We start from the raw sequence: 72,089 nt of genomic DNA, 5'->3' as shown, positions 1-72,089 counted from the left end.
ATTGGGATGAAACGAAGATACTAATTTTCTTTCATGAAGAACTTGTCAGGTTAATCAGGAAAGTGCATATTGACTATATCCAAAAGCATGATCAGATGGAGACCATGTAGAAGTACTCGAGTAAATCAATCTTTGCGTTGGCATATGATCAAGTGATGAAAGGGAGAGGTAAAGAAGATGATGGTGGCTTCTACAAATGGCTTAAGAATCTAGAGCTCAACGCTAAGGTGGAAATTTTTTGGTGGTGAATTAGTAAGCTTGCTATTCCTACTAATCATTTTCTCAAATTTTGAAGGCTTGTTGTTGATGACTCTTGTGCTAGAGGATGTCAGGAGGTGGAGAATTATGAACACATTGTGGTTCATTGCAAGTATCTTGTGGATGTTATTTCTAAAATTAGAGAATGGAGATTTTATGTTCCTGTTTTTCAATCATTGGACTGCTATTTAGAAGAGCTGAGAAGAAGTTCTGGATGGAATGCTGATATGGCTAGAATTTACTGTGTTGCAGTCTTTTTGTCCTGGAAAAATCAAAATATGGTACAGCATGGGAAGGCTGCTATGTCTAATTCTATGGTGGAGGCTAAGATTCTTTCTTTAGCCATGTTGAAATCTTCTCCATATCTAGATTGTTGAGGTGCTAATCTCCCATGGGAGTTTCACAAAACTTGGTGCCCTCTACTGCTAGATTGGATCAAGATTAATGTTGATGCCTCATTGTTGAGCTCAAATCAGGCTGGTATTGGTGAAATATTCAGAGATTACAAAGGTAGACTTCTTCTTTCTTTTGGTAAGAATAAGGTACATTGGGATGTTGCTCAACTTGAAATGGAGGCAGTTATAGCTATAAGGGAATTCATCCAAGGTTGAATGCTTGAAAGTAAGGGATTCATCATTGAGAGTGATAATATCAATGTGATTACATTCATTCAAGATTCTCTGAAGAAGGTAGATTGGCACTTGGAGAATTGGGCGGTCATGGAGCTCTTCTTCCTTAATGATTTCAATAATGTTATTTTTCATCATGTTAATAGCGAGTATAATAAAGTAGCTGATTTTTGTGCTACATTGGCATTAGATGGAAGTTTTATTTTTGATAGTTTTTCTTTTGGTAACATCCCGACCACCTTGATAGACTTAATCAAGGAGGAATGTTACACTTTTATCAATTATAATTAGACTTGTTTCCTTTTAAATGTAAAGTTTTTGCACATTTAAAAAATAAAAAACAATAAAGTGCATCATATATGTAATACTGCTAATAAAGGCCTTGCTGGTTTTGTGCTAGGTCATTTAGCTATTAAGTGCCTCAGTGTTCCTTTGTTCAAAGGTAGGAAGAAAACTTTCTCTTTGATGATTTGTTCATTTCTATGCATAACAAGCTTATGTCTTTGGATTCTATTCTCTTGAGTTTTGGGGGTAGATTGACACTTATTAGAAGTGTTCTTTGTTCCCTTCTTGTCTATATATTCCAAACTCTCCAACCTATTCATGCGGTCTATAATAGAATTGATAAATTATTTAATAATTATTTTTGGAAGAAGACCAACAATAATTCTAAACTTTTTTGGTCCTCATGGGACAAATGCTATGGTGTTTCAGAAGAGGGTGCTTTGTGTTGTAAGAATATGTATGATTTGGCATATGCTTTCTCCTTCAAATTGTGGTACAACTTTCATGCTAAAGTGAGTCTTTGGGCAAAGTTTATGTATGTTAAGTATTATTTGGGTAAGCACCCTACTATATGTTTTTACAATAAAGGTGATTCTAAAGTGTGGCAGAGACTTTATAATATTAAATGGGTTGTTGAGCCTCACATTAAATGGTGTCTTGGTAGTGGTAACATCTTCTTTTGGCAATACCAATTGCTCGGGCTCATTCTATTGATTCTAATATCAATACTACTTCGACTACTACAGTAAAGGTGAACTATTTCATTACTAAGAACTATTGGGATTATCATAAACTTGTCGATATTATTCATGAATCAATTATTTAGTAAATTCTAAGCCTTCATCTTTACACTGATTCTGATGATTTATTATTATTCAATCTTTCGAATGATGGGAGTTTCAAATTAAAGGAAGCTTAGCATGCCTTCATATCTAAGAATGATACAACTAATAATTTTTTTTTTGAAATGGCATAAAAGTATTCTTTCCACTGTTGCTATTTTCATTTTGAGAATTTGGCTTAAGTTCATTCCCACTGATGATAACTTAATAAAATGATGGTTCATATTTGCTTCAAAATGTTAATGTTGTAATCATATGGAGAACATGCACCATGTCTTTCTTTCTGGTCCTATAGCTATTAAATTTTGAACATATTTTGATGATATTTTCAGATTAAATTAATTCAGTGCTAATTTGTCTGTTAATGATATGCTTAACTATTGGTTTATTATGTCTAAAGGTCACATTAGAAATGTTATTCCTTCCCTTATTTTGTGGTATTATGGCTATATAGAAATAATTTACTTTTTGATAGTATTGGTATGAAACATCATATGATTATTAAGAATGTGAAAGACAATATTTTGAGACTCTTTTATGTTAATTTTCTCTCTAGCAAGAACTTTAAGAACTACTTATTTATGGCTCCTTACTTGGGTATCTCGTTGGAGGGATATCATTCTTCTACCGAGCCTAGCCTTGTTTATTGGATCAAACCCATTAATAATACCTATAAGATAAATGTAGATGGCTCTGTCAAAGTGTCCATTTTGAGTTGTGGTGGGATTATTAGGTATGTTTATGGGAATGTTATTTTGGCCTTTATGAGCCCTTTACATAAATGTTCTATTAATTATGTTGAGCTTTCTGCTATTCTTCATGGCAAACCTAACATTTGGATTGAAGTTCATGCTATCAATAGTATATATTGTTTAAATAACACTGATAATACTATGTGCAATCCAGATCTTCTTTATATGGTTAGGGAGATTAAGAAGCTGTTGATCTTTGTTAATTTTATCATGTCTAGGGGAGGGAATGCTTGTGTTGATTGGCTTGCTAATTTTGGGTGTAATTTGGAACGTCTTGTCAATTTCTCTGCTTCCAACTGACGTACTCCTTTAAAGGGTCTTTTAAGATTAGGAAAAATTGGTCTTCCTTATGTTAGAATTTGGTTATTGGCTTTGGTTGGAGCTCATGGCTCCTTTGTGCTTTTTTATGAGTGTTTCCTTCTATTTTGTGGGTTGGTGGTTCTCCAATTTTGGCATATTATATAGCTTTATTAGTTTTTTTTCTGAGATCATACCGTTTTGCTACTCATCTTTTGCAATGTCAGACTACCTCGGGTTAACTTTTTGTGGGTTTTTTGCATCATGTCGCTCGATCAATTTGGTTGTGTGCATATAGTTTTTGCATGGTTTCCCTTTAATGTGGATTCCTCTAGTTTCAGTGAGTTTGTTACTTCCTTTTGTGCTCTTCTTCTCATGGTCTTTTGGGAGTGTTTTTGTGATTCTTTGCCAGGTATCATCCTTTTGCAATTTTATTTTTGGCCTACATCCTTACTTCGTTTAGGTCTTTCTTGAACTTTGTTGGGTTTGAGTGTCGACTGGAGTGCACCTGGGTTTTGGTTTTGATGGAATTTTAGGTTCTATTTGTTTGATCTTGGGAGGCCAATCATTTTGTTATGCTACTTGGTTTTGGACTAATTTTTCTACTATCTATTGGTTGGTTTTGAACTGATTTTTCATGAAGCATTGTAGTGGCTCCTTTTTCATTTTACTTTACTTATAATTCTCCATGATTGTGTTTTTTTTATTTCTTTTCTCTTACCTAAGAGGTGTTTTTCTATCTACCTTAAGATTGTTATGCATTACTTTCTGTTCTATATTCTGGGCTTATGGTTTCTTATTTCGATTTCTCGGTGAATCATGACTCTTGCGGGTTTGAAGTTATTGTTCAGGTTTGTTATTCTGGGAGATGGTTGGTACTTTTTTATCTCTCTGTGGTTAAGTTTGCTAATTTCTACAATTGTGCTAGTTGGTGGAAGAATACCTTTTCTTTTGGTTACACTTTTTGTTTTATAAATAATCACTCAAGTTATTGTATTTTTTGTCCTTTGTGCATTTTCAATATTGCTTCTCACCTATTTTTTCCAGACTTTTTTAGTGCAGGTTGTCTTAATAATTGAGCTTTGGTTGGGAAGGTGGTGCATAAAGCTACTCTTTTGATTATTCTTCTTTTTTTTGTGTGCTCGTTCCTATGCACCGTAGATTGTACTTAGGTTATTTTGTACTTTTAGTTAGTAGGGAAATCAGGCTCTTAGAATTTCTTGCTTTTTTTGTAGCTCTTTTGAGCCTTAGTGAGGATGAGGACCTTTAAAGACTTTGTATTATTTTTATTAATTAACGGATAAGCCCCTTTGTGGGTCTCCTACCCCCAAAAAAATCTTGATAACTTCAACTATTATAGTTTGAAGAAAATTTTTTTGCAGATCTAGTCAAATGTGAAAGAACAAGAAGCCCCTTCAATCAAACTTTGTGTAATGGTAGTTTCTTATCTCAAGAATTGAATTCATTGGTTTAATGATGAACTGCCTATTTCTCCTGTGTGGGTTTCATTTTTGAACTTAAGGCTGCATATGTTTAACTCCCTAATTTTGTTTGCTTTAGCTTCAATTTAAGGTAGACTCTTATAAAGGGATTAGGCTATAGCCTCCATCTATCATCCATTAGTAGCTCATATTTTTGTTTAAATGGATGTTTCTAAAAAACATTGTAAGGAAATATGGCTTGGTCCTGAGAAATATGTATCTACAAAAAGATAAATTTGTTTGCAATCCTTATAGAATGCATGGGCTTAGTATTACGTAATGCTTTATTCTTCATCCATACCTTCATAAACTAAAAGATTCAGCTAAAGCAAGTAAATGAAATGATACAGTGGTTTCATCTATAGCTCTTGCTGATACTAATATTGTGCATGAATTTAATGTGGCAAATAATAATGATCTTGTTTCAATAGGACCAGCACAGGAACTATAATCTTTTGTGAATGTTAACAATTAAGTTGGCGACTTTATGGATCTGGATCAAATGGAAAGATAAATGGAATTCCTGACAATAACATAAAAGCATTGAAATCTCCATCTTTCAATAGGGTTTAAAAAGACTCTTATCTCTCTATTCTATCTAAATTTGATTTAGTTTTGAACAATTTTGAATTAGGTAATCAAGCTATTATTGAATTAACTCTATTTTGGGCATGAATATATTGTGCTTCAACCTTGAATGATTAAATTTTAAAGTTAATTGGTGGAATAAGAATGTTTTTGAAAATAATTCACTAATATTTTGGCTGTTGAGGATAAAATTAATTCTAATGAGCACAATTATTAACTTGATCCTTCTGATGAGAATTTTAGGCTCCTTTAAGATGCAAAAAAATTATTGTTCAATCTTCAAGCTCAGGAAGACATTTTTTTAGAAGCAAAAAGCAGCCTCCAAGCACCTCATTAAAGGGAACAACAATATTAAGTAATTTCATGCCAAGGTAAAAAAGGATAGATCTAAGAATTTTATTCATAAAATTTCTCTTCTTGATGGTTCATGAATTGAGGATGTGGGGGAATTGCTAATTTTGCAGTGGAGCATTTTAAAAATTTATTGAATAACAACTTTTATCCTATTCATATTCATTATCCAATTTTCATTAATGAGAATTATAACATGTCCCTTACCAAACTTTCTACCTTGTAGGATATTAATGAGATTGTTTATGTTATGAATTTTGATTGTGGCAGGGCCAGAAGGCTTTACTTTTAGAATTCTTTGCTATCAACATCTTTCCTAAGTTTTTTACTACCAGTCATATCGTGCTTATTCCTAGGAAATCTTCCATTAATAATTACGATGATTTTTTGCATATTAGTCTTTGCTCCTCCTTTACCAAGTTGATTTTTAAAATTCTTATGAATCCTTTTCCTCTTTTGCTTCCCAAAATTATTTCTCCTTATAAAACTAGTTTTGCAAAGGTGAAATCTATTTCTTTTAACAACTTACTTTCTCAAGAGCTCCTAAATGACCTTGATATCAAGGTGAGAGGGGGAAACATTATTTTAAAATTAGATATTGCCAAAGCCTATGATAACATCAGCTAGAATTTTATCTAAAACATTTTTCACTTTTTGATTTTTAATTAAATTTTTATTAATCTTATTAAAAATTTTATTGAAGGATTTTCTAATTATTTTTATTAATTGTAAAAGCACAATTTTCTTTAAAATATCTCATAGTTTAATATAAGGTGACCTGCCCTTTTATTATTACTTCTTTGTTTTTATTTACTGGCCTTGTTAGTCTTTATCAAAATCACCCAAATATTAATTATAGAACTATGGGTGGTTTTCCAATCTCTCACCTATGATTTGAAAATGATGCTATTATTTTTACTTATGGTTCCTTAAACATGGTTGATTTTGTTATGAGATTTTTACATAATTTTGAGATTTTGAGTGGTCTTTTCCTTAACAATAGCAAGAAATGCTTTGTTACCTCTAACAAAGCACCCCTGGATCATTTTAGTTCTATCAAATGTATTACTTTCATTTTTCAAGGTTCTTTACTTATTAAGAATCTTTGAGATCCCCTTTATAAAGGTAGAAAGAAATCCTTTATTTTTTATGATCTTATTACTTCTGTGTAAAAAAGGCTTAAGTCTTATGAATTAAATTTTTAAAGTTATGGTAGGAGATTGATCCTTATTAGGATGGTCCTTACCTATTTATATCTTACAATTTTACAACCTACTTATGGTATTTTTAGAAGTCTTAAATAATTATTTAATAAGTTTTCTTGAAAAGGTATCGACAACAATTCTAAATTTAGTTGGTCTTCTTTGTGTAATTATTGTACGGTTTTGGAGGAAGGGGTGGGGTTGTAAAGACTTGATTAATTTATTTTATGCATTTTTAATCAAATGTGGTTTAATTTTTGCTCTAAACTTAACCTTTAGGATATGTTCATGTCATCCAAGTATTGTGTTAGTAGGCATCCTACTATGTGCATTTACAATATGGGTGATTCTAGAGTTTGAAAGAGACTGTAATATTAATTGGGAAGCTAAGCCTCATTTTAAATGAGGTCTTAGTTGTTCTAATATTTTGTTTTGGCAATATCAATTGTTATATGCTCACTCTATTGATTCACTTCTTAATTCTTTCTTTACTGCAGCTATTAAGGTTCATTTTTTTATTACTGTGAATAGTTTGGATTATAATAAAATTGTTGAAGTTCTTCTGGAGTATGTTATTAATCATATTTCACAAATTATGATAAATATTGAGTTTGATGATTACTTATTATGTAACTTTTCTAATAATGGTATGTTCAGATTAAATGATGCTTGAAATGCATTGAGAGGTAAGAATTTTGTCACCAATGTTTTTTTCCATGATTTAGCATAAAAGTATTCCTACTTTGAATGCAAAATTTATTTGAAGAATTAAGCATAAATATGTTACTACTGATAATAACTTATTAAAAAGAGGCTTCATTTTACCATCCAAAAATAAGTGTTGCTATTATGTGGAGAATATGCACCATGTGTTTATTTCTATGCCTATTGCTGTCAAAATTTAGACTCATTTTGATGATTTATTTATACTGAATCATTTTAGTGTTAATATTAGCACCAATGCCATACTTAATCTTTGGTTTATTTATTCTAGAGGTTATATTTAGAATCTGATTCCATCTCTTATTTTATGGTACATACGGCTTGCCAAAAATAACTTTCTTTTTAATGATATTTGTATGTAACATCATCATATTAATTGAAATAGTAAAGATAATGTTTTGAAACTTTACTATGCTAACCTTTTGTAAATGAAAAACTTTAGAGGCTACTCTTTTATGGCTCAAGGTTTCAGAATCTCCTTTCAAGGAAATCATTTTTATGACAAGCATAAGTTGGTTTATTGGTCTAATCCCCTTTATAAATCTTTTAAATTTAATGCTAATAGTTTGGTTAAAGATTTTAGCGATGTTATGGTGGAATTATTAGGGATGCTCATGGGAACACCATCATGGTGTGTACTTATCCCTTAAAAAAGTGTTATGTTATTTATGCTGAGCTTTCTGTTATTTCACATGGGATTAAATTTTTTTCTTTCTCTTTGCATTTTTAATAATTTAATTGAGGTTTATGATATTTATAGCCTTTATTGTTTGAAAGAATCTCTTGATAAAATTTTTAATTCAGATTTGTTTTACCTTATTAGGAAAATTCAAGAGCTTTTGTTTTTTTTTTAAATTGCACTACAACTCATTTTCATGGAAGAAAATGCGTACATTGATTGGTTAGCCAATCATGGTTGTATTATATATATATATATATCACTTATTTTAAGTTGCCTAACACCTTGGAAAGCCTAATTAGATTGGACTAAATTGGTTTAACCTATGTTAGAGTTTAAGCATCCTTCTTGCATGGGGGCAGATGCTTTATTCCTTATGGGATCTTTGAATGTTGGTTCTTTCATGGATCCTAGGTTTGGCCTTCATGCTTTTTTAACTCTATTCAAATTTTTTGTTGAATTGATAAAAATTTCTAATTTGCTTTATTTCTTTGTGTTGGTTTTTGTAGTGTTCTATCTACAGAGATAATAATCGCTATGATTATGCATTTAAGTACACTTTTTGCTCTTTCTTTCTATCTCTGAATAAGAGGGGGAAAGGTGGATTTAAAAATAACTATACTAATGGGGTTGCATTTGCCTGTTAGGTGTGGTGTAGTTTTGGGTTGGTTTTCTTATCCCCAATCTTGTTTGGCTTAATGGTTCATTTCTTGTATTTTTACAATCTATTCCTCATCTTTTGTTGTGGTGTTTTGGATGATTTAAGCTATTATTGTAATTTATATTTTTTTATTTTATTCTTATGTGTTGCTCATCTATTCTAAGCTTGGAGTGTTTTGGATTGTTCTACGATGGTTTTATGCAGATTATGCTATTGAGGGTCTACTTTCTTGGGTGGAGCTTCAAGTTTGGTGGTTTTATTATGAGTATTTCTTTGTGCGCTTGCTATTTTTCAATGGAAATTAATTTTAGTATCTTATTGGATGATGAGTGTATGGTATTTAATTATTATTTTCTATACCCTCTAGGGCCGTGGGTGAGGAATTCTTGTTATGTTTTTCTTATGAATTCTATCTCTATCACTTCACAATCTACTCCAATCCATTCATTATATGCAGGGTATCTTTGAGATGGATGTGTGGGTATTGGATTGCAATTGAGTGGAAATTGAGTTTATCACGTCATGGCATTATATATACTATAATCCTAAGCTTTATTGGCACATCCCCACATAGTTATTCAAGTTCTCTTGTTTGGTTTTAGGATAGTATTACGAGTTGGACCTACGATTTCTAGGCTAATTTAAGATTCAATTTTTAGATTATAGGGATTGCTTGTTTTTCTTTTAGTCCTTATGTGTGTTGTTCTTTATTTTTTTTTTTGAAGAAGTTTTATTTGTTAATGAGTCTAATTATGATATTGATAATTTCTCCATCTTTTCCCTTACTGGGTTGTCATCTGGTGGGCCATATTGATGGATTTTGGGTATTTTTCTCACAAATTTATGCTCTTATTGGTTCTTTTCTTTTTGAATTTTATGGGTTGGTGATCTTGCTATATTACAAGTGTAGCTTATAGCATTAGGGCCAATTAACTTGGATTCTTATGATTTATATCACTTATTGGTGTCATAGGATACTATTTTTTTTAACCAACTGTTGTTCAATTCGGGGGGTTCTTTGGGGTTGCCTCCTATCATGTTTTAGTAGTTCCTTTTTTTTTGAAAGATGCATATAAAAACCTAGGCAATCCTTTGAAAGAGAAAGGAATCCTTTATTTGAATTAAATTAAGCATAGATAAGAAATTCAAAAAATAGGAAAAATTGGCGTGGAGGAGATACCAAGATTAAACAACCCAAAAGGTTGATTAGTATCCTAGAATTCCTGATTAGCTAAAAAATAAAAAAATAGAGAGAAGCCTAGTTTCCATTAATCTAAATCCCGTTTCCAAATTCCAACTTGTGCTTAAAATAAAACTAAAGAAAGCAAGAAAACTAAACATAAAACCAAATAATAATTGAAAGCCAAAATCCTCCGTTGAGAAGGAAACTTCAATCTTCACTTCTACATCCATTCTTTTATTCACAATCTTCAACATATTTACCCAATCCACAAGCCATCCATGGATTCCTTTAGACGTTTTAATGACCATTTCATGAGGCAAATGATGAAGTGTGTCTAACACTATCACCAATACTCAACTTCTTTCTTGTTAGACTCCATTTGAATTGATCGAACACATTCAAAGCTTTATTAAACTTTTTCTTCATATTCCCTGATTTGGAAGGAATAAAGAATTTCCCATCCTCTATCATGGCTTCATTGCTCTTTACTTTGTTTATCTTAGTCAAAGGAATGATAGAATTTTGCAATCCAGCCAAAATTTCAGTTTCTTTCTCATGTTCTTTACACTTCAAACCTTTAGCCAGAGAAAGTTTTTCCATAACAGGATCTTTGTATATAGCAGTCTCTGTCACAAGAGCCTTTGATTTTTCTACCACGACTTGTTTTAAACTCGTAGAACAAACTTGCACATCTTCTCCCATTTCAGCATAGTCTGCATTCAGGTCTATTTCACCCTCTTCTAGTTGTTCCGTTTTAGAACTAACCAAACCAGAGACTTTATTTATCTCTTCTGTCACCAAGCATTGAAAATCTTAATCTACCCTGTTATCTTTGGCTAGCATATAATTTTCTTCACCATCCATTCTAACCAGTTCCTTTACTATTTCTATTTTAGGCTTGTGGACCTTATCTTTATTTAAGTCAAGTTTATAGGTTCCATCTTAAGTTATTGGTTTGGGAATGCAGTCTGAGGTGTGATTATTTGATGGCTCGGAATATTTTAGTGAGTCCATGTGTCTATATTAAAAAAAGGTAAATTTGATTGGTTGCATGTTGGTAGAAATCATGGATTTCTTTTAGTTTTTCTCTCTTCATATATGGGCACACAATCCACTTTGATTTTGTCTCCTATAATTTCGGGTGCCTTTAATATGCTATGCTCTGCTACAATTCTTCTTGCCTTTTTTCTAGGGAGCCTCATTTGGGTTCAAATGCATATGGTTTTGATAACTATTGGATTCATTTGATCTTAAGTTTTGTTTTTAAATTTTGCATTTACTTCTTAACTACCAACTAGCACTATCCTGTTATTAATGTTTATTATATTCATCTTTACTCTTCTATGGATTATCAATTTGTTTTGTGGTTTATTTTGGGTGAAGGATTTTTTCTTCACAATTTTTTTTTTGGCAAAGGGAGTGAGCTAAAGGATTATCATTTTCTCTTTCTAATTTTTTATGTAATGGCTCTTGGCCATCCTAAAATGTGAAAGTTTAAGAATGTTTTTAAATTAGCAAATGATAATCCTACTAGCTAGCTCGAGGCACACCAAGTTTGTGAAATTAGCAAATGATAATCCTAGACTGTGAAAGTTTAAAAAGTTTGTTAAATTAGCAAATGATAACCCCATAGAACTAGCCTGAGGAGCACCAAGAGAAGGGGGAGGGGGGGTGGGGGGGAGTGAATTATAAATTAAAAAAATCCTATGTAAGAATACTAATGTTTTTTTGTAATTTTTCCAAAACATTTTAAAAAATAATTTGATCACCTGATGAGAAGCTAATAATTTAACAATAATTTCAATAATGATGATGAAATCCTATTTGACACAAAAAACATTAATTTCAAATTTTCACCAAATAATTATTATAAAAATTAGTTGTGAAAAATTAAATGTGAAAAATTAAAAAACACACAAAAAATTTTATAATGGTTTGATCAACATTGGCAAACATCCACTCAACGGAGTCCTCTGCTCTGAGAATTGCACTAGCAAAAAGTTACTCTCGTTTTTCTCCCACAACATGGCAGGAAAGATTTTAAATAATCACTTTTACCAAACTTTATGTGGCAGAGTGCTGGAAGCTATAGTACCTCCCCCAGTGATGACAACAAACCATGATTCATTTTTTCTTCCTTGTGGAGAAGACAGAGAACCCCATATCCTTATTATTCCTCCTTGTGATGGGAGAGAATTGGAATCCGGCAAAGAACCTTGAATCCTTTTTCTCCCTCCTATAGAAGGTAGAGTACCTCAACGAGACCCTTTAAGAACTCACCAAGGCCAATGAAGAGAAACAATATAGCTAGCTACGATCAAGTATGTGATCCACTCACACTCCTTCTCCCTCATATTCAACCTCACATTCTCCCTCTCAAACCCTAGATCCCCCTCAAAAGCTTCTTTCTTAGAGTTCCATCAATAGTCAGACAATCCTCTTTTTTGTTTTAAGAGATAATAAAACATTGCTTATGTAGCAGGTTTCAAGAAACCCTAAAGTTCATTCCCACTTAAAACAGAACGATTAGAATTCATACTATATGATCAGTTCAAAAACTAAGCTGGTTCATTACAATATAAGTAGTTGTTCAGACAAACTATTCAACTTTTCAAACACATCATATATTATGATCTAAAGATCATCAAGTACAATATGTTTGCTTTGTGTTTATTCATATAGAAGGATTTCTAGGATGATTGGAAATTGTCTCTATTAATTATCCCATATTTCTATCATTAAAAAGTACAGTTAGCTGATCTCAAGTCGGTCGTCTAGTACAATATGAATATTTACAGTACAATTAGTTTAAAAAATCATGGTTTCATTTGGTATGATCTTTGGACAACAAAATTCATCTTTGTTAATCAATAGGTGAGATCATGATTGTACAATATAATTTGCTATCATTTATTAAATCATGATTTAAATAAGATTTTAAACCGGTGAGTAGTGTAGAACTAAGGAGACAATTGAGCAAGTATGGTGGTTTCCACTTGACGTCATTAGGGATGAACTGGATTCTGTGTTCATTCAAGTCGAGCGAGGTGGTGGATGAAATTTTGAACGGAGGACCATGGTATGTGAATGGGTGCATTGTGGGGATGGACAAGTGGACGCCTGAGTTTGATCCGAATTCTTTTAAGGGGATTTCGGCTCCAATTTGGATCAGATTACCGTGCTTACCTCTGTATTGCTGGGATGAAGACAGTATTGCTAGAATTGCCTCATGTCTTGGATCACCATTATACCTTGATGGTAACACGTTTAGCTAGAGTAAACAAGAATTTGCTCGTGTTTGCGTCAAGATTGACTTGGAGAAGAAACTGCTAAATGGAGTTTGGGTGGAAGGAAGTCCTGGAAGATTTTTTTAAAGGGTTGAGTATGAAAAAGTTGATTTAATTTGCTTCCAATGTGGCAAAGTGGGGCATGAATCCAAAATATGTCCTGATAATGTGAAGATTGGTATCAAGGATCAATCTAAGAAGATGGCTGACAAAGCTACGGGCGAAAAATTAAAGGCCGATGTTGAAGGTAATAATTCAATAACCAATACTGAATATGGACCTTGGATTCAAGTCCAATTCAAAAATAGAAGATTCAGGAGGAATGTGGTGGCAGGAAGAGGAGGAAATGTGAAAGGAAATATTGAGGAGAATAGAGCTACCAGTAATCATCAGGTGGTTTCAGCTGAAACTATGACAAATGAGAATGAGAAGGGCATGAATAAGATTAAAGAACATGCGAAATTAGCTGAGAAGACTCCAGTGCAATCTCCTATTAATATGATGGTTTCTACTGCGGTTGCTGAGAAATGTGAGACAACCACAAACAACAGATTTGCTGCATTGTCTGAGAAAACTGTGGATGAAAATAAAGAGTTAATTGCTGAAGAAGATATAGCCGAGGATAAAAATGATGTTTTTACAGCTGTTGAAGAAAAGTGTAATGCTTTGGGCTCTCAAACTAGTTTGGCCAAGGTTAAGTTAGCTAAGGAATTGAGATCCTTAGGACCGGTTGAAATTGATCACAAGAAGAAGAAAAAGGTTGGAAGGTTGGAAGGTTGAATCCCAACAGTGGGGGGAGATCTTCTTTACTTTTTTGAAATGTCTTCCATTTTATTTTGGAATTGCAGGGGAGCAAGAAAAAGGGAGGCTCCTTGTATTTGAAAGAAGTTGTTAAGGAACATGGAGTTTTTTTTATTGGACTTATGGAGACAAAGTTATCTAGCATTAATAGAAAGGAGATTGATTATCTTATTGGCAGTGAGTGGGAATTCTTTCATTATCCTGCTGTTGGTATTTCTGGTGGCATTCTTGTTCTATGGAATAGCAAGATGGTGTATTTTAATGTTTTGGAAGCCACTTCTCAGGTGGTTATTAGCAATCTTTTGGTTCCTTCTCTAGGAACTTGGAGAATTGCTACGGTGTATGGTAGTAGATGCTGCAAGGAGAGAAGTGAACTTTGGAAACAATTGGAAAAGCATTTGATAAATGACATTCCTTCTATTATAGGAGGAGATTTCAATTGTATTATCAACAAAGAAGATAAGAGAGGTGGAAAGAGATTCTTATTCTCTATGGGGCCTAGGGAGATGAAAGGTTTCATGATGAATGCTGATTTTCATGATATAGGATTTGTGGGACCTAGATTCACCTGGTGTAACAACAAGGAGGGGAACTCTCATATATGGGAGAGATTAGACAGATGTTTGGCTAATTCTATTGCTATTCAGAAAATTCCGGTAGCAGTTACTAGACATCTTATGAGATTGGCGTCAGACCATTGTCCAATTGTTCTTAAAATGGATGAAAAGGTGCAGTTCAAATCAAAGAATATCAGATATGAAGACACTTGGAGGTCTTATCCAGCATCCAAGAGTATTGTTTTTCACTCTTGGAACAAGAAGGACTCGGGTGATGGAGTATAGGGAAGGGTGATAAGGTTAATGTTCTAAATGACACATGCATTCTTGATAGATGTTTCAACAGGTGGCCTACATTCATTGATTGCAATGCACTGGATGGAGTTTATGTACAGCAATTTATTCTTAGTAATGGATTATGGGATTACAAGAAGATACAGATTTTTTTTCACCCAGATTTGATTCACTTGATTAGTCAAGTTCATATTGATTTTGAAGATGAAGACCAGTTGGAATTGATGAAGAAATGCTAAGGCAAGACGGTCTCAGCATTGGTGTATGAGCAAATTCTCATTAACAGATTTAATATGGAAGATACGGATTATTTTTCTTGGTTACAGAAATTGAAGCTTAAGAAGAAAGTAGAAGTTTTTTGGTGGAGATTGTGGAAGGCGTCTATTCCAACTAATCTTTTCTTGAAGAACCGTAATATTGAATCTGATGATTCATGTCCGAGAGGTTGCAATGAATGTGAATCTTATGAGCATATAATGGTGCATTGCAAGCATTTGACCGATGTTATATCAAGAATGGTTGAATGGGGCATTCCTATCCCGGTTTACAATTCACTTGACAATTGTTTACAGGGATTAAAAAGCATTGCACAGGAAAAATCTGGAATTGCACAGATTTATTGTAATATAGTTTACCATTCATGGAAGAATAGGAATAGTGTGAAGCATGGGTAGAGTGCTTTACCAAGTTCAGTGGTCGCTTCTAATGTTTTGTTCACAGCTACTTCAAATTCCGGTCCTCATCTTTCTTGCTGGGGTGCTAATCTCCCAAGGGAGTCTCAAAGCACTTGGTGCCCTCCACCGAAAGAATGGATCAAAATAATTGTTGATGCTTCTTTGATTAAATCAAATTTGGCTGCAGTTGGTGGGGTCTTAAGAGATCACAAAGGCAGGTTAATAAGTGCTTTTGGAAAGATGGGATCTCACTTGGATATTGCTCAATTGGAACTTGAAGCTGTGTTCTCCGTCAGGGAATTTCTAAAAAGCTGGATGCTAGAATGCAAAGGATTAATCATTGAAAGTGATATTGCCAATGTGATCAAATTCATTCAAAGATTCATTGAAGAGGGGTGAACGGTATGTTGATAGTTGGCCTAATAAAGAGTTGTGTTTTCTTAATGATTTTAATAAAGTGGTTTTTCTCCATGCTAATAGAAGTTGTAATAAGGTAGCTAATTGTTGTGCTACTTTAGCATTGGAGAAGAGTTTCTTTTTTGATAGTTTTATTTTTGATCACATTCCTTCCTTGTTGTCTTGTTTAATCAAGGAAGAATGTGATCCTCTTGCTAATTGTACTTACTAGATTCCCCTTTAATGCAATTTTAGTGCATTTCTTTCAAAAAAAAAAAATTAGTACAAATTAGATCGTATAGTACGATTAGTTCAAAAATTAAAATTTGAATTTTTTTTTGAAACCCATAGAGGGGCCTACACATTGATCAAAAGTAAGTTATATGGTCCTTAAAGGGCCCTCGAGCTTACTACTACTCAAACGAGCCACAAAAAAAGTCAAAATAAAACCTACAAGCTTAAAATCCCTACCAAGCAGAATTACACAAAAACCTAGGTATGATAGGGTGGCAAGAGGGCAGAACCCAAAAAATAGAATGGAACAACTAATGAACTTTGATCAATATCCTTTCACACAAAACCATGGTACTAAGATATCTAACTTATGAATACACCTACAAAAATTAATAGAAATAAAAAATATGCAAAGTAAAAAAAAGTAAACTATAATAGGTTAGGGGTAAGTAAGAAAAATTGCACATTAAAAAAACCTTTTTATATCCATTACCATTCCAAGTATAACTTAAAAGGATTCATTCAAAGTAAATAGGATTAAGGTATAGGTAAATAGTAAAATTAAAAGAATAACACCACAATAACCAAAGACAAGCCACCCCAGTAGAGAAACCACTAAAATGTAGATAATGGGCAACCAACGTTTTTAGCAAAATGTAATTAACATAAAAGTATTGGACAGCTTAAAAAACTAGCCTCTTCAAAACCAAATAGTAATGCCACAAGCAACAAAACATAACAGATGACCATTCTAACTCAAATCCCATATGCTAATGATAAAACCAAGATAGTTGTTAGACATGTTATACAGAAAAACCAGCAATAATAATAAAATACTAGTATGAAGAGTAGAGGTAACAGTAATATTTAGCCAAATTATAAAGTTAATGGATGGGCCTTAAGAAACTAGGCGAGCAAAAAGTAGCTGATCCACACACCCCCACAAGTTAAGGATCTATATAATTGAATGAAAGAACTCATCTAACCCATAGTAAATACATGAACAAATCCATAGTAGGAAACAAGAGAAGAAGATAGGCTAGAATTGCTCAGGAAGAAACAACCGTAGTAGTCATCAATTTGATAACCCCGATGATGCTCAATCCTACACCCAGAAGCTCTCAAACACCTCAAAATGCAAAGTGCTTAAGTAATATAAAAGTAGTACGTGGAAAAGAGTCAAATAATGGAGAAACCAATAGTAGGAGAATTCCTAGCATAACCTCCACCCTAGCAAAAGATAGAAACTATAGCCCCCAATAGCAACCAAAGACACCAATAGACCGCCCAGAAAGGCCAAAAGACCTTGCCAGTAAATAACACTAGGGCTCACAAAATAAGAGAAAAACTGTAAGGATGAGAAGATAAAACATGATGGAATACTTGAGATACCAAAAGTTTCAAACATAGGACAAACCCAACAACACAACAAAACCATAATGGTAACCACCATTCAAACCTCCATTAGACCTCCCATGAAGGCTAGCAAACATAACCTAGAAATACCACTAGAACACACTACAGCCCCTGGGAGTAGAATAGCAATAAATAGAAATAACATCAGGAAACTAAATATTACAATGATAGTTCAAGTCCATCACTACAGAAGTGTAGGAATGTAGTAAATACTACAAAAAAATAATGGGCAACACCAAAAAAACTAAAGTGTGCATATTAAAATTAATATCCAAGACCCAAATCTACCCTAAAACCCCGATCAAAATAGAAAAAAATAACCACACCAATTAAGATAGTAACCCAGCTTATGCAAAGAAGACCAAAAGAAAAAATCCAAAGAGAGACTTAATTATGACATACAATAAGCCCATTTTATCCAACCTTATCATCCATTTCAATATAATGTGTAAGTTTTTATTAGTGAAAATAGTAAGGCTATCAAACTTATAACCAAGGTAAACTAATAAGTTAGTGCAAGCATTTTCTTCCCTATGAATAAGAGAAATAAAAAATTTAACACATATTAAAACCTATTCTATTTCTCTTATAAGATAAAAAAGGTCAGGATTGCAAACTCTATTTATCATATTCATAAGGCAAGGAGTGGCATCCACCTCAATCCAAATATTAGTAATACCAAGCGAAACACATAATTTCATGCCGTTAAGAATACCAGAGAGCCTACCCATCACCACAGAACACTTATGAAAATGACCAACAAATGCCATGATCAAATTACGATTATCATCCCTACTAATACAAATACAACAAAAAGCATCAATTTTAATCGAACTATACACATTAAGCTTAAAAATATTCGAAGGAGGTTTGATCCAATACAATAATTTTGGATCCTCCAAAAAACTGGTAGTCTGTAGAACTATACAAAATTTATTGTCAATGAAAGATTAATTCCTAAAATTTTTGGATGTCACAAGATTAGCCACAAAAAGTTTAAACACCTTTATCCATATTTTTTTGAATAATATGAGAGAAATCCATGTGAATATCATTAAAGATAGAATTATTTCTAATAATCCACAAGTACCACACAATCAAAGAAGGAATTACATTCTTGATATGCTCTTTATAATGAATAAACCCATAATCAAGCAAATTATTTATTTATATGTTAGCATTAAAAATATTTATATTTAAAATATCATTAAAATATGTTAAAATTCAATAGCAAAAATATTAGAAATAAACACATGATGCATATTTTCTACATGAAAGTAACATTGACACTTAGAAGTATTAATAAAGCCATTTTCCCTCAAATTCTAGTTAGTAGTGATATGTTTGTTCATGATTCTCCAAATAAAAATAGAAATGGTCTTAGGGATACTTTTATGCCAAATGATAGAGAAATTTTTTTTAACAAAATTTTTATCCATGAACTCATTCAAAGCATCTATTAAGCTAAACATACTATTATGGGACAAAGAGTATAATTACAAATCATCAGAATTAATGTTCATGGGAAGCTTATGTTAGATTAAACTTTAATAGCGACGATGGAGATTGAATTAATAATGGAATAAATGGACTTACCTCCAACTCACTGATCTTGTCAAAAGATGATATTCGTTCTACCAAGCCCCCATTTAACATGTTAGCCGATCTTTGTGCTAACTATGGAATAATAAGTTCTTTTGTTTGGGAAGATGTAACCATAGATAAGATTCCTCCTCTTTTTATGTCTATTATAAAGGAGGAATCTAATATGGTGAATTCTTAGTTTGTCTTCTTTTATTTTTTTTAATGCAATTTTTATGCATTTTCTTAAAAAAAAAAAAAAAAGCCCCCATTTAACATGAGGTTCATCACTCCACTTGATATTGAAAAGTATTTTCCACACTCTGGAGTTTCCATTCTTATAACAATAAATAGAAGAGTGCTTACCAACATAATACTTATCTATCATAAAATTAGACCAAAGAGAAAGTCTAGAGAAAAAATTGAACCATAATTTAAAGTAAAGTGCATAAGAAAGACCATACATGTTTTTACACCCCAATGTTCCATTCATTAAGAACCCCACAACAATTGGTCAAAGAGGACCAAATAGCTTTGGAGTTCACATTAGAGCCATGGCAGAAGAACTTATTAATTAATTTCTCAATTCTATTACAAACATCAAACATAGATTGCAAGGTCTGAAAGGTATAAGCATGGAGTTAATCTACCAACAAAACAAAGGAAATTAGAATCCCAAGAGATAAGCCTCTTTTGGATAGAAATAATAAGACCATCGAAAGAAAAGTTTTTGTTCTACCCTTATAGAGAGGTACCCCTAAATATTCAATATGTAAGGATCCTTGAGAAAAATCGGTATTATTTTTAATAGGGATAATGAGATTATGAGGAACCTTATTTGAAACAATAAAGGAGCTCTTATTTTTATTGACAAAAAAGACCACTACACTTCTCAAATATATTTAAAAACCTCATGATTCTATTAACCCTATTAATTAAGGAATTTATAAAAATTATAACATCATTAGCAAAACATAAATAAGAAATAGAAAAGACACCCATAGTTCTATAGAAATTGTTAAGAAAATCATAAAGACTAATAATGCCTCAATAAAATTACTCCATGGAAAAAATAAAGAGGGCAGGGGAGATATGATCACCTTGTTTCAACCCATGAGAGGACTTAAAATGACCATGACTTTTACCATTAGTAATAGTAAATAAAAAAGAATTTTTAATAGACTATTTAATAAGGTTAACAAAAATGCAAGATGTGGTAAAAAAAATCCCACCTAATATTATCAAACCTTTGGCAATATCCAATTTAAAAATAATGTTACCTCTAGGTACCCTAACATCCAAGCCGTGCAAAATTTCAAGAGCTAATAAGATGTTTTCCAAAATATATCTTTCATTAACAAACACATTGATTAGGAGCAATGATTCTTGAAAGCAAAGATGCAAGATGGTTCATAAACATTTTAGAAATCACCTTACTAAAAATGTACAAAAACGAATTGTTCTAAAATCTTTTCAATAAGAAGCCCCATTATTTTTATCAATATACACAGTGGAGGAGGAAGAAAAAAACTTAGGCATAGGGTTACAAGAAAATAAGTCTAAAATAATATTAAAATTTGAAAGCTCACCATGTCCCAGGCTTTTTGGAAGAATTTAGTCTTATAACCATCAAGACCACCAAAAGAATTGGAATTCAAATCAAACACAGTGTTCTTAATTTCCTCTAAAGTAGGGGGAATAATAATAGACAAATTTTCATTCTAGCTAATGATATGTAGAATTATATCAAGACTAGCAATGGGAATGGTAATAAAATTATTATTAAACAAATTTTTAAAAAATTCCACACCAATATTGGCAATCTATCCAATATATTCAAAGAATGAATCATTACCACGAGCAATTTATTAATCTAATTATTAAATATATTCCTTTTAACTATGGGATGAAAATACATAGTGTTATTATCCTCATCAATAAGATGCTTAGTGGCCGCTTTGTGCTTCCAATAAGCTTCTTCCTAGTTATGCAGATTACCTATATCACTTCAGTATGTTTAAGTGTAGTAAAATTAGCATCAAAATGTTGGTTTTTCAAAATCTACTGCAAAGAGGTAAATTTTTCTTCAACGAAAACAATGTTTGTAATAACATTTTTAAACACATTCTAATTCCACCAATTATTTTTTTTGCTTAAGTGTCTTCAACTTAGGCCACAATCTATTCATACCTAAAATAGAGTTATTGAGGTGAAGAGCAGCTTGCAAATTCTCCTACACCATATTAATGAAAGAGTGATCAAGAAGTCACATGTTTTCAAAATTGAAGTTAAAGGTGGAGATGCATTTCTAAGCCCAATAAAAATAAGTTTAGGGGAATGATAAGAAAGAGTTGTAATAAAATGTTCAACATGGGTAGAAGTAAAATTATTAATCTAATTATCATTAAATAGAACACAATCCAACCTTTGCAAAAGATTACTATAAAGTAAAATTTCTACCAGTATAACCAATATAAATAAGTTTACAATAAAAAATTATCTTATTAAAGCCTTCCATAGATTAATAAATAGCATTTGACCCCCAAAGTCTTTCAACTAGGGAGGAAATAAAGTTAAAAAATTTTCGTACCAAAGAACCCAAATCATATTAGAAATATTATCGATAAGATGATTAAAACCCAAAACTTAGTTGTACTATCCAGTATAACATTAGAAATAAAAGTGTCAACCAAAATAAGAATGAAAACATATTGAATACGACATAAGTTCTTCACTCTAACCCTCATAGAAGGGCAACCAATATCCCTAACATTCCAAGTAAAAGACTTAATCATGAGGATTTAAATGAGAAAATTGTGACCGGGTTGCTCTAGGGGATTTAAGCATAATATTTATGTATTTCATGATCTTTCTAGATTAAACTGAATGAAATTCACTCTCCTCCTCACCAATTCATTATTATTATCTACTGGATTTTCATGAACAGTCAAAGAAACAAAATTTTTAGGTAGAGTTTGAGAATCCTTACAACCCTTTTTTGCATTAGAACCAAAATTAATAGTACCCTATTTAATATCCCCTTGTATAAGTTCTCCTTCTTCAAAAAAAATTTTCTCCAATTTAATGTGCATGAGAAATATATACAAAATTAACCTTATGATTAATGATTCTTTGATTTTTAAATCAAAACCACTTTCAACGAAGCTATTATCTGTTGAACTAGGTAGTTGCAAAATAGTAAGCATATTTTTATGTTCAGTGACCATAACATCCATTAATTCATCCATATCGGAATCCATCAACTACTCATCCGCATTACCACTAATGTTAAAGACTAGAAAATTAAAGCCAACAATACCTGAAGGAGGATCAATAATTCCTCCAACCTTGATGGATAGACTTGAGGGATTAACCACCTCAATAATATTTGTATCTCCCACATTAACCACCGACGAGGCCACAGGTTCAAGATCACCAATCCCTCCACCCATATGGATCTCAGGGGGGTTATATCAATAATATTATATATAGGAAAAACCCTTAGAGGGGCCTGTGTGTTAATTAAAAAAATGATTACATAGTCTTTAAAGGGACATCAAGCTCGCTAAGGCTCAAAAGAGCTACAAAAATTAAAGCAAAAATTTCTAAGAACTCGAGTTCACTTCAACTCATAATTACAAGTACACCTAGGTAAAATCTATGATGCCCAAGAAAGAGCACCCAAAAAGGAGGAAGAAAATAAAAAATATCAAGAAGCTCCATGATCCGTACCCAATTGTCTCCAAGTTGAACATCAACACTAAAAACATTCCTGCAAAAAATGTTGATAGGTGAAACAAGCATGGCATAAATATAACCAAAAAATAATTAGATGAAAATCCAAGCACAAATCCACATCAGCATCAGTAAATTAAAATCCAAAACAAATGGAGTCTATATAAAAAATTGAAAACTTTTAACAGCCACCTCACCCAAAAGTTTAAGAAGAAGAATAATCACTAACTCACAGATCTTTAGATGTTTCTTTATGCTGACAAAAATTAGGATGTAATTTAAAGAATTTAGAAATATCATGATCATGCATTTCACAATAACCCCAAAATATATGAAAATTTTTAAATTTGACTTTTTATTGGTAACCTTTGAGCTCATAACCAATTCATGTTCCTTGGGATGTTTCTTGAAAAAATATCCATTTCAACCATAACCAAGTTAACCCACAGCTTAGATATAGACATGGTAGCTTGATCACTTTGTAATGGTCTACCAAATATTCAAGCTAATGTAAAATTGATTTGGTAATTAAAGAAATGAAACCTAAAATTTTGAAATAAAATCCAAACAGGGGCTATAGGAAATTCCTCTTTAACATCAAAATTAGGAGTCCATTTAAGCAAATACATGTGGGAACTTTGAATATAATATGCTCTTCTTAAAAAATTATCACTTTAATCTAAATCGTTTAAAAGTTTCATAGCAACATGGCATTGGTCTATCAATCAAATATAAAAAGTTCCTAAGAGTTTGAGGTTCATAAAAATATTGTAGATGATATCCATATTAGGCAAACATAAAACAAGATTCCCCACAAGAATAAAGGTGAAAGAAGGGGCAATATTAGAAACTACTTTATCATCAAGCATTAAAGCTGGTAAACCTTTGAAAGAAACATGAATAAAATAAATCTTAGAGTGAGAGGATGAAGCACCAGCCACAAAAACCTCTTTAAAAAGGTGAGACTTACCTTCTACATTCGTAATGAGGCAAGGGTTCAATGATGACGGCATTTTCATTGCCCAAAACCATAGAGAAAGCTAAAGGAATCAAAATAAAACCATGAAACAAAATTGGAAATAGAGAATGAACAAAAGAACCAAGCAAAGCCAGCCAAAAATAATAATATATGATGAAGAAAAATGTCGACCGAGCAAGAACCCTAGAATCACCTCAAAATTGCCAGAACATAAAGAGCTATTGTGAGTAATGGCTTTAGTGACCACAACTCACAACTACTTCCAGCCACCACCCGCAAACTTTAAATTTCTTAAATAATCTATATGGCAGTGAGGTTTTTAGATCATAATGAATCATATAATATTCACTACAAAAAAATCGCTCATTACTAGAGATTTTTTCGATGCTTTCCAACGAAATATTTTCTAGTAGATTTTCCATTGGATTTATGATGAATTATGATGAAATATGTATGACTAATTTGCAAGCAAGTTTTATGGAATTTTTATGATAGATTTCTTTTGGATTTTTTTCTAGCAGATTTTTTGATGACTTTTCTAGCTGATTTAACATTTTTAAAATATATATATATATTCATAATTAACAAATCTATAGCTTATTTTAGTTAAGAGAGATTTACATACATACCACCATATACTACTCTATTTACATATTTAACACCTAAAAATATTACATATATACCACTCATAGTTCATTTTCGTATTGAATATGAGTGGTAGAAATGAAATATATGAGTGGTAGGAAAGAAATATGAGTGGTATATTTGATATTAAAATAATATTGGGTGATATATATGTAATAATAAAATTTTGGGTGTTAGACATGTAAATAAGATGGAAAAAAGGGGTATGTATGTAAATTTTGCTTTAATTAATTTTAAATTTAATAATTTATTTTTATTGATTAGTAATTTTATAAATTATTATTATTAATTTTTAATGTAATTATTCATGGGCGCTAGGCAGAGCCATGCTTATGCAAGCAAGATAGCTCGGACAGACTTTATTTTTTAAAGTTCTTTCTTTGTTATTTTGACCGAGTTTTTCAGCTGGACAGCTACTAAAAAATATTTCTAGCAAACTAATTCCAACACTTTTTTTATAAAATTTTTTTAACCCTCAATTTACTGTTTCAAATGTTTTCACAAAAAATTAACTAGAAAATTTAGAAATGCATCATAAAATTAAAAAAATTTTATAAGAAAATCTATCGATAATACGATATTTTCCTATAGTAATTATCAAGATCATATAGCATGATTAGTTCATAAAAACTAAATTTTCAATTGGCCATCAAGCTTATTACATCGATAACAAATCCGATAATAGGATTATAAGTTGTACAATATTATTAGTATAAAAAAACTTTTAACTTTAAATTTCACTCACTCCCCTTATGTGTGTGTGCATGATCACCCTGTTACATACACTCTATTGTGGTCAGACTCAATAAATAAAAAGTGGAGGAACAATGGGAAAGGTGAATATTGCAAGAAATTAAAATAGTAAAATAAAACAAATAATCACTAAAAATAAGATGGATCCTGATTAGGTGGTGGTGTTGGAGGTTGTTGAATGTATTTATGGATAGAGGTGAAATGATCTTTAATTTGGAAAAACTTTTTCTAAACCATCCCATATCTTCCTCTTTATTGTTGTTCTTATTTAATATGATAGTCTAGTCTGATTTCCCTTCGCGAGTCACTGGATTATCTCATCATGATGGTAGGAAGGGCAGGAAGCTAAAGGTGATGGTATTGGTGGCGGTGCAGTTCCACCTGCAAAAGAAGCTTCCTTTTCTTCAAATAAATCTAGCTTGTCATGCTCAAGCCCCTGATGGAAAATAATAAGGAAGGTAACATCCGTATAGAAAAATGGAAGATAATAGGGAGGAGTAGGTTACTTGGTTTGGAATTACTTATCTAAGGCATAACATATGGCATGTCCTAAAGTGACAATTTTCTTTCATCTAGTATTGGGATGTCAAATAGGAGTCAAATTTTGGATATAATCAATAATCATTTTTTCTTCATTAACTAGGGTATTGGATATTATAGAAAGGTGACTATGGAAGTAATTGGAGTGATGTAGACACCAAATCCTAATTGATGGAGTAGACTAAGGGTAGATGTTGATTTATGGACACATTTAAGATACTCAAGTTTATATAACTCATGTCAAAATAAGTTATACAGATAACAAATTATGGATGAAGTCCACTAGTTGAAAGATTGATATGCTCCGCTAAATCTTCCTTAATGATTTTTATCGGTTTTTGTCACAAATATGAGGTCATGGTGAATGTTTCCATATTTAGCCTAAGGTTGGCTAGGAATTCGTAGAGTAGTTCAGAATTGAAAGGAAACGCTAATGTGAATAGGAACTACAAAGTAGTAGAGGGAAAGAGGTTCATCACCTCGTACTTGTGAGCAGGATGATTTAACCTTCTAGATGGGGTGATTTGAGCCTCCTTAAATTTTTAGTATCTTAATCTCTCATATATAAAAATTGATCGTTGAAGTGATGAGAGGAGGAAGATCTCCCCTAGGTCATTCTGCCTCATTTACTTCCATTGGCCATTAGAGGATTTTAGGATATGAATAAAGGAATTGAGAGAAGCTAAGTTTTGAATGGGTTGAAAGTTTAGAAACCCTCTAATTTATATAATTGAAGTTGATTGTATAGTATGAATTAAGATCATACATTATAATGAGGGGAATTAAATCTTCTAGATGACTTGTCAGAAAAAGAAGGTCAAATTGTATAGTATGATCGGTATCGTATTAGATGATTTTAAGGAATTTTGTTCATCCCGAGTTTTCATCTAAATAACTTTTGATTAAATTCATCATACAGTACAAACAAGTGTTCTTTCAATATGATTGGCAATTATGATCATACTAGCTACTTTTAATTTGTCCTAACAGATTCTAATACTTATTTCATATATTACTAGGGGTGGTTTATATTGTATGAACACAAATGATTGAACACTTCTGGGCATTTAATGTGGCTAATAGATGTGATTTAAGCATAAGTGGATATATCAAAAATTACGAATTGTGGATCATACTATGCGATAAGGAAAAATTTAGTTTTTTATTTTTTTATAGTGAAGAGTGTGTGTGTCTGTGTGATGATAAATAATAAGCTTTTTTATTTTTTATTTTTATTTTTTTGAAAAAAAAAAACACAATAAAGCTACATGATGTAGCTCTATATCCCCTTTTATCACACGGTCTCTAATGAAATGGTGCCTAATGTCTATGTGTTTGCTCCAAAAAATATAAGATAAGATTCTTTGATATGCAAATGGAATTAGTGTTATCACACATGATTTGAATGGTACCTACAGGTAGTTCAAGCTTTAAGAATTGTTATTTAAATGATAGGACTTGTACAACATAACTCCCTATAACTATATATTCTGCTTTATTAGTATATATGGAAATAAAATTTTATTTTTTACTGGAACTTGAGACTAAAGATTATCTGATTAATTGGTATATTTTGAGGTGTTTTTCCTATCAATTCTATAACCTATAAATTTTGAATCAGAATATCCTATGACTTCAAAGGAAGTTTTATGCCTAGGATACTAAATTCCTAAGTTTTTGGTTCCTAAGTGATATTTATGGATTACACTTAATAGCAATCAAGTGGGATTCTTTTGAATTAGCCTAAAATTTAATACAGAGACAAACAATAAAAATAATATTTGGTTTGGTAGCAGTCACGTAAAGAAGTGATCCAATTATTCTTATGTATTTCTTCTGATCTACAAACTTTACATTTGGGTCGTTATCTAACTGTATGGTAGAGGTCATGAAAGTGTTATTGCCTTTATATTGTCCATTTCATATTTCTTATGAATTTTTTTAACATGTTTAAATTGGCTAATAAAGGTTATATCTTCCATGTACTTTAGAGTAAATCCAAGAAAAAAGTTCATCTCTTTCTTCATACTCATCTCAAACTCATCACTCAAAATATTTGAGTACTTGTCACAAATATTTTTATTTCTACATCAAAATTGTATATCTTCAATACAGATTTACACTATGAGTAAGTCTTCTACTTATTTCTATAGGAAGACGGTGGTGTTTACTATACCTTTAATAAAGGCTCTAATTGGAAGAAATGTGCTCAGCCTTTCATACCAGGCTCTAGGTTCTTACTTCAACCCATACATAGTCTTCTTTAGTTTGAATACATGATTTAGGAATTTTCATTTCTCAAAACTTGGGGGTTACTCAACATATATATCCTCTTTTATTACCCCATTTAAGAAAGTAATATTAACATCCATTTGGTATAGTCTAAATCCTTTAAAACAAGCAAAGGCTAAGAACACCCTAATGTCTTCTTATCAAGCTATAGAGGCAAGTACATCTTCAAAATCAATCCCTTACTCTGATTATATCCTTTAACTACTAACTTAGCCTTATTCCTTACTACTATGCATAAGTCTTTTATTTTATTCTTAAAAACCCATTTGGTTCCTACTATGCTCTGGTCTTTATGCCTACTAACCAACTCCCAAACATCATTCCAAACAAATTGATTTAATTCTTCTTGTATTGTTAGGATCCAAAATTCATTAGATAAGGCTTGATCTATATTGATGGTTCTATCTTAGAGATAAATATAGAATGACTAACTACCTTCCTAAGCCATGCCCAATTTTAACACCTTCACATGGGTCTCCTAGGATCCATTTATTACGATGACTAGTATAGTATCTCTAATTTTTAAGTAAAAGCTCTTAAGGTTCTACTCTATCAACTATAATAATGGCTTCAACCCATTTAATGACCTCTACTTATTCTTTTTCGGGTTTAGATTTAGAGGTTCCATCTAATTCGTCTAACATAACATGGATAGACTCTTCTACTATTAAGTCCTTCTTATTGAAGATTCTATAGGCCTTCCCTACAGATGAATAACCTAAGAAGTGTCCTTTATCAAATTTTGGATCAAATTTTTCTAAGGGTTATTTTCCATTAATCAAGGTAAAGCAATTACATCCAAAGAAATGTAAGTGGGAAAGATTGGGTGTCTTGCCCTTAAGGAAATTATAGGGTGCCTTATTTAGCTTAGATTTAACATTCATGCTATTCAGAACATAACAAGAAGTATTTACTACTTCTACCCAAAAGTATATAGAGAGAGTGTATTCAACTTGCATTGCCTTAGTAGCTTATACAAATGTTTTATTTTTCCACTGAGCTATTCCATTCTATTAAGGGGTCATAGGGATAGAGAAGTTATTCTTTACCTATCTCTTGATAGAAAGATTAAAACCTATCATATTCAAATTCTCTACCATAATCTCTATGAATGGTTGAATTTTCACATCCTAATTTCATTTGAATCCAACTGGACAAAATTCTAAATTCATCAAACTACTCCCTCTTATATGTTAGGAATCTAAACTATGTAAATCTAGAGAAGTTATCTATTATTATAAATCCATATGTCTTTCCTCCTAGGTTGGGTGTATTGATAGGTCCAAATAGGTCTATACGAAGGATTTCTAGTGGCCTATAGTTGTTGATGTCCTTAATCAAATGAATGAAGACTTGACTTATTTCCCTTGTTTGTAGGCATCACATAGGTGGTCCTTAGGGAAGTATAACTTAGGTATGCCTTTAAGTAGATCTTTTTGGTTAATATTTCTAAGAGTTTTCATGCTCGCATGATATAGTTTCCTAAGATATAGTCAGGAATGGAATTAGAATTTTTAATGCAATTCAAGTCTAATAAGTAAACATTATTCATTCATTTTCATTTTAACATAAGTTTTTCATTTAAATTAATTATGCATTTTTTAGAAAGAAATTTAATATCAAAACTTTTACTGCATAACTAACTAATGCTTAGTAAATTATGCTTTAATCCATCAACTAATAATTTTTTTTAAATAATAAAGATTTTAGCATTGACGATTATACCTGAGCCTCCCACTTTCCCAGTGACGAATATGATATACTTTAATGAATGAAATTTCAGCCTCTACACTAGATGTGTCCAATGATGGAAATTATAGGTGCGGGCTATGTGACATAACATTCCATAGGAGTAACACCAAGCAATATGAAATGGATTTACTAACCAATGGGGGTCATGGTTCCTCTTCTAAGGTTTATGCGATAGATGTTATGTTGAGGGCTCATGAAATTATTTTAAGGTTGGTGGTGGTTTGCTACTATCAAGTCCAATTATGTTTTCTTCTAAGAATATTTTTGCACTTTCTAGAATGGACATTTAAATTTTCAACTTATTTCTATTGCACATGCTTCTAATCCTTTGTTTGCTTTCTCTAGTTCAATATGCAATATTTTTAAGGATTCGTGTGCATTAGTTAAGTCGATATGCTTCTTGTTTAATCGTATTCGTCAAGCGAGGTCATGTGATCATTAACTAAATTAGAATGCTCTATAATTAAACTAGCATGCTTTTTTATAAAGTAGACAATTTAATATTGAGACTAGCATGCATCTATTATAGCTTTCTTTACAAATCATGAATATTTTTAGAAATAATGAGCAATTCATCATAGGAATGTATACATTCCTCATCTTTATCTAATTGATCAAGATTATCATTAGACATAAGACATAAGTTTGTTATGTCTTCTCCTTTTTATTCTAAAGATTCTAAGGTGGAGAGCCCATAAAGTTTTTTATGTCTTTTGCTTGCCCCTATTAATCTTTGGCTTTTCTTGATCCTTCTCTTTGATTGGGTGATTCTTTAGGTTGGACAGTAAGTTCAGAGGTTGCTTGGTTTCTTGCATTCAAAGTAAATAGTGTTAATAGAGACTTTAACATTTTTATTACATTTACCTTTTCTCCAAAGTTGTTGATGACACCTCTATTTCCTTTTTAAAAAGATCTTGAACTACCACGTCATTAAGGCAATGTTGTCATCCTCCTAAACTATAGAACTATTATGATCCTAATCATTTACTTTTAGTGCTATAGTTCTCTCCTTATTTTCTCCTGCATCATTTTTCCATTGACTCACTCCTTGCTCATAGGCAATGAATGACCCAAGAAAATTATCAATGGAGTAAACATTCAAGTCTTTAGATTCAATAATTGCAGTTATCTTTACATTCATAAGAACTAGGTATACAACAAAGAATTTTATTAATATTTTCAAAAATTTTAAGTTCTCTACCTTATGCATGCAAGGATGTCACTATTTACATAAACCAAGTATATATTTCAAGAATTAATTCACTAGATTTTATGTGAAATAGTTCATAGTTATGAAGGAAGTTTAATATAGACTACTTTACTTCACTAATTTCTTTATAGGTTATGCTTATTTTATCCCTATTATCATTTCTATTAGTACAAGTTGATACACGCATATAATCTTCAATTTTCAATGCATATCAAATTATGGTTGCATTCAGTTGGACTAAATCCCTATCCTCGTAACTACATTGGTAAAATAGTAGTTCAATTTTAACCCCATTCACAAAATTGTAAAATTTTGAATTTCTTTCTTGGATTAACATCCACATGTGATATCTATAGACTTTAAGAAAGTAAACATATAAATTTTCCAAAAGTTAGAAGGTATATTGCCAAATAAAGCTGGGCGAGTTATTGAATAACCCTCAATAGTGTTACGATTACCAAAATGAGGCATTGATCAAGTTTCAAAAGTATTTTAAAATGTTTTTATTAAAACAAGCTCTGATACCACTTGAAAAATCGAGAAGGTTATTAAACTGAATAGAACTAGCCAGACACGCACCAAGAGGGGGGTGAAATGGTAATTTTAAAAACTCCTAAGCAGGAATACTATTCTTTTTATAAATTTTTTAAAACTTTGAAAAAAAAAATTTAATCACCCCATGTAGAAGCTAATAATTTAACAACAATTTCAATAATAATGATCAAATACTAATTTGCATAAAAGAACATTAATCTTAAATTTTGACTGCCAAGGAGACAAGAGGAGTGAGGTTGTAGCTAGCCTAGAGCAACCATGTGATCCCCTCACACTCCTTCTCCAACACTTTCAACCTCACCTTCTCCTTTCTCTGAAATGCTAAATCTCTCTCAAAAGCTTCTCTCTCAAAGTTCCTTCATTATTCATATAATTCACTCTTTTTGTTTTAAGAAATATTAAAACATTCCTTGAGTAGTTAGCTTCAAGAAATCCTAGAAATTCAAGTTGGTCATCATTGTTTGTATAATACGATTAAAATTCATATAATAAGATTAGTTCAAAATCTGGGCCCATCTAGTACAATGTAAATAATTATTCAGATGAACTGTTCAACTATTAAAAAACATCGTACGGTATGATCCAAAAATCATGTAGTATAATCTATTTGCTTTCTCTCTATTCATATAGAACGATTCATGGGATGATAAAATTCATCACAGTCAATTATCCTATACTGCTATCATCATATAATATGGTTAGTTGATTTCAAGTTGATCGTCCAATATGATATATATATCGTATAGTATGATTAGTTCAAAAATCATGCTTTCATTTGGTACAATCTTTGGGATGACCAAATTTTATCTCTATTAATCATAAAATATGATACGCTATCTTTAATTAAACCACTAATTATGGGGGTTAATTTAATTAATATTTTAAATTTTGTTACTGTATGAATCAGATCATACATTTAGATTTGTTCAAAAATTAAATTTTGAATATACTTGTTTTTAGTGGAAATGAATAAAGGGCCTACTGATTGAAAAAAAAAAAGTTATGAGGACCTTAAAGGGACCTCAAGCTCTTTACTGCTCCGAGGAGCTACAAAAAAAAAGCCAAAATAAAACCTAAGATCTCAAGGTCCTTACCAATCACAAGTACAAAATAACCTTGGTGTAATCTAAAGTGGCAAGCAACACACACAAAAAAGCTAGAGAAGATCACAATATAAATAATAGACATAACGAGAAAAAAATTCTCCTCTATAAAGTCCTCTAGAGATAACCTTCTAGAAATTAAATCCATCCACAGCCAGCAGACTAAACTGAACCATTGTAAAGAACACATGCAAAAATCCCATAGCAAAGTAATGATACAAACCAACAACTAACCATCTGCGTGATTGAAATTATAAAAAAGGATCAGATATAACATTATAGTATTTCATAATTGAAAGAAATTTAGAACTGTTCTGCTAGAATAAGTAATACATATCCAACCCAATGCTATCATTAAAATAGGTGACAAAGAGTCAAAAAAACAAACCTCTGATTGACATTATTAAAAACCCATAGCCAAAGAACAAGCCACTATAATAATAATGAAAAATCATACAAGAAAGGGCTGTAGACTGGGGGAACTAATGTACCAATAACAGGTAAAGCTATCAAATAGCCCTGCCAAGCAAATAGTCAAGTTAAATAACCCATAATTGCTACAATAAGAAATGTACCAAAGAGAAAGCTAAGAGTAATAAACTATATAGAAATCCCTCCTAATCCATAAAATTTAGGAGAAAAGACCATTCCAAACCCAGACAAAGCTGAAGAATGCACATTCGACAAATGATCCAACCAACATTTAATTATGAGAATACCCATACAGAGACAACCGCAAATTTCTTTAAAAACAAATAAAATTAAAATCCACCCATAGCTTTCAAATAGTCCAGTCATAACTATATGAGGATTATAGTAATTGTAATTGCAAACACCAACAAAATTAAAACATAACCAATTAATAAGATAGGGAAGATAGTTAGTAGACAACTTCTAGCTAAAGAGTGTACTATCACATAAATTATGAATCCTAAATATCAGCTGCCAGTCAAATATAATCTAATTCTAACCTAAAAATGAAAAAATCTAAACCAAATTCTCATATCAGGATACAAATAAAAGCTGTAGCACCTTAATAAGAACTAAACGTCATCACCCACATTACCACCTTTCCCCAAATCGAGCTGAGATGATTTAAGTTATAATACCAAAGATGCACACAAAGTTCAAAAGAACCAGAATCTATTTAGCCAAGATAAATCAAAACCATCTCATAAAGGAAGGGGCAAACAAAACACCATAACAATTGATATCCACCCCTCCCACTCTATCAAGAAAAAGGATAAGTTGAGCATTAGTTAATAAAATAGTTATAATGAGAACTAATCCAATCACTGCTAGACAAAACCACATCCCAAGCACCATAAACATAATAAAAAATGCAACCAGAATGCACTGACAAAACAATAGCCCCCATGAGAACAAAATCATTCCCAAAATAAAACAAAAACCGCAACACGGTAGAAAACCACAACTAAGTATTAATCTCTAACATAAGGGAAACCAATTTTATTTAATCTGATAAGACTATTTAATTAGGCCAATAATTCAGATTAGAAAATATCCATAAGATAATGCAAACTACACCCATAATTAGCTAATCAGATAGTGCAAGCATTTCCTTCTCTATATATGTTAGAAAAACCAGCATTATAAAAAATTGCTTAGTTACCCAAATATGATAAAATAGGTCAGGATTACAAATTTTATCATTATTGTCATTCAAACATTGAAGACATTGCATAGCATCAAACTTAATCCAGATGTTTCTAATACCATGGGAAAGGAATAATTTTAAACCATTTAATATAGTAGAAAGTTCAGCAAAATTAATAGAACATCTTGAAAAAGGACCAGCATAAGCTATAATATAATTACCCTGATAATCTCTAATGATGCCACCACAACCAAAAGCATTATCATTGACAGAGCCATCAAAATTGAGTTTAAAAGTATTATAAGATGGATTATGCCAATAAATAAGATTCTATTGATCTTTGACATGCATATTATTAAAGATAATCCCAAAATGAACAGCAAAAAAAGAATACCCTTGTTAGAGAAAAGTTGAGCATTAAAAAGATTAAGAATCTTATCTTTAATATTACCAATAACTTGATGTTCATCCATACAAACATTATCAAAAAAGGAATTACTCCAAGAAAAAAAAAGACACCACAAAATGTGGGAAGGAATTAGATTCTTTATATGGCCTCTAGAAGTAGTAAACCAAAGATTTAAGATATCTTTGATGGAAATGTTACCAGAAAAATGATTAAACTTTAATATATCATCAAAATAATTTAAAATGTTAGAGGATATAGGACTAGAGATAAATACATGATGCATGTTTTCCATGTGATAGCAACATTGACATTTAGAAGGTAAAATAAAACCTATTTTAAATAAATTGTCATATGTAGGAACATATTTATGTAACACACTCCATATACATGTAGCAATGGAAGTCAGTATACTTTTATGACATAACTTATAAAAATTTTTAGAAATAGTATTCTTCAATCTAAAAACATTCCAAGCATCCTTAATTCTCAAGATACCATTACTAGCCATGTTACGTGATATCATATCATCAACTTCAATATTTAATGCAATTTGCTTAATGAGCGTAAGTAAAGATTCAAAAACTACATCCTTGAGTTTAGAATAATCCCAAAAATTATCAGTAATAAAAGTATTAACCTTGATATCCACAGTAGGGAAATAATTGAGCATTTGATCAATAAAAGTCTTACCCACACAATGATCATGCCAAAAAAATAGATTAGCCCGACCAACACCCAATTTAATGTGAGGTTCAACATCCCATTTTATGTTGAAAAGTCTTTTCCAAACTCTAGAAACACCCTATTTATAAGTATACAAGGTAGGATGCTTACCCACATAGTATTTACCAGTCATGTACTCGACCGAAAGACTAGACTTAGCACAAAAATAAAACCATAATTTGATAGAAAATACAAAAGCTAAGTCATCCATATTCTTGCACGCTAAATCACCTTTTTTAAGAGCCCCACAGTAGTTACTCCATGTAGTCCAGAGAATTTTAAATTAGTTCTGTTAACTTTTAAGGAGAATTTATTAAATAACTTTTCATGGTTGTTCCAAACCACCAAAGTAGGTTTAATTGTTGGAAAAATACATATAGGAATAGAACATAAAACACTCTTGATCAAAATCAATCTCTCATAGAAACTTGAAATGTTAAACTCCCAAGAGTTAAGTCTATTATGCACAGAGGTAATGATCATCAAAAAGAAAAGATTTTTTTTACCTTTAGAAATAGGAACACCAAGATACTTTAAAGGCAAAGAACCTTGATAAAAACTAGTGATACCTCTAATAGCATTAATACTGGAAGCATACATATTTTTAGGAGAAATAAAGCAACACTTAATTTTATTAGGGTAAGACCACTTCTAATCTCAAAATCATACAAGAATCTAGCTAGAACCTTAATCATATTCCAAGAACCATTAAAGAAAATAATAACATCACTAGTAAAACAAAGATTAGAGATAGCAAAACAACCTTAAGTTCTATAATTAAGATTTAGGATATTTCATACAACTGATAAGAGCCCTAAAAAGGCATTCAGCAGTAATAATAAAAAGAGCAGGGGAAATATTAGCTCCTTGTCTTAAGCCATAGGAAAACATAAAGAAACTATTACTTTTACCATTTACAATAGCCAAAAAGAAAGAGACTTCAATGAAATTTGTGATCAGCTTAATAAAATTAAAATTAAAACAAAATAAATTAAGAAGCGATTAAACAAAAGTCCAGTTAATGTTATCATAAGCTTTAGCAATTTCAAGTTTAAAAATAATATTCCGCCCACTTATTTTAAGATACAGATCCTTTGTGAGTTATTGTGCAAATAAAATATTATCAAGAATAGCTATACTTTGACAAAGCTAGTTTTATTAGTAGAAATTATTCAAGCAATCATGGGAGACAGATGATTCAACCAAAATTTGGATAAAAGTTTACTGAAGAAAGACCAAAGACTAATAGGAAGAAGATCATCCCAAGTATTGACAACAACCTTTTTAGGAACTAGCACAATCGACGTACTAGTAAAAAAATTAGGAATAATGTTATAGGAAATAAAATCATGAACAACATCATATATATCCACATTAAGAATATTCTAAGATTTTTTAAAAAGATTGGTAGTATAACAATCAAGAATAATAATAGAATCAACATTCTTTGAAAAAACCATTTGTTTAACTTCCTCAATAGAAGGAGGAATAGGAAAAGCATTATTTTTAGCCTCATTAATGATAGAATGAATGAATCAGAAGAAACCATAGTGATAACTTTAAAAGTTTTTTCAAAAGTGTTGGTGAAATGATCCACGACAGATTTAGCAATTTCCTCAACATCCTCAGTATAGCTTCCATTTGAAAGACAAGTTTTATGAAATTATTTTTGCTCTATTCTTTTTAACCAAAGAATGAAAATATTTCGTATTCTTATCACCCTCAATGATATGCTTAGAGGTAGATTTTTGTTTCCAATAAACCTCCTCTTGCTCTTGGAGCTTAAAAAGGTTTTTTTCAACCTCTTGAAGAACCATAAAATTCTCAACAGAAGGGTAAAGTTGGCACTTAAGTTCCATAGAAATAACTTAGTCTTCAACATCTGAGATATTGGAAAAGAATTTTAAAAAATATTTCTACTCCAATTTATTTTATACTTAAGCCTTTTGAATTTAAACCAAAGTAGATTAATGCCACTAATGAAATTATCAAGATGCAAAGGGGCTTGCGAATTTTCCTGAACCATAGCTAAAAAAGAGTTATGTAAATGCCACATATTTTGAAATCTAAAAAGGGGGGAATTTCCATTCTACCTGAAAGTAATACCAATAACCATAGGAGAATGGTCCAAGAATGTATTACTAAGATGTTCCAAGAAAGTATTATTGTTAGAATTAATCCACATAACATTAAAAAGAGCTCGATCAAAATGTTGCCATATATTATCATGATTCTAATTAAATGTATTTCAAAAAACAAAAACTAATATCAATAAGATTACAATATAACATCATAATATTGAAATCCTCTGTAGCTTGACAGACAGGATTGGAACCACCAATTCGTTCAAAAGGGTTAGTAATTATATTAGAATCATTGCCCACAAACCAAGGAATATTAATAATTTCATGAAAGCTAGAAAATTGATTCCAAAACTCTTTTATAATACCACAAGAAGAAGAAGCATAAATAAAAGAAGCATAATAATTAAACTACATAAATTGAATATTTCCATGTAAGACTTGAGAAAGTCAATAATAAAAACAACAACAACAAGATCTTCCAAGAAAACCCAAATTTTCTTAGTACATTGTCTAAACTACAGTTAAATTTTAAATAACATGAGGATTCATCTAACTTAGCAGTAGAAATAAGATGTTTAATTAAAACTAACAGCAACATATTATAAATACAACATAAATTCTTAACCCTAGTTCTAGAAGAAGTGAAACCAATGCCTTGAATATTCCAAATTATGGACTTAATCATAAAAGAAAAAAAAAATTTAAAAAAATTTTGAGATCGGGTAGACCTAGGTGAATGCAAAATCACCTCTTTATGTATCTTTTTTTTTCACATGAGTACACTCAAGGTCATCAAACTACTTAGTAGAATCATTATCATAACAATTCCCACATTCAACATTATTAGTAAAAGTTGAGGATTTCTTACTAACATTACCATTATCGTTAACATTTTGTAGCAACTCATGATCTCCTTCCTCCACATAATCCTGGAAAAGCTCCCCCTTCATATGATGAACATCACCATCTTCAACAATAAATTGTTTAATTGATGAGATTTTAATATTAAGTTGGTTCACACCCTAAAGATTACTATTAGTAGGATTAAAATCCACAAATGGTTATTAGTGTAGCAAGGTAATTGAGAGTAATTTAAATTATTATTATTATTAGAATAAATCAAAGCTAATTGCTCCATATCACTAATCTCAACATTAATAGCTTTGCCTTCTTCCAAGGAATTAGTAACTTCTTTTTCCATAGATCCCTTTAGAACCAATTTAAGATGGCTTCCATGCTCATTTTCATTCTTAAAAAAAGTTTGATTATCATGTTTCTTTCCTTAAGCACTAGTTAAATCCCTATTAGATATATTTTCCTTCAAAATCTCATTATCTTTACTAGGTAAAGTAGAAACATTTAAATCACATTCTTTTACATCTTTAGGAACGTATTTTTTCTCATACAAAGGGTGTAATATAAATAATCTGAAATACTATGCCCATGCATGTTACAATTATTGCAAGAGATTGGTAATTTCTCAAATTCAAAATTTTGAAGATAGCCACCATTTTTGGGGCGAAGCCATGTCTCCTTAGGAGGCTTCTTGGACACATCCTTTTCAACTAAAATCCTTGCCACAGATGATCAAGAAATCGATGTTATGGCTTGGTTTATTTGGAGAGGCTAGCAAAAGATTGCAGCAAGAGCTAATAAAATGTGCTTATTAAATATGTGCAATCAGATATTCTTCTTTTATATACAAAAACTATGTCCACTTCAATAACCACATTTGACAAGAATTAATATAGTAAACTTTATGAGCAATTATACGATTGTAATCTAAATCATTATTCAGTTGAATTTCAATATGATGTGGATCTTGCAAACCAATCAAAAATGTTCCAGAGAGCTTAAGATTATTGAAAAAAGCCAAAATATTATATAAGTTAAGTTGACACGAGACAAACTTTCCAAACAAAGTGAATTCAAAGGGAGGAACCAACAAATCTATCATTTTTACATAAAATATTAAATTTGGGATATATTTAAAAGAGGCATGCAAAACATCAAACTTAGGAGATGAGGAGAAGGAAGAGTCTATAATCACATCCTTAAAATAATAGGATTTACCATTGTCAGATGTACTAGATATGCTAGAAGATTTACTAGAAACCATCAGCTTACAAGTGATCCAAGAGTTTGATGATGGCAGAATCATCATCTACCAACAAAAATAACAAACATAAAAGAAAAGAAACCAATGAAAATAAAATGTAAAAGATGGATTAATAGATAAGTAAAAATCAAACAAACAATGAAAGAAACCAGATGCGATCCAGAGAAAAATGATCTCCTATTGCAAACCCTAAAAAATGCTTTCGAGTCACTAGCCAGAGCATGAAGTGAATTCTTAGTTGAACAACTAACTCACATTAGGAATAAATTAAATTTTTAATATCTTATTTAATTTATCTAATAGCTAGGATTTTCAAATTGTAGTGAATCGTATAGTATGATCAAGATTGTGTAGTATGATTAGTTCACATAAACTATTTATTCAATTTCTTGGTAAGGCCATTTTTTAAAAACTAATCATATAGTATGATTATAATTCATATAATTTGATTACTATAAAAAATAAGTTTAAATTTTTCTCATTCCCCGTGTGTGTGTAAACAATCACCCAATTGCATACACTCTTATATGGTTAGAATCAAGAAATTAAAAATAAAGAAAAATAAAGGTATAGACTTTGTTTACTTGAAATTCTTATTCTAACCTTTCTTGAATTTCTAGTAGCCTTGAGCATTGCATATTTTACCTTCAATGTTAGTGCTCACAGATAAAATAAATATAAAAATTATTTAAAGAGAAAAGATAACAATTCAATCAATAATATTTGTTATCATAAAAATCACAAATTTTAGATCACAAATTATAACATAATGTACTTGTGTATTGTCGTACTTATTCTTAGAACGGACCATCAACTCATATTTTTTACTTTTTAGGATTTTTTGTAGCTCTTTCAAGTAGTATTGTGCTGAAAGTCTGTATTTACCATTCATAGGGTGCCTTATTTAGCTTAGATTTAATATTCATGCTATTCAAAACATAACAAGAAGTATTTACTACTTCTACCCAAAAGTATCTAGAGAGAGTGTATTCAACTTGCATTGCCTTAGCAGCTTCTACAAATGTTTTATTTTTACTCTGAGCTATTCCATTTCTATTAAGGGGTCATATGGATAGAGAGGTTATTCTTTACCAACCTATGGATAGAAAGATTAAAACCTATCATTTTAAAATTCTCTACCATAATCTCTATGAATGGTTGAATTTTCACATCCTAATTTCATTTGAATCCAAATTAACAAAATTCTAAATTCACAAAATGACTCCCTCTTATATGTTAGGAATCTAAACTAAGTAAATCTAGAGAAGTTATCTATTATTATAAATCCATATGTCTTCCCTCCAAGGTTGGGTGTATTGATAGGTCCAAATAGGTCTATATGAAGGGTTTCTAGCGGCCTACAGTTGTTGATGTCCTTAATCGAATGAATGAAGACTTGACTTATATTAGAATCACTGCCCACAAACCAAGTAATATTAACAATTTCATGAAAGGTAGAAAATTGATTCCACAACTGTTTTCTAATACCACAAGAAGAAGAAGCATAAATAAAAGAAGCATAATAATTAAACTGCATAAATTGAAAATTTTGATGTAAGACCTAAGAAAATCAACAATAAAAATAACAACAATAAGATCTTCAAAAGAAACACAAAATTTCTTAGAAACATTGTCAAAATTATAGTTAAATTTTAAATGACATGAGGTTTCATCCAACTTAGCAGTAGAAATAAGAGGTTTAAGTAAAACTAATAGCACCACATTAAAAATACAGCATAAATTCTTATCCCTAGTTCTAGAAAAAGGGAAACCAATGTCTTGATATTCCAAATTAGGGACTTAATCTTAAGAGAAAAAATATTTTTTAAAAATTTTGAGATCGGGTAGAACAAGGTGAATGCAAAATCACCTCTTTATGTATTTTTTTTTTTTTTCACATGAGTACACTCAAGGTCATCAAACTACTTAGTAGAATCATTATCATAATCATTCCCACATTCAACATTGTTTAAAAAAGTTGAGGCTTTCTTACTAACTTTACCATTATCTTTATCATTTTGTAGCAACTCATGATCTCCTTCTTCCACCTAATCCTGGAAAATCTCCCCCTCCATATGATGAAGTTCACCCTCTTCAACAATAACTTGTTTAATTGATGAGATTTTAATATTCAGGTTGTTCACAACCTAAATATTACTATTAGTAGGATGAAAATCCACTAATGTTTTATTAGTGTAGCAAGGTAATTGAGAATAATTTAAATTATTATTAGAATAAATCACATCCAATTGCTCCATATCACTAATCTCAACATTAGTAGCTTTGCCTTCTTCCAAGGCATTAGTAACTTCTTTTCCATAGATCCGTTTAGAACCAATTTTAGATGGATTCCATGCTCATTTTCATTCTTAAAAAAATACTGATGATCATGTTCCTTTCCTTAGCACTAGTTAAATCTCTATTAGATATATTTTCCTTCAAAATCTCATTATCTTTACTAGGTAAGGTAGAAACATTTAAGTCACATTCTTTTACATCTTTAGGAACCTCTTTTTTCTCATGCAAAGGGTGTAATATAAAATAATCTTAAATACTATGCCCATGCTTGTTACAATTATTGCTCGAGATTAGTAATTTCTCAAATTCAAATTTTTGAAGATAGCCACCATTTTTTGGGTGAAGCCATGTCTCCTTATGAGGCTTCTTGGACACATCAATTTCAACTAAAATACTAGCCACAGATTATGAAGAAATCGATGTTATGGCTTGTTTTATTTGGAGAGGCCTTCCAAAGATTGCAGCCAGAGCAAATAAAATGTTGATATTAAATATGTGCAATTAGATATTCTTCTTTAATATACCAAAACTATGTCCACTTGAATAACCACATTTTGCAAGAATTAATATAGTAAACTTTACGAGAAATTATAAGATTGTAATCTAAATCATGAATCAGTTGAATTTCAATATGATGTGGATCTAGAAAAACAATAAAAAAATGTTCCAGAGAGCTTAGGATTATTGAAAAAGCCAAAATATTATATATGTTAGGTTGACGTGAGACAAACTTTCCAACCAAAGTGAATTCAAAGGGAGAAACCAACAAATCTATCATTTTTACATCAAATATTAAATCAGGGATAGATTTAAAAGAGGCATGCAAAACATCAAACTTAGGAGATGAGGTGAAGGAAGAGCCTATAATCACATCCTTAAAAGAATAGGAGTTACCATTGTCAGATGTACCAGATAACTAGAAGATGTACTAGAAACCATCGGCTTACAACTGATCCAAGAGTTACATGATGACAGAATCATCAATTACCAACAAAAATAACAAAAATAAAAGCAAAGAAACCAATGAAAATAAAAAGTAAAAGATAGAGTAATCGATAAGCAAAAATCAAACAAACAATGAAAGAAACTAGATGTGATCCAGAGAAAAATGATCTCCCATTGCAAACCCTAAAAAATGCTTTCCAATCACCAGCCAAAGCATGAAGTGAATGCTTGGTTGAATAACTAACTCACATTAGGAAAAATTAAAATTTTAATATCTTACTAAATTTATCTAACATCTAGGATTTTCAAATTGTAATGAATCGTATAGTATGATCGAGATTGTATAGTATGATTAGTTCAAAGAAACTAATTATTCAATTTCTTTGTAAGCCCATTTTTTAAAAAATAATCTTACAGTATGATTATAAGTCATATAATGTGATTAATCTAAAAAAATTTAAGTTTAAATTTTTCTCATTCCCCGTGTGTGTGTAAAAGTAAAACAATCACCCAATTGTATACCCTCTTAAATGGTCATAATCAAGAAATTAAAAATAAAGAAAAATAAAACTATAGACTTTGTTAACTTGACATTCTTACTCTAACCTGTCTTGAATTTCTAGTATCCTTGAGCAATGCATATTTTACCTGCAATGTTAGTGCTCATAGATAAAATAAATATAAAAATTATTTAATGAGAAAAGATAACAATTCAATCAATAATATTTGTTATCATAAAAACCACAAATTATAGATCTCAAATTATAACATAATGTACATGTGTATTCTCATACTTATTCTTAGAAGGGACCATCAACTCATATATTTTACTTTTTTGGATTTTTTTGTAGCTCTTTCAAGTAGTATAGTGCTGAAAGTCCATATTAAGGACCTTCTAATTCTTTTTTTTTTTTTAATTAACACAATGGCCTCATTGTACGTTTTAACATAAAAAAGGGAGCCATTAAATCATCTCTCCAACATGTTCTGGAGATAGTCTTGGTGATTTTAGTGTTCCTCTTTCTTCCATCTCGTGTTGCTTTATATGGTGTTCTTTTTTACTTCTTTGATTATTGGTTTTTACTCTACTTTGTGGCCTTGGTCCTTCCTATCCTTCAAGTTTTATTTTATTAAACTTATTTTGATTTTTTATGTTGGTTTTATCCTTGGAGTTTTTCCCCATGGCATCATCGTTAGCTATGAACCCCAAGCCTACTTGCAAACAAACTTCGTCTTGTATATTGCCTAGTTTTTTTGGGTGTTTTTGAACTTGGAAACTCACAATCCATTAAAGTAATTGTTTCTATAGGTGATTCATATTCTTCTCCCAAGTACTCTATGGTTAAAACTTCTTTAAATGATATTCATGCTTTAATGTTTGATAAAGATATTATTACTAAGTTAAATGCATACTTTAAGTTCACTCTTGTGGATAAAGGTCTTAGGTGGCCTAATCTTGAATTTATACATGTATTCTTTATGAATTTAAAACTTATAGGGTCTTTCTCTATTGGTCTTTTGGTTATACACCGTAATGCTATTCAATTTTTGAACTACTTGAACTATAGCCAATATTTCTCTCATAGGCTATATTATATTAACAGCTGTCAAATGCATTTGCTAACGGACTCCTTATTTTGATATTAAGGAAGAATCCTTAATTGTGCTAGTGCATTTTTTCACCAATTTAAGGCTACATTTATTTAATTCTCAGATTTTGTATAGTTTGGCTTTTTTTTGGAATGAACATAACAAATTCTATCAATCCTCAACAATCTCTTATCTTTTTATTGATTAAGTTTTGGCTGAAATTGATGTTATAAAACTCAAGTCTAGGAAGATCATCCTTCTAAAGTAATACATAACCTTGTTATGGAAACTTTTAAAAATAACATGATTATTATTAATCATATTCTACAAAATCACTTAGAAACATTACCATCAAATGCCGTGAAAAAATCTGACATTTTTCCTAACTCAAAGGAGCAACAAAAAATTATTAAAAATGTTTAACCTAATGATGATCAAATTGTTGTCATTTTTTAAAACACAATAAAGCTTTAGACTTCTCTTAGATGGATTGTAATCTTAATAAGAACATAACTAATTTTCAATGAAAAAGCTCTAATAATCGTTTGGATAATATTGCTAAAGTTCCTTCTTTTATTTTGCAAGATGTTGTATAAGAAGGTGAAATTATGAATTGTGCTTGGTCAGGTAAAAAGATCCAGGTCCCTCAAAATATTTTTATTAATAATGATGATTTAGTCCAGTCTAATACTCCTTATTTAGGGCCTAAAAAAATTATTCATGATCATGATATTCAAGAAGTGGAGGATAGTGATAATGGGTTTACTAAAGTCCAAGGAAAAAACCATAGGAAAATAAAAAGCTTATTTTATAATCTCCTAGGAACACACATTCTCAAGTTTCTAGAAGCTCATATATCATTATTTAAATATGTTATTTAAAATGTTAGAGGGATTGGTTATCCCTTTCTTAGGATTAGTGTTAAGAATCTTTTTAAAATTCAAAAGTTTTCTTCATTAGTCTTTTTAGAAACGTTAATTTTTTATGCTAGGTTGTTTGCTACTATTCCATTTTTTTGGTTTTCATCATGGTGTGGCTAATACTTCTAATAAGATTTAGGTAATTTGGAAAGACCTAATGTTTAATGATATTATTGGTGAATTTATTCATGTTATGCATTACCACATTGAGTTTCTTCATTTTAAGTGTCTAGCTTCTTTTATTTATGCTACCTCCTCTTGGATCAATATAAGATTTTTTTAGTATCATCTTTATAGCTAGACTATGGCTTAAACTTAAAATACTTAAGTATAAAATTAGTTGGTGCAATAGGAATGTTTTTAAAAAAAATTTTGCTAATATTCTAGCTATTTAGGATAAAGTTAATTCTCTTTAGCTTTTTTACCAAACTACTCCTTTCGATGATAATTTTATGAGTTTGAAAGAAGCTAAAAATTTCCTTTTAATCTTCAAGATCAAGAGGAAGTTTATTCAAGATAAAAGTCTACTTTTAAACATCTTACTGAAAGGGAAAGTAATACCAAGTATTTCCACTCTTTGTTTAAGAATAATGGAGCTAAATGTTTCATCTATAAAATTGATCGTTATGATAGGACCTCTATTGAGGATGAGCAAGATATTGCCAAGCCTATTGTGTGTTATTTTACTAATTTATTTTAAAGTTTTTTTTAGCATAATATTGTTGATCATCTTGAGCTTATTTTTGGTAACTTCAATGAGAATTATAATAATGTCCTTACAAAGGCTCCTTCTTTGGAGGAAGTCAAGAAGATTGTCTTTTGTATGAATGTTGATTCTGTCACTGGCCGTGATGGCTTTAATACTAAAGTTTTTCAAAGAGTTTGAAATATTATTATTGATGATTTATATGCTGTTATAAGATAAAAGTGGATTTTTTAATGGGGATCCTATTCCAATGTTTTTTCCCTAGTACTTCTAGTTTTCTTATTCCCAAAAAGGTCACTGCAAATAAAAGGGATGATTTTTATCCTATTAGTATTTTCTCCATTTTTAATAAACTTATTTAAAAAATATTCATGGACTATTTATCCCCTATGCTTTATAAAATAATTTCCCCTAACCAAACATTGTTTGTTAAAGGTAGGGCTATCTCTAATAATTTTTTATTGTCCCAACAGCTTATTCAAGATCTAGATCTCAAAGCTAGAGGTGGTAAAATTATTTTTAAATATATAATGCTAGACCTTATGATAACATGAACTAGAGTTTCTTGTATTCTATAATACGTCTTTTTGGTTTTAACTCTTAAGTTATTAATTTGATCAAAATTTGCATTGATGGCTCGTTTATTTGTATTATTGTGAAAGTTAAAAGCAAGGGCTTTTTAATTCCTCTCATGGTAACAAACAAGGGGATCCTATTTCCCCTTCCCTATTTATTATATCAACTAAGAATTTTCCTAGAGTTCTTTTGTAAATTTTTTGAAAATCACCATATCCTTCTATGTAGAAAATTAGGTGGCTTTCCTATTTCTCATTTATGTTTTGTTGATGATGTTATTATTTTTTTCAATGGATCTATTAATAAGGTTACTATCCTTATCCTCTTCTTGAACAATTTTTAAACTTTAGTGGTTTGAATTTTAATAAAAATAAGTGTTGTTTTATCAGCCCTAAGAGTTTACCTGCTGATCTTATTAATGCTATTAAGGTTATTTCTGACTTACAAGGTGCTTGTCCTTTAAAATACCTGGGTGTCACTCTTTGAAAAGGTCATAAGAGAACCTTTCTTTTTGATAAATTTGATTGCTAATGTGCAAAATAGGCCAAATTCATGGGAATTTAATTTCCTCTGCTTTGGTCATAGATTGGTTTTAATTAAAAGTGTTATCCACCTTATTCATTATTGTTGTGTGTTATGGACTTCATATTTTGTTCAATAAGTATTTTTGGAAAGGAAAAAGTTGCAACTCTAAAATTATCTTGACTTCTTGCAATAATTATTATGGGGTTTTGGAGGAAGGTGCTTTGGGGTGTAAGAATATGAAGGATTTAGCTCATGCTTATTCTTTAAAATTTTGGTTTAATTTTTTACTTTAAAAATAATCTTTGGTCATAATTAACGACCTCTAAGTACTATGTTTGCAATCACCCTATTATTTTGCTTATAACGAGGGAAATTTTAGAGTTTGGAAGAGTTTTTGTAATATGAAATGGGAAGCTATGCCATACATTAATTAGGGTATTAGTCAAGCTAAGTAGTTCTTTTAACAAGATCAGTGGTTGGGCCATACCTATTTAGATCACTTGTATAATTCTATTTCTACTATTGCAATCAAGCTAAATTATTTTATTGATAATAATTGATAGGTTTATACTTAATTAGGTGAGGTTATTCCTAAATCCATTATTTACATGATCATACAAATGCCTATTAACTTGTGTGCTGATCTTATTTTATTATGCAAAATGGCAAACAATGGCATGCTTAGACTTAAGGATGCTTTGAATACTTTAGAAATAAGCATGCTTCAAATAAAGCTTTTACCATATTTGGGGATAAAAGCAACCCTACTACTATTGCTACTTTAGTTGGAGAATCATGCAAAATTATGTGTCTATGAATGAGGTTTTAGTTAAAAGAGGTTTTTTTTAGGTCTATAAGTGACAAAGTTTCTATCATGTGGAGAATATGTACCATATTTTTATTTATTGTCCCATTGCTTCTAAAATTTTGATTTATTTTGAGGGCATGTTCAAACTTAGTTATTTCAATGGTAGTATTTCCATCAGGGATATGCTTTAAAGTTGGTTTACTAACTCTAGAGGTCATATTACCAATCTTTTCCCTTCTCTCATTTTTTCACTCATCTGGCTTGAAAGGAATAATTCTATTTTTAACAATGTTTTCATGAACGTTGATTAGATTATTAGAAAATTTAAAAGCAAACTAGGTAAGTTGTTTAATGCCTATCTTTTGACCTATAAGAATTTTATAGGATTTTTTTTTAAAGAAATGCACTAGGCAAAAATTTGTTAATCCTTGGGTAACTATCCTCCCCAGGAATACCGAGAGAGGGGGGGGGGTGCAATGGTGGTTCTAAAAACTTACTATAAATAGAAAACTATATTTTATTTTTTTATTTTTATTAACTTAAAACAAAACAAAATTATCACCTAATGCTCAAGCAAATTTTTGAAATAAAATTTTTAATTATGATGATGATGAATAGCGCAAAAAAGTAAATTGTAGAAAATTAAAAATCAGAAAGAACACATTGGAATTTTATTGTGCCTTGATCAAATAATGATTTAATCTACTCCACATAGTCCTCCCCTCTAAGTAATGCACTAAAACTTAGGTGTCTCACTTTTATCCCCCACAGCTAGGCCCAAAAGCCCTTACAATCTTTTCAACAACCCAATGCGATAGAGAACCTTGACCTTTATTTTACCTTACTAGTGAACATAGAGATCCCAACACTTCATTTCATACTCTTGGTGAAGGCAGAGAACCTAACACTACTTTTTCACCCTCCTAGTGAAGGCAAATAACCTTAACAGTCTACGAGCTAACAGACTTTTTCTTAGATCCACCAAATAAAACAAGCAAGACACTTAGAGGAAATAAGGAAGAATCTTACTCAGAGAAATTGTGTGAAAACCCCTAACTCTCCTTCTCCCTCACACTCAAATTCTCCTTTCTTCCTCCCAAATCTCTCTAAGATCTCTTCTCGATGCTCTCTCTAAAGAAAAGCCAATAGCTAAAGTCTTATAACTAGTCTATTAAGAGAGCTTTTATATAAGGCTTCACAAAGAGCCATTAATTACAATCAAAGATTATACAACAAAATTAGTTAAATATTCCTATTAGTATTATACGAAGTACAAGGTCTTGTACGATTAGTTCAACAATTTAAACTTATTGTCAAATATGATATAGTGAATCATCCAGTATGATTAGTTCAATGAAATTAGATTATCATCCCGTATGATTGGTGGCTGATAAATATCGTCCCATGTAAAGATCGGGTCATATAGTATGATCAATTAAATTATATAGTACAATATGATTGGATTAATTAATTCAAATTTGATCCCCTAATTATAAGATTAATTAAGGCAATATTTAATTATACCATCTCGTATGATACCTATCTTACCATACGATTAGTATAAATTTTGAATTTTAAAATATTGCCTAAATTATGATTAGCGGCTTAGATCTTAAATTCAACTGATTTCCTTGTACGCTTTGTATTGTATAGTAAGATTAGTTCAAATTTCTTTAATTATGCAATTACCCATTATAATGATTTTATGAATAGTTGATCATATAGTACAACATGAATCATAAAATATAATTAGTTCAAAAAAATTGCACATCTAATTTTCTCACTATCTCATTTGCCTTAGTGTGAGTGCGTGCACGATCACCAAGTCTAATATCTTCCAAATAAATGAATTTACCCAAGAAATGTAGAAATAAACAAAACTAGAAGTACATACTCTTTAAGACACTTAACCCTATTCTACATAGTCTTGAGTTGATCACTTTGCATGGTGTACAATAAACCTGAAATATTAGTGTAGAAGAAATAAATATATAATATTAATAATAATAGCATATAACAAAGTATAGAATAAAAAAATAATTATAAACTTTAAAATCACAAGACTTGAGTCCAGTTTTGAAAGAAACTTCCTATTTTTATGATGGCAAACATTACTTATAATGATTTAGAATTAATTATGCTATACCCTAACCTCCCCCTTACCAGATCAATTTTCAAAAAGTATGGAGAGATTTTTTTTATTTAAAAAATAAAAAACAAAAAAGAAATAGAAGAAATTAAATACATATGTAGTAAATAAACATAATAATATACTACTCATAACAAATTTTAAATTACAACCAACCAACAACAATCTACTCCCCCTTTGACATAACCAAAAAGGAGAAATGATTAAGCAAAATATGAAAGAGAAAACAAACATGACAACAAACATAAAGAAAATAACATAGCTAAAAACTAAAATAAGACACTTGTAAAAATCATAATTCCCCTCTAATTAAAAAAATTAAAGAAATTCATTAAAGAAGCTTACCTATAAAAATCATATTTAATTACTAAAAAATTCTAAATTAAAAAAATTTAACGGAATTAGACTGACCTTTACGTTTATTTTTTATGAAAAACATAAAAATTGAAGTATTTTTTGTAAATTGAAAAGTTAACATTTGGTCAAAATAAAATATGTAACTTATTTTAACCTTTAAAATCATGCGTATTATAGAAAAGTCCAATTTAAATAAACTTAAAGGCATTAGAGTGATCATTTGATCAAATATTTATGAAAAATATAAAACTTAAGGAAATAAATTTAAATTAAAAAGTCAATAATAAGTCAAACCTAGTTTATTAAATAATAAAATAATTATGAAAATTTAATAAATTACCAAAACTATAATAAATCATTAATTAAATGAATTATATGTAATGGATTATATTAATAAAATTAAATTTATTCTCTATCAATGGTTTTTTTGCAAGACTTCCTTAGGTTACTATGCTACATATCCTATGGAAGCCTTCATCCTGGTGCCCATTTTGACAATGCCACAAATGATTTGATAAAATATTAATATTAAATTATAAACTTAATAATTCAGTAATTAATAAACTAAGTAAAGTATCAAAAAATCATAATTAAAATACTTAGATATTATAATTTTCATACCCTTGTGGTTGATTCCTTTATATAGGGCAAATATGTATGAATCATAATGCATTTTAAGGAATAAAATGCTTTATTAAAATGAAAGACTATATGGAATATATTTATCCCATTTAAAAAGGATTGGTAGCTATGGACCTCTTGAGGGGATCCGCTGTGTGGGGGACAGAGTGTAGATGGTATACGACCACACCATCCTTAGGAATGAGACAATTGAAGGCATTCATCCTCCTCATAAGTGGGCTAATGGGAGGGCAGATAGATCATACATACGATCAACCATTAAGGAAAATGACACTCACCAATGCACCTCGATGGGTGATAATATACATGATATGATTATTATGATGGGGTTTACCCCATCTGATATATCTTCTTGAGCAGGGTTTATTTATTATGGAATTTTTTTCTCATGCTCGTAAGCTCTCGTGGTTAATTACATCTTAGGCTGGAACTTGAGAATACTCTCAATTACATATCTGACATTATGCTTTCCAAAGGGGATTGACACAGAGGGTGGATACTAGAAAGTTCCTACTCAAACGGAAGAAAGGGTTCAATTGGGCTTAGTCAACATGCACGGTTCATACCAACATCCAGAATGAGTAAGGTAGTGAAGAGAGACTGGAGAAAACAAATCACGTGCTTAAAGCATACAAAGGGGAAGGATTGAGCTTGCATTATCCATGTGATGCAAATAGGCATGATTTATAGCCCCTAAAAAGAATGAGACTTACCCACTGATGAGGAATACTATGAGACTCGAAATATAGTAGCCTTAAACCCTAAATCTAGAGTAGGTTTAGTGTTCTACACTTAACACTAACACCTATGTCCTAACTAATGCATCCTAGAAATATATCTTGCTTGAAAAGGAATGCCAGCTAACCACCTAGGTGCATAAAATCCATGTTATACAGTATTTATGAAAGATGGGTAGGTAGTTTAATTTTTTTAAGTTAAGCCCAACATCTAGAGAGTTTCCTGATTGGCCTTGGACTTATATAGGTTGAATGTTCCTCGAGCTAATGCAATTAAAATTTTAATTATATTAGTTTCTAATCCAATACATGCTAGTTAAATGGTCTCCAAATTAGAAATGCATGAATTTTAAAAAGGATTATAAACATAGTTTTTTTTTGGAAAGACTAGGCTTCCCCAAGTTTTACACCTCATCCTCATAAGCCAGATTATCCAGACTCTACCCGTAGATATGGAAGCGTCTTATAGCAAGGAAAAAGATAATGCATTAATATGTACGTGACCTTGGATGATTCAAGCTATTACATAGGTTGTTAGATCTCTATGTTATTTATTACTTAAAAATTTAGATTTTGTTATGAATAGAAAAAGAATTTTATCCTTAAAGAGCCCAACAAAATTAGGCAACACACATACAAGAAAGAAATATAAAAAAAGCATACAATTTCTACTGCGTACATAAAGTAAACACATCAATATAAATCATCAGAGTAAAGAAAACTTCACAGTCCACAACAAGTGTTGTATAAATACAACTTAAACTCTATAAAAAAATAATGGTGGCCAGACACCACCTACAACCTCCTGGATTCTAATCCTACTGAATGACACAAGTCTTAAAAGCTAGGCATTTTGTCTTCATGTCTTCTTCTTAAAGTGGATCATACTCCTTTAGATCATCTTCCTTTGAATTATTTTCCTTCAGATCGTCTCCATCGGGCTCTATAAAGTTTCTCCTCCGTAAGGGTATCCAAATAAAGTAAGAAATTCCCTATAAAGGGCCTTTCGTTTTCTCTTTTCGTACAGAGTGTTTGAAATTTATATACTTTTAAAAACTTTCACAACTCAAATATATTACAAATTACATATTTTAAAAAAGAAAATCTAAACTCTCCTACAAGATTATCCTAAGAAATGAAAAAAAAAAAAAAACATCCCAAGTTGTTTGTATATGGAAATAAAACACACATTGCCAATCACACTTGGCCATAGCCTTTTAGTTTCAAAGGGGGCTTGGCAATTTCTAAAGCATCTACCAAAAACATCATTAATTTTAAAGCATAATTATTTTGCCCCATTTTTTAGCACTGCATGAGCTTGGCCACTATAAAAGAAATCATTAGTATCAAAAGCACCCCTAACCCATGTATAGTATATCATATGGATCATATCATAAATAAAAAAAAGCACAATAATAAAATAAACATCAAAATAATTATCACAGCAAATCAAATCAATGCAATCAAGTCAACAAACACATGTTCCACATACAGTAGTGCATCAGCATAAAAATTTGAAAAGGCAAATCACCGGCCCTAATTATTGTGCTATAAGTGGTGCCCTAGCAAATCTATGCGTGTGTAAAAATAAAATAATGAAAAGACATTAAAAAGGACTAAAAATAACAAAAAACAAATAATTTTTTTTTTATCAATGCAAGAAAATTATAAATTTTCCATGTGATTGAACTAAAAATTTTTAAGAAATGAGTTAACATTGTCAAAATATAAACATAGTAGAAAAACCAATCCTGTTAACCCCAACTCAGATTTCTTATAAGTCAAATCATCTTTTGAAAATAAAGATCTAACTTAGAAAAAGCAATCGGATAAGAAAAAGTTATATATTTAAAAATTCAACTATAAAAATATCATTTAGAATAATATAGCAAAGTAATCAGTCACAATCATGAATTTTTAAATCAAGTCTTTGAAAATATCAAGTGACATATGAATTCTTCAAAGATTTAAAGGTTTGAAAGAGAAAGAAGCTTGCTTACTTGTGGGCTTATTTTATGCCTCTTGTCAATTGGTTGATGCACTTTGTGCATCTTTTGATTTTATATATAGTTTATATATCTTTTTATTTTTTATTTAGATCATTGCGGTTCCTTTCAAATTTTTTTTTTGTTTTTGTGATCATTTTATACCTCTTATCATTTTTGCAAGCTTGATCCCTTTTGAAACTTTTAATACCCTAAGTTGTGAGAACATCTTTTAGATATTAGAGAATAAAAAGTGACTCTCTAAAATATGGAGGAATAAACCACAAAGCAAAATAAAATTCATATGATAAATGCAACAAAAAGATTAAGAAAGCTTGAAATTTATTTAATGACTTTGAATATTTATTATATAAGATAGTTTACTATAAGAAGGTTAAAAAGATCTCAATTGGAAAATCTAGTTGTTAAATTGAGATAGAATTTTATTTAGAAAGGAAGATTACACCACTAAAAAGAGTTAAAGAAAGGAAAATAATCAATAATATTTCACCCTTTAAGTGATTTAGGGATGTCGATCATTGATAATAAATTTTTAAAAACAAAATTAGGCATAAAATACTATTTTTGAAATGACCAAAAGAAAATTTAAAGAAAAACAAAAACATGAAAAATAACAGCATAGAAACAATAAACTCAATAATAAAAAAATAAGAAACAAAAAAAATCTCCAAAAACAAAAACAAAAATGATAAAAAAACATAAAGTTGAGAATTAAGTAATCATTAAGTTCATGCATTTATATCATTCACACCCAATCTGGTTCTTAAGATGCTGAGGTGTCAAAGGCCAATGTTTTAGTAAAGATGTCAGCCAGTTGGTTTTTAGTTGTTACATGGTGTAACTCAATGTCTCCTTTGGTAACATGGTCCCTAATAAAATGATGCCTTATGTCATTGTTTTTGGTCCTTGAATGTTAGATAGATTTTTTTGAGATGTAGATGGTACATGTGTTATCTCATACAATTAAAATTTTTCCCATAGGTAATCCTAAATCCATAATTTGTTGCTTCAATTATAGGATTTGGGACACATAACTTCCTAAGGCGATATACTCAGCTTTAATAGTGGAAAGTTCAATAGACTTTTATTTTCTACTAAACTAGGAGACTAAATACTATCTTATGAATTAGCATGTTTCAAAGATGCTCTTTCTATCCACCCTGCACCCTACAAAATGAGAATCAAAATACTCAATAATTTCAAAAGAAGTTTTGTGTCTAAATATCTTGATTCCTAAATTTTGGATCCCTAAGAGATATCTAAGGATTCTCTTAACTGCTGTCAGGTGGGATTCTTTAGGATTAACTTGAGATCTAATATAGTGATAAACATTAAATATTATATCAGGTTTGCTAGCAATCAAGTAAAGTAGGGATCTAATTATTCCTATATACTTCTTTTGATCAACATACTTTTAATTTAAATCCTCATCTAACTGAACACTAGAGCTCATGGGAGTGTTTATTGGCTTGAGTTTATCCATTTTATATTTCTTCAAGATATCCTTAATGTACTTAATGGAATGGAAAGAGGATTGGACTTGTTTCCCTAGTTAACAGGCATCACACTGGTGATCTTTAGTGAACTTAAGCTTGGGGAAACTTCTAATTAGATACTTTTAGGTTACTCTCCATAATGGCATGACATAACCTCCTATGCCACAACCAAGACTCATCAGCATCAGTTTTTAAGCAAAATGAAGTAGCACATTCAGTGTTATTTAAATCAAGCATGTAATGTTGTTAATCCTTTTTTCCTATAAAATGTGATGTTATTGAAGCTAATGATGCATGTGTTTGACAAAAAATATGTAATAAAGCCCTTATCGTAAAGCTGATTGATGTTGAGTTAGTTATGCTTCAAGCCATTAACAAGTAAAACATTTTCAATCAAAAAGTTATTGGAGTTTCTAATTATACTTGCACCCACCACTTTCCTGGTGGTGTTGTCTCCAAGAGTGACCTTGCCTCCAGCCTTAGCATCCAGTGAAATAAATTGATTGACATCTCTACTCATGCATCATGAGAATCCAATGTCCAAGTATCACATACTCTCACGAGGCCTTGTGAGAGAGCACTCCTACAAAATCATCAAACATTAGATTTTGGAACCCAAATAAGTTTGGGTCCCTTCTTATGGAAAGAAGAATATAATGTATATATGTTATGCTGTGAATCAAGAAATTTGGTTATCCACACCTAATGTATACTATGATAAATAGTGTAAGTATGGGAGATATGTCCTAGTATGCCAAACAAAAAATATTTAATACCAGGAAAGGTTTTACTAAACTACTTGGGTTATAGTGCATCATCCTAGGTTTCAAAACATTTGGCTATACATCTAGATTAAAAAATTGTTCAGGTGTGGGTGGAATCCTATTTTCCTTAAATGCTTTTAATTCATCTTTAAAAAATGAGTTAGCACTTTCCAAAATAACATTATCAACTTTCAAATAGGGCTTCCTTCTCTCAGATTCATTAATAAATATTTTAAAATCCTTTTTAAGTTTAGTGTGGGATGATTTCAATGAATCATGCTCAATGATTAAATCAGAATGCGTTTTAATTAACTTATCAAATTCATTAAGTAATGACATGTGATTACTATCAAGTGTAGAATGATCTTTAAGCAAAACTTCATGTTCTTTTTACAAGTTTAGGAATTCTAATTTCAGTTAGCACACTTTTTTAATTTTCGTATATGATGAATAAATTTTCTCAAAAACTTCAAGTAATTAATCATAGGTTCATTCACGTACCTCTTCTTGGTCAAACTAACCAACATGATCATCAGCCATCAAACATACGTTTATTGTCTCTTCCTCATCGTTAGTCTCAGAGGAGTTAGATGAAGAATCCATCCAAAAAGCTTTTTGATTCTACTTCTTCTCCTTCCTGAACTTGAGTTTCTCCTCACCCTTCTCCTTGCTTGGGTGAGCCTTAAGTGTAGGATAATTAGCTTTAACACATCCTGACTTCTTGCATTCAAAGCAAACCATATCAGAAGAAACTTAAAATTCTTGCTAATCTTACCTTTGTTCCAATTTTTTATATTTCTTTTGTTTCTTTCTTTGAAAGTTTTGTAATTTTCTTGTGATTAAGGCAACATCATCACTTTCAAACCTCAAATAATTAGTATCCATATCATTAGCCTTCAGCGCTATAGTTTTCTCCTTTTTTTTCTCACCTGCATCAAGTTATCTTTGGTTTACTCCTTGCTCATAATCAATTAGTGATCCTAGTAAGTTATCAATAGAATAAGTATTCAAATTCTTGGATTCAATGATAACAATTATCTTAGCATTATAGGAAGAGGGTAAACATCTCAAAATTTTGTCAACTTTCTCTTTGTTAGTGAGTTCTCTTCCTAAGACATTTGGGTGGAGACAATTTGTGTAAACTTAGTATACATTTTAGATATTGACACACTATGTTTCATGTGAAAGATTTCATAGTCATGAAGAAAGATATTCAATCTAGATTTCTTAACCTCAATTATGCCTTCATAACTGATACATAATTTATCCCAAATTTTTTACCAGTTGTACAAGTTGAAACACGCATGAAATATACAGATTTTATTGCACAAAAAAAATAGTTTAAATATTTTACATTATGTTGTGCTAAATCCCTATCATCAAGAGTCCATTCAGAAAATAGAAGTTTAATTTTGATGCCACTAACTTCACGTGATGGTGAAGAATAACTTTCTTTAACAAGCATCCACATGCGATAATCTATAGATTGTATGAACATGAACTTATGAGTTTTCTAGAAATTAAAAGGTATATTATCAACCAATTGTGGTCGGGTAATGGAATACCCTTCAGCAGTATTTTAGTTACCAATGTTAGCCATGGATCAAAATTCAAAAGTTGTCTAAAACTTGATTTTATGAATCTCGTTCTAATACCACTTGAAAGTTCTCTAGGGCTATTAAGCCCTTATGAATTAGCTCGAGACTACCTAAAGGGGGGGGGGGGGCATGTGATTTGGTAGTTATAAAAAACCTTAAATAAACATTATGATTTTTGAGATATTCTATAATATTAATCATATGATTACCCACAATAAAATAAAGTGCAAAAATGTAATAAGAAAAAACACACTAGATTTTATATTTTTTCGATCAACATGAACTACGTCCTCTCCCTGGAGCCTCTCCTCAGAGTATTGCACTAAAATATAGTGACTCTTCTTTTGCTCCCATAACAAGGCAGAGAAAACTATAAAAACGCCTTTCCACAATCCCTGGTGTGGCAGAGAACCTGACTCTTTTTGCTTCTTCACGAAGCAAGCAGAGAACCTAGACTCCTTTTGCCTCCTCTTGAAGAAGACATAAAACCTTGATCGATTATTGAAGAAGACCTTGGAGCCTTCAAGGAACTAGGGATGATGACTGGAGAAGATAACTCAGATCCTTGCTTGGAATAACCTTTGTGAACCACTCATAAACTCACCCTCACAAATCCTCTCTCTCTCTCTCCTTCTCTTGGATCTCTCAGGTAAGGACATAAACAAAAGATCTTTTCTGGAATAATAAAAAAATCTTATAAAGAAGGATTAAAATTTGCCTTAATTTACAACTTGCTGTCAAAGATTTTCTTATACGATTAGTGTATTTTCATCCCATTCGGCCAGGATGATCTATGAGGGCTGGAAGATTATAAGACTTGTTTGTTCTAATCATCCCTGTATGATTATTTCAAAACCATACATATCATTCAACACATAATTCTAGTCATCTAGAAGATATATATTGGATGATCAAAAAACATAATGTATTATCTTGGATGATTCTTGAATCGTCCCGTACAATTAGTTCAAAAACTAGGAATATCATCTAGAGTATTATTCTGGTCATTTATGTGATACACCTAGATGATGGAAAATTTTAACTAATCATCTAGCATATCATTCTGATCGTCCATGTGATCCAGGAGAAGACTAAGGCTTTTTTAACTGATCGTCCAAGATAATCCTACAATCATCTAGAATGATATGATCGATCAAATCAAACCTTAATTGCTTTCCTTAATCACCTGACTTATTTAGTAAAGAATGTAATTAAATCATTCAGGACTAAATGGGATCATCCTGTACAATTTTTAAAAATAATAACATACCTAAAATGGTATGGTGGCTGATTCTTTCTGATTTCATCATATCATCCAGGATAATGTTAATATCATCTAAGATGATTTACTTAATGCAACTGACTTAATGTAGAAGCACTAATTAGGGTTTCTGATTTTAACATATCATCCAAGATGATTTTTTGATCATCCTATACGATATGATCAAAATAGAAAAACTCTAAGGTTTACAGAATTTCTCTTCCTGAGAATGTGTGTGCAAGCTTACTTAGCCTCAAAAACCACATTATTACATTTGATTCAAGAAAAGGTAAAAATACTAGAATTACACTTACAAACTGACTCAGTCCTTATCTAGCCAATCTTGAGTTGATTTGATTTGTAATTAACCTTATGGACCTGAAACATTATTACGCAGGCAAAAATAGAGAAATAGAAATACCAAAAATGTTTGTTATCATCAAAACTATAATCTTTGAATCTAGGTTTGTAACAATTTTAAAATACCTTTAGCATTCCAATAAAATTTGGGGAAGGTCATGAACCTTAAGCCAACTTATGCCTGAGTTGAAAAGCTCATGTTTTGGGTGAATAAAAGATTACATTTTTGGAGAACAAAGGGCTTACCTATAAAAAAACTAGCTTCCCAAAACCATGCCATCTCAAATTCCTCAAGAGAGGAGAACCTGAGAAGGAAGAAATCTTTGCTATGAGAGTGGAGTTGGAATGAATCTTTAAGAACCCAACCCTTGTGAATGGTGCCTTGAAGGGCTTTATAATAAATCCTTCACCTAATTGAGTACCCAAAAAGCAAGAGACCCCATTTGATATATGAAGTGCTGATTTCATCTTCTAAGAAGGATATAACCTCATCTTAGGAAGGGATCAATAGAAGCAAAGTCCAAAGTTTTTGAACTATTTGAAGAAAGAAGAAGCTTTAATTTGAGGGCATTTGAGGAGCTATAAGAGGGAGGATGATATTGGGAAGGGTTTGAGAGAGGGGAAAGTTATGGGTGATGTCAGAGTAGGCCATGTGCCCCATCATATAGCACCAAAAAATTGGAAGGACAGCATAAAGAAAGCATAACAAATAGGTTGACTAGAGGAACATTAGATTCAATTCAATTTTACAAAATCATTTAATTTCTTCCAATTTTTTTAAAATCCTTAAGATGAAAAGTAAGTAAAGAGTGCCCTTAAATTTGTTTTCCTGATTTTTTGAGTGCTAGAACATTCATGGCAATTAGAGCGATATAGATTTAGATTTATAATTTTTTACGAAGATCCATCACAAAAATAGGTAAAAGAGAAGGGTGAAAGAGAGAGAGAGAAAAAAAAGAGGTGCAAGAGTAATAAGAGACAGCACAATTTTTATATTTAAAATAATTAAATTATTCCCCACTAAAAGAATTCCTATCTCTTCCCGTCTTTGAGGATGCAAATGTAGATTTTTCCAAAGCTTTTAGCAAACCAACTCGTTTGAACATAGCCTATGGAGGTAAGGTTAACAAAAAATTTCATGTTAGTCTATCCCTTGCTTAAAAAAGTCATACTGTTTATTTATTATAGTTAAGAGCCATAATTAGTGTGTTTTAATTCATTATTATCTTCCATTAAGTTATTTTATATAATGTATTATTTTTACTAAATGTAGCCTTACATATAAGGCTAAAAGATTACCCTTAGCTATGAAGAAGAGGCTAAATTAAAAATTGGAATAAAGATAATTATTTCAATAATTATTTTCCTAATTAATAAGAAATCATATATCATCCCTATTGATTCTCTCTCCTCTCCCTCCCTCTCTCTCTCTCTCTCGCTCTCTCTCTCTCTCTCTCTCTCTCTCTCTCTCTCTCTCTCTCTCTCTTCTTCCATCATTCTCAATCTACCTCATTTTTTATGGTTAATCATATTATTAAGTTAAAAGTGCTATCCACAAAATAATTAAGATTCAACATTCTCTATAGTGAGACGTGTATGAAGTAATGCCACCAACAATAAACTAAGAATTATAAGTGTAAACTATAAAATAATTAGAATGAGTAAAGTTTTATGTGATGGATTCCCATGAATTCATAATCATTAAACAACTAACCAAATAGAACACATGTTTCCAAGGATGATCCATAGCACCTTGAAGCATGCTTTAGAGGCACCTTTTATGTAGGCATTCCTAGGAAACAAATCTATAAACAACCTTCAACATTAACAAATTCCAATTATCTACGCACACTATCCTTAACATTAATGGTCGATGAAATGTATAACCCATAAGGTAGCAACAAGATAGGAACTCTATGAAAAGTTGCGACATACCAATTTAATTTTTTTAAGCCTTCTCAAGAGAAATCTATAAGGAAAAGTCCTTATAAAATTTAATGTCCCTCATCTAAACTCATACACTAGGAATATAGTCTTGACCAATCATGTACAATATTTTATTTTTTTTAAAACAAAGTTGAAGCTAAATTATACTAATAAAAAAAGAGAAAGCAGCTACAAATTAGATTCCTCCTTCAATATATTAAAAAATGTATGAGGAACCTTATTCTGAGAGCAAATATCCCAAGTAAAACTACTCACTAAAGCATAGTTAGCACATAAGTTTGCTAACTTATTACATTCTCTACTAATGCAATCAAAAATAACAAAATTAAATTTTGAAAGAAATTTCATACCATCATCATTGAACTTCTCATTCTTCCAAGTCTTTTTAAAGTAAGAGATGATGTTTGAGTTGTCTCCTTCAATGAACATGCCTTTGAATTTGAACATCCAATCCTTGATCTCCTCTTTAAGATAATTAATAGAAAGCAACTCCAATTTAGCTATATCCCAATGTATGAAGGATTTACCATAAGCATAGAGGAACCTTCCTTTACAGTCCCGAAAAACAGCAGCTATAGCCAATTGGGTGGAGGCGAATGCCAAGCATTAGACAGTCTTAACGACATATTAACATCCCAAAGCCTAAATTATAATGGCTAAAATAGTGAGAGGCCGATTTTTAAATGGCTTATGAGGCTATAAAGCTGGAGTTATCTTCGACACCACCATGTATCCTCTTATTTCTGCTTTTCCATGATAGAAATACCATAGTTCAATACAGTTTAACCACCATACCTTTCCTCAAAACATTGGATTCCAACCAATTAATGCAATGTTCACTGCTGTTAAACATTTAAATATCAAATCCCCAACAATTCAAATGTTGAATTACCTCTTTGAGCTTACAGCAACCACACAATATATGCTCCACATCTTCTATTGTATCACAACCCCTTGGGCAGTTAGAATTTTGGATGAGCCTTCTATAGCATAAAAATTGTAAAGAAGGAATATCATTCCTCTTCAATCTCCACCAGAAAACCTCCACTCGAGCATTTAGTTTAGCCTTCTTGATCCAATTCCACATTATATCATTTACAGTTCCTTTAGCCTCAGATTTTCTGATTAAACCCGGAATTTTCATTCCAGATTTTTGATTGATCAGCTCCAAGAAATCTAGCTTCTTCTCTAGGGATATTTTAATCTGGATGATAAGATTAATAAGATCCCTGCCAAAATATTTTCTCAGCTCATGCTCATTCCAATTTCCATTCAAGATGAACTCTTCAACACGTACTAGGCTGTCATCAATTGGGATAACAAACGTAGGCCATTTGTTTATACTTTTGTCTAGAATCCAATTGTCTTTGATAGCATCCACAAAACTTCCATTTACTATCTTCCATTTAACTATTGGATTGAGCATTTTATATCCATCACTTAGTATTTTAAAAGTTGTAGACAAATAACCTCTGCTATTACCTTTCTCAAGTCTATCACCTTCTTTTGATGCCATCACCGAGTGTAATAAGGATTGATCATCTTGAATGAATCTCCATGCTAATCTGGCCAGCAAAGCTGGAGTTTTAGATATGTTTGGATGTAACTCACGTCCTCCATACTCAATCGGTTTACACATATAAAACCAGCTAACATAATGCAACCCCTTAGAACCATTTATCTTATTCGAAATGAAGTCTCTACTTATTTTTCCTAGATCTTCCAATACCTTTTTAGGTATTAATGCATGAGTACTGTGAAAGGTAGCGAGTGCAAGCAGCACTTTTTTCACCAGAACAATCTTTCCGGGTAGTGATAAGCATTTTATACTCCATTGATTGAGCTTATTCAAAGCTTTATCAATGATAAATTGAAATTCATCTCTCCTGAGTCTCCTCAAAGGCATCTTTATCCCAAGGTAGTAGAATTCTTTGACATTTTTAAAGCCCATAATTATATACGCATCTCTTCCTTCTTCTCTCCACATGTTTCCCAAACATAATTAGAGATTTGTTGTGGTTAATTTTTTGTCCCGTCCATTCACAAAAATTATGAAGGATTTTCTTTACTACCAAAACCTCATTCCTGTTAGCTTTGGAGAACATTATCACATCGTCTGCGTACAATAAATGGGAAATTCTAGGTCCCTCTAGATTAATCTTGATGCCACAATAGCTATGATAAAAAGCATAAGAAAGAAGTTGTGAACAAAGAATAAAAAGAATGGGAGATAAGGGATAACCTTGCCGAAAACTTCTTCTAGCTTGGATCCAATTTGAACAATTGTCATTGATGATAATAGAAAACATAGGATCTTCAACACACTCCATGATAAGTCTAGAAATTTTAGACGGGAATTTGAAAGTATTCCAATACTCTTCTTAGAGAAGACCAAGCCATGGAATCATAGGCTTGTTCCATATCAACTTTAAAGGAAACTAGGCCTTTAGAAGCTTTGGAGATTCTAAGTTTGTGAAAAATTTCTTGTGCCACCAAGATATGATCTGATAAAGATCTTCCCTTAATGAATGCTGCTTGCTCCTTAGAAATAAGTTTGGGAACGACCAAATTAAGCCTATTCAAAATTATCCTTGTCGCCACCTTGTACACTGTGTTACATAGACTAATTGGTCTATAATTGGTTGGAAGAATGGTATTTGAAACCTGGGGTATCAGAATTATAAGATTTTCTTTCCATTCCTTGTTAAGCTCACTAAGTTTAAAAAAATGGCTTATAGCCTTCCAAAAGTCATCCTTGATGATATCCCAATAAACCTTGATGAAAGTATGAGAAATGCTATCATAACCTGGGGAAGTAACCCCTCTAAATTATTTTAAGACATCTTCTACTTCAACTAGTGATAAATCCGAATGCAAAAAAATTATGTCCCAATTATTCAAGCGATTGATAGGTGACGGCCAACCTTCCAGATTACTCCTTCTAGCTTCCCATTTATTTTGGAAAAACCGCATAAAAACTTCCTCCATTTGCCTTTGATCTTCCACCAATATCCCATTTTCATCTTTAACCTTTATTATCTTGTTGGAGTTCCTTCTAGCACTAGTATAAGTATGAAAAAACTTAGAATTACCATCTCCTTCATTGAACCACTTTACTTTGGCTCTTTGCTTCCACCAAGTATTCAATCTTGCCATGGTAGCATTTAGATCCATCACCTTAGCTTTAAGGTTCCAATAGTCTTGTTCAGAGAGACTCCCTAAGGAAGACACTTTGTTTTGAAGTTCCATAATCTCATCCATGAGATCATCTTTCAACTTATTTAGATCTTTATACTTAGACTTGATCCAATAGAATATTGACTTCAGGGCTCTTTTACATTTTTTGTTGAGAACTTGAGAATAGCTTCCTTGATAGTTCCTACAACATTCCTTTCTCACCACCCCAAATGAAGCTTGATATGAAGCCCAATAGTTTTCAAATTTGATAATTTTACTGGAATTAGGACAGAAATTTTGAAACTGTAATAAGATTGGACAGTGGTTCGACGCTATTCTAGCCAAATTTCTTTCTACCGAATGAAAAGGAGATCTTAAAGCATCCGTATTTACAAAGCACCTATCCAATCTTTCAAGTATTCTAGAACCACCGACCTTATTGTTACACCATGTAAATCTAGGACCGTTAAAGCCAACTTCATGAAGATCATTCTTGAGCAAGCATTCCGCCATTTCCCTTGATCCTTGATGATAAACAAATCTTATACCACTCAGTTTATCTTCTTTACACATTAGACAGTTAAAATATCCACCAACTACCATAGGAAGATCACTAATGGAATACTTATCTAACATATTCCATAATTCCCTTCTCTTGTTCACCTCTGTACTCCCATAAATGTGGTCACCTTCCACCTTACATTATTAAGAAATTTAAGTTCATCAAACACCATTTGGGAAGAACTATCTTCCACAGAGAACACAACATAATTTGTATTCAATAGAATAAGCAAGCCTCCAGATAGCCTAGAAGACATAACACAATAGAAGTCCCAAGTGCTACCAATCATACCATCAACTTCACTTCTGTCAATTCCAGGTATTTTAGTTTCTACCAAACCAACGAAGCACACCCCATTATTTTTCACAAACTCCTTAAGGTAAGGGAAGCACTTCTCGTCCTTGCTCCCCTACAATTCCAAAAGGCTATGGAATTCATTAAAAAGGCTTATGGGGATTACTCCCCAAGTTACATTTTCCTTCAAGCTCCACTCTACGGCTTCTGGTAGATGCATTTATTGGTCCCAGTTCTCAAAGCTGCTTTGGCCTCTTCTTCTTAGTAGATTGTACATATTCTTCTTTCCCATTAATCCCTACACATGTCATTTATGTGAAAACTGAGTCAGTTCCTTCCATAACCTTCTTATTATCTTCAATCTCTATGACTTTATTAACTTCTTTTACAGTTATTCCTTCGACCAGATTGACATCAGTGGATGTTTCGAGTAATTCCCCATCTTCCAAGTCAACAATAGCATTAAATTTATTATTAACTGCCATGTTGGAAACTTTCTCCAATATGCCACCTCCTTTAAGCTTATCAGTTGTATCATCTGAAGTGCTTTGTTGAACTTTAGTCTGTCTTCCAAGACATTGTCTTCATTAACTCCTTTCTTGATAGCAACGTACTGCTTTGGTTGAAACATTTTGCTGCTTCTATTCACATGGGCTACAGGTCTATTGTTCCAGTTTTTGCTGAATTTCTTCTTCTCATAGTTAACCAACATCCAAGGTCCATAATCCTCAGTATTTGCCACCTCATTTCCTGGCTTTTTATTGTCTTCCACAGCTTCCTTATCAACCATTATTTTTGAATTCTCCTTCTCCATCAGTAAAGTTTTCTCCCTGTTCATCATTAAACTTTTGACACACAGTCTTACTATGTCCAATCTTCCCACATTCAAAGCAAAGGTTAGGTACCTCTCGTACTCTATCTTCTGGAAAAATTTGTCTTCTTCTCGCTCTACCTACACACCTGTAGGTAGTTTAGCATCCAAATCAATACGGACACATACCCGACTGAAATCACTTCTCGACCATTGGAGCATATTACCATCTATTAAGTAAGGCTTCCCCACCATGGAAGTACTACGACAGATGTTTATTTCATCCCAGTAGAATAACGATAAATTTGGCAATCTGAACCATATAGGAGCCGATAGACCTTCAAGAGAATTAGGATCAAACCTTTGAGTCCATCTTTCTATTCGAACAATGTTCCCATTGACGAACCAGGGACCGTTAGTTAGAACAGCTTCCATATGCTTTGTTTATAAAAAAGAACATAAAATCCATCCTTTTTCCAGGACCGTAAGGTGAAATTTACCATATTGTTCCCATTGTTTCCTTAATTCATAGCTAATTTAAGCAAATGAGATATCTCCTCCAAAAATTTTGACCACCAATGATTTATTAAGTTTTTTAGCATTTTCATAAACTTTCTCCACATGAAGTTTGACAGTTAGACCATCTTCAGCAATACAGTTACCAAAATCCAGATCAGTAACTTTAATGTTTTTATTTTTAGACCATACATTCTGAAGGATACCAGAATTCGGCCTTTGGGCATTTCCTCAATCACCTCTATGCATCTCCCGAGCTCTCTAGTAATGCAAACATGCACTTATTCCATATCCAAAATTGAATTCCCTTTTTCTAAATTATTCTTCTTCACTATCGAACATTCAGGTTCATTATTAGCAATGGTCTTTTTTATCAGGATATCTAAATTCACCTTCTTTTCTGCCTCCTTCCTAGCCTCTAGGGATAAGTTCTCCGATGTAGAACTTGGAGTCATAACATTTTTTTTCTCTATATGTTTCTTGATCGGCCACCCATAATTCTCCAGATTATCCTCCAATAACTTGCTTTTGCCTGTACTAGGTACTTCAAGTGTTTGTTTCTTCATCAACTGTCCTCCTTCATTAATGGTCAAAGGTTTATTCATCATAACAGAAGTTTTTATTCCAGGATAAAAACTTGGTCTTTCATCCCCAAATGTCGGTGGAGAAGATAAAACATCACGTGCTCCTCCAATAATTAGACGTCCCGATGAACGTCTATCCTCCGTGAGACCACTGGCCGCAGATGGCCGGTGACCTTCTGTCGTCATTCTCCCAACGATGAAGCTGTGAAATCAGAAATTCAAATAACATAATTTTGAATTCCCATAGTCTCTCTCCCTACTTTCTCTCTCTTCAGTTGTCACCACAGATAGTGTGGTTCATTTCCATGTACAATATTTTAAGTCAACCACTTTCCAACTAAATTTCAATGATGGACTGAGGTAAAAGGTATTATTTACATCCTTCATAGTGTCACCACTGTGGTAGTTCACTCATCTAACTTTGTATAGAATTGCATCATCTAATAATTTAATGAGTAAATTATCAATAAATTTATAAGGCCTGAAGCCCACTAAATTACTTTAATGACTTGTAAAAGGTTACATAAGAGTAGGGTGGCTCCTATAGAATTTTGTTATTAGACTCTAATGAGAGATAATATGAGTAAGGGATATAAAATTACCAATAGTGTAAGATGCACATACTCAAGTTCTATGGGAAAGAATGTTTGGCACAAAATCAACTTATAACATCCAACTACTTTAATAGAGTTGCTCTAACTCACAAGTTTCTATATTGATATTGAATAGTATGATAATGTTACAACAATTATATGTTGACCAAGAACAAGTTGGCCACGAGATTTAAATATTATAGGGAATTTAATAAACTCTTTATAATGGTTAAATTTTAACAAAAAAATTAGAGGTTACTAGAGAATTCATGTTTCTAAAATCTATTTTAGAAATCTCATCATCAATGGCCCCAACATAAGGATTTTGTTTCTAATGCAAAACAATGTTAGAAAAATTTTTACTAATATGGATGAAGAAAATACCTCCATTGCATAAGAAATGCTTGACAATCACCCTAACTTTGGGTATTAAAAACTAAATTTGTTGAGGCCTCCTTAGATAGTGACTATCTTGGAGATTAATGATTATGTGAGAAGTTGTCCATCTTGAGATCTTATAAAATATTTCATCTTCTAAAATATGTCAACTCAAATGGAGAATTGTTTTTTTTTTTTTTTTTTGAAGAGATACAACTTGCATTAAAACGGGAAGAAAAAACTATTACCAGCTAAAAAAGAAATAAAACTAAAAAACATCCATTTCTAAACAATGGGAAAGGAAGTCCTAAAGAAAAGGAAACAAGGCATAGAAAAAGTGTATTTGCAAAATAAAAAGAATACATAATGGAAATAAGATCCACTAATCCTCACTTTGAACCAGTTGGGGTATTGGGGACACAAAACTTTTAAAATAACCAAAAAGGGTTGTTAGTATCTCAGAGTTCCCAAGCTAATAAAAAATGATAACTAGATAGAATCTAACCTTCCATTACTCTAAAATTATAATGAAAAAACACAATATTGATAAACTAAAAATCAAGAGGCCAAACAACCACCTCATCATTATAGACTTCAACCAAAAAAACTCATCAACGTAGTAAACCCATTGACAGACTGGAACTTCAAAATCTTCATTCCCTTCATGTGTTTGACAAACAATACTTGTTCTTCAAAGATCGAAGTAGTAGCATCCACAGGCTTAATTGGGATATGATACCACTTAAAGCCATCATCAATGCATCAAACAACCACCACCTTAGATGAACTAAACAAAGTCAATGAAGCAATAACAGAAACTCCCACATCAAGAGGCCAAGAATCGACCTCTACACTACCAAATCCATACAAAATGATAACCACCACCACACACATCACCCTAGTAAGTGAAAAACCAATAATATTCAAATCCTTCAAGTCTACAACAAACAAGACTTGATCTTCAAAGAACAAAGAAGTAACATTCTTAAGACTTGATGGGATAAGCTCCCACCTAAAGCTACTCCAATATGTTTATGGGGATCCAAACAATCTATCATATACGAGCCAACCAACATTAAATCAATCATTACAATAACTCATTCTTTACCAAAACATCTAACCGAGATATCTTCCTTGGAAGATCCAATCAAAGCCATCCAAATAGTTACATAACCAGCGGTAGCAGCATTATCTCGAAGAATCTTCAATAAACCTGAAACCGATTCTTCTGAATAGAAAGATCTTCTTCTACAATCCAAACAACCATACACCAACAATCTCTTGAACATCAAGAGATCACACACCAAGAACACTATCGAATTAAATTTGGAATTAAGAAAAGTAATAAACTAGAACAAATACATAATGAATTTTAACCAGGAAGAATATTCATTCAAAGAATAACTATAGGCAAAGTCGAGCTAATGAATATACTCCTCCAAAATCACCTTCAGACTAGTAGTATCACCAAAATCAATCAATAATAACTGAGATCTAACAAATTTTGAATCACATCAAACACAAACATTATCCAAACCAAGCTAACGGAGGACCAACATCAGGCAAAACTCTGCCAAAATTCACTTCAGATTAGTCGCTGCACAAAAATCATCTTCAAATAAAAGAAAATCAGATGAAAACTAGAAGAAAATCCACACGAAGAGTAATCATTAGTCCCACAAGGCCAATGGAAAAACTCTACCAACCAAAGCTTCATAAAAATCGATTTGAGATTAGTTTCTCCACAAATAGCCTTTAGCCAAACAAAATCTTGACACAGAATAAACTTCTCATCAGGGAACTCCGTCAGCCACACCAGGCCAATGGTGCACCTCTAATCGCAAAAGATCCGCCAAAATCATGATCTCTGCTTCTCTGCTCTCAGATCTCCACTTATTCGCTTGTCCACTTCAAGTGAACTTACATGGAGAATTTTTTAGTGCTTATAAAACTAATTAAAAATTGCATTTAAATTCATATGATAAACAATTTCATACTGGTCAAGCGAAGGAGAAGATGAGTAAAATAGCGACAGGAACCATTCAAAGTGCCATTATCTATTTTTAAAATTCATATTAGAAGGAATATGAACCATCTTAGTTCATGTAGGTGTAGAGGTAAGGTAAGAATGCCTCAAGTGACATTAATTAGAAGTACTCTCAACCATAAATTTGTAGGGATCCCATCACAAAAACAATTGCCATCAGTGAATGGAAAAACAAAACCCATAATATTCATCAATATTTTATATCACTAATTACCATATTGGAAGCATATTACTTAACATGGAGGGCTTAGTTAATGCCATCTTCAGAAGCATCTTAGAACTTTGATTTTTCAAAATTAATACCCACTAATATCCCACATTTATGTCTCTTTTATTATTTTTGCAAATGAAAGTAATTATGCTAAAATTACATGAAAAAAGTGATAACTAGTACACCACCATGAATGACTTGATTCTAGTAAGCCCCCTATGATTATGTAATTGAATTATATTTATGGTATTTTTCTACAAAATCATTATGATGTTACTGTCTAGTTAGTAAATGGCCAACATTAAGAGAAATCAATTGCAGTTAAGGGCACGCCACCTTAAGGTTCTAAGGAGCATATAAGAGGAGGTCTTATAACTTAAAATCAAAAGGGGAGCAAGCCACAAAATAAAAAAAGAATATTAAAGATGACTAAATAATTTGATGGTATGTTAAAACTTACTATCAAAATTACCTTCTTATTTAATGAACAATAATAAAGCGACCCTAGAAAATCTCTCCTTGAATTAATTGGATTATAATCATTATTGGAAATTAAGATGCAAAGGGTGGATTTGAATAGTGCTGACCATCAGTATAATATCGAGAAGTTAGCTTAACCTATCAAATATAAGATTTGATAGTCATCAGAACATTGGGATAGTTAGTTTGATGAAGTGCTTAGAAATTCCAAGAGGTCAATTTCATTAGGATGGTACTAAAATATTAATATATTTTTTAAATAAATTCATGATTTATTAGTCAATTGAAAAGGAGAGAATGTATATTAACTTTAAAATCTTGAAATCAACTTCTATTAATGGTACCCATCTTCTAATCTAAATTAATTTTTTCATTGACATCATTATTGGATTTCTAGTAAAATATATTTCATTATATTTTTAATTTAAATTCATATGATTAAACTTGATGTACTAATCATATTTTATGGCCTTTAATCATATAGGATGACAAGCTATTTTGATAAACCTGGTCTTCAAATCTATGTTACAAAAATTAGGCAAATTTAAAATTAAAATTTTTAATTTATCGAACTATATGAAGGATTTCATATTGTATGGAAGTTTATGAATATTGTTCAATTGGTTGCCATAGACTAAAGACTTAAATAAGGATAAAATGCTAATTAAAGATAATAATGTATGATCAAAATCAAACATTATGATTAATCCAAAACACTAATTGATGAACCTTGGTTTAAATTGGATATCCTATGAAACATGTTCCACCAGTAAAACACTCATATTTAGGTACATTAACAAAAGATATTTTGGATACATTTACGACTCTTGCCGATAGAAAAATACATCAAAAATTACTATACAAAAATTAATTTTTTTTTTTAATTATGCCCGAGTATGCCCACTGCATGCCCGCCTACTAATCAATTTCCTCTGCCCTCCCGATTGCACACCTACCCCTACCCAGTCTCCCACCTATCTAATCGCAAGCCTATCCAAAAACAATCTAACACTGCTCATCCGGGAACACTACTTGCTTTACATGAGATTCGAACCCCACCACT

At 31.3% G+C, this 72,089-nt stretch overlaps 2 protein-coding genes across 2 annotated transcripts; both read right to left on the bottom strand.

Annotated features, from left to right (window-relative positions):
• Window positions 1-25,587: 25,587 nt before the first annotated feature.
• LOC110102437 lies at window positions 25,588-63,360 on the bottom strand. The gene is made up of 2 exons (XM_020830774.1): window positions 62,266-63,360; window positions 25,588-25,719 (listed from the first exon to the last, which is right to left on the bottom strand). The coding sequence occupies exons 1-2, from the start codon at window positions 63,358-63,360 to the stop codon at window positions 25,588-25,590; spliced, it is 1,227 nt and encodes a 408-aa protein (XP_020686433.1).
• Window positions 63,361-64,202: 842 nt separating this feature from the next.
• LOC110102438 lies at window positions 64,203-65,063 on the bottom strand. Its single transcript, XM_020830775.1, has one exon. The coding sequence runs from the start codon at window positions 65,061-65,063 to the stop codon at window positions 64,203-64,205; it is 861 nt and encodes a 286-aa protein (XP_020686434.1).
• Window positions 65,064-72,089: the final 7,026 nt, after the last annotated feature.

Source organism: Dendrobium catenatum, unplaced genomic scaffold, assembly GCF_001605985.2.
Source record: "Dendrobium catenatum unplaced genomic scaffold, ASM160598v2 original_scaffold_172295, whole genome shotgun sequence".
Classification (NCBI taxonomy): domain Eukaryota; kingdom Viridiplantae; phylum Streptophyta; class Magnoliopsida; order Asparagales; family Orchidaceae; genus Dendrobium; species Dendrobium catenatum.
The sequence above is the reverse complement of the archived record's forward strand: the minus strand, read 5'-3'. Positions and strand labels throughout refer to the sequence as shown.

Bases quoted from the DNA above. Each gene is read 5' to 3' on its own strand.
- LOC110102438 (XM_020830775.1), bottom strand. From the start codon at position 65,063: ATGGCGGAATGCTTGCTCAAGAATGATCTTCATGAAGTTGGCTTTAAC.
- LOC110102437 (XM_020830774.1), bottom strand. From the start codon at position 63,360: ATGTGGAGAGAAGAAGGAAGAGATGCGTATATAATTATGGGCTTTAAA. The intron at 25,720-62,265 runs GTAATTCAACAT...ATTTTCCATCAG, and splicing joins GTTGCTGTAAGCTCAAAGAG to GGGCTTGAGCATGACAAGCT.